Here is a 70705-nt window from a genome sequence, read left to right on the forward strand (position 1 = left end):
GTAATGAGCATTCCCTCCTTGCTTCAATATACTTCTGCTTCTATCACAAAATTGCTTCCAATCTTCACAGGAGTTTAGTTACTGTCCTTTTAAAGAGGGAGTCTGGATTAGCAATTTGGGGAAGAGGGAAGGAGGGGCGGCAGGGGTGGAAGCGGTCTGCTGCAAATGTCTGAAGATCGACTTACAGCTCCTGGTGCTCACCGCCCTGCAAGGATTGGATGAATCTCACCATCTCACTGCCCTGCAAGGATGATTATATAGCCCCCGGTACTGACGAGGTCCACCGCCTTACCTTCTAGTAAGGATGGGTCGAATTGCAGATCGTTAAGCGCTTTTGAATAGAGCGCTTCCCGAGGAATGAGCTCTTTTCTGGCATGCTGGTCAAGGATGGGAGGAATAGGAAATCGCCGAGTACTTTTGAATTGAGCATTTACTGTGGAATGGAGCTCTTTTCTGGCTTGCTGACAAGTCTCGGGCATTAGACTTTCCACTTCGCCGGCTGGACCCACAGGGATTAGAGGGCTTGTCACCTGGTGCTGCCTGTGCCTGCCAGAGCTCCTCACACTGCCACCATCTTCATTCATTCATTCATATAAAGTGATTTTTCTCACCTTCTACCTCAGATAGCACCTGGCACTATAGCAGTAACACTCGAAGCAGTCTACCAATTCAGAGTGCTTTACAGCCCCCTCTTAGCGGTTTACAGAGTCAGCATGTTTTCCCCAACAATCTGGGTTCTCTCGGAAGGATGGAAGGCTGAGTCAACCTTGAGCCAGTCAGGATTGAACTCCTGGCAGTGGGAATGCAGTTAGCCTGCAAGGCTGTATTCTAAGTTGAATGGTGGATGGATGGATGAATGAATGGATGGATGGATAGATGGATGGGCAGATGGGCAGGCAGACCTATTGATATCAACTACATCACTATCACTAGTGCCAGATGCAGCCATGCCAAGTGACAGCAACCTCAGGGAGAAGTATCAGGGCCTGAAGGAGGAACTGGGGATTCTGTGGGAAGTAAAGACCAAAGTGGTCCCAGTGGTAGAAGAAACTAATATTATTAATAGCAATACCACATAGACTTAAATACACAATATTTTACAGCCCTCTCTAAGCGGTTAACAGAGTCAGCCTCTTCCCCCCCCCCTCCAAAAATCTGGGTCCTCATTTTACTGACCTCGGAAGGATGGAAGGCTGAGTCAACATTGAGCCCTGTCAGGATCGAACTGCTGGCATTGGGCAGACTCAACCTGCAATGCTACATTCTAACCACAGCGCCACCAGGGCTCCTAAGAGATCCTATTTTGGTGAAGGACACACCCGGTTAAGAACTTTTTCATTGTTTTTGATTAACAACACAATAAGAGTCACACATGACGGTGCCTTCCAACCTTTTCATTTTGAAATTTTGAGTTAGAGGTCCCCAACTCCAGGCCATCATCTATTCACAACCGGGTTATGCAAGTGGTGTGCCGACGTGCACATGTGCGTGCTCAGCTCAACTTGGATGAGAGGCAAGCCGGCACCTGTGCATACGCAGATCAACTTGCGCAAGTCTAGCTGTGCATGCATGCATGTTGGCGTTATGTAACTTGAGCTGTGCGCGCACCAGCCCAGTTCCCCTCTCCCCCCACACACCCCGCTGAGCTGCCAAGCCACCAAAGTTGGGGACCACTGTTTTAAGTGGAACACAACATCCAATAAAAAGATCAGTGTAATGAGGAGGGGGGAGCTACAAAACAAAATATCCTGATGGCGAGTCTCCCTCCAAAAATAAATCAGTAAACTTATTCTTATTGTAAAAATGTTGCTGTATTACTTTATTTTTTTTTAACATTGTAAACCGCCCAGTCAGCTTGCGGTGAGATGGACAGCAATTGGATATAATACATGAATAAATAAATAACAAATAAATAAAATAAACTACTGATGACACAGATAAACCTCCAAGTGGCCTCAAAGACTGTAAAAGAATGCAAACGACCAGCAGCCTGCAAGGAGTATAAATCCTTCCAACCCCCCCACCATCCAGTCACAGCTGAAGAAGCTTCTTGGATGAAGAGTGAAACGTCTTCAAAGAAAAAAACCAGAAAGTCCAGTTGCCACTTGAAAAAAGCACCTTTGGGACAACCATGACCTGGATAACTAAAAATCTCCATATAGACATTTAAACGAATAAAATAGAAAAAGCCTTTAGGAGATTCTGAAATCCTGGCACTCCAAAGTTCAGGTGGTCCTTGACTTATGACCACAACTGAGCTCAACATTTATGTTGGGAGGCGAGACGGTTGTTAAGTGAGCTTCGCCTCATTTTGCAGCCTTTGCAAAATGGCCACAGTTGTCAGGTGAATCTGGCATCCCCAAGGACTCTGCCTGTCAGAAGGTCGCAAAAGGGGATCACATGACCCCAGGACACTGCGACCGTCATAAATATGAAGCAGTCACCAAGCATCCAAATGTAAATCAAGTGACCTTGGGGATGCTGCAACGGCCCTGTGAAAAACAGTCATAAGTCATTTTTTTTCAGTGCCGTTATAAATTTGAGCGGTCGCTAAATGAAAAACCCCCACCGCAAGAAATGTGGAGGTTCAGTCCTTTGAATTCATTGTTTCTGCAACTGGGCAACTTTAAAGCATGTGGACTTCAACTCCCAGAATTCCCCAGCCAGGATAGGGACACTCTGCTCTAACTCTCTTAGCTCTATAGTTTAAAGGGGTAGAAGGGTCGCAAAAAGAAACGGCCCGTTCTCGCTCGCGCGTGCGCGCCGTCTTCCCTCCCGCGCCCTCCCTCCCTCCCGGGGCGCGAGCACACACTCTTCGCGGCTCCGCGAAGCCCAGCGAGTTTCGGCCTGCCGCGCGTGCGCAGGCTGTTCCTCTTCTCCTCAGTCATCTCTTCCCCCCTCCTTTCCTCTCGCGCAGGCGCAGTTTCAGCGCCCCCCCTCTCCCGAGGCCGTGCTTGTCTCTCGGTGCTAGGCCTTCCCGCCATTTTGTCTGAGGGGGAGAAAGAACCGGGTCGTAGAGGGGGGCGCCGCGGCTAGGAAAACAAAACACAAAACAAGGAAAGCCATATAGCTTTTTTGCTCCGACGCCGTGATTTTTGCCCCGCGATTCGTTTCGGTCGCTTCATGTGAGGAAAAGCGGCGCCTGGAAGCTCTCGCGGATGGCGGAGGAGGCGCAAGGGCCGGCCGGGCCCGTTGGCGAAGACGAGGCGGCGGCGGCGGCGGCGGCAACAACAGCGGCGGGGCTCGCGGCTCCTTCAGCGGGCGGCTCCGGGACGAGTCCCGCGACCTCGACCCCGAGGCGGCGCCTGAGCGACCTGCGGGTGATCGATCTCCGGGCCGAGCTGAAGCGCCGCAACCTGGACACCGGCGGCAACAAGAGCGTCCTCCTGGAGCGGCTGCAGAGCGTGAGCTTCCCGGTCGCCGCGCGGGGGAGGTCGGGGCCGAGGACTATGAGGCCTATCCCGGCAGCGCCATGAAGCGGGGGCTCACTGGAGGCAGCCTTCCGGGGATTACAGCTCCCCATCAGCCAGCCTCGGGGATGATGGGAGAGTTAAAATGCTGTCTCTGTGGAAACCGCCTTCCAGGGATTACAACTCCCATCAGCCAGCCTCGGGGATGATGGGGTTTGAAATGCTGACTGGAGGAAGGAAAAATTAAGGCAGCCTTCCGCAGATTACAGGTCCCATCAACCAGCCTTGGGGAGGATGATGGGAGTTCTGCCTCTGGGTAGCAGAATTTAAGGCAGCCTTCCAGGATTACAACTCCCATCAGCCAGGCTTGGGGATGATGGGAGTTAAAATGCTGTCTCTGTGGAAACCGCCTTCCAGGGATTACAACTCCCATCAGCCAGCCTCGGGGATGATGGGAGTTGAAATGCTGTCTCTGGATGCAGCCTTCCAGGGATTACAACTCCCATCAACCAGCTTTGGGGATGATTGGAGTTGAAATGCTGTCTCTGGAAGCAGCCTTCCAGGGATTACAACTCCCATCAGCCAGCTTTGGGAATGATGGGAGTTGAAATGCTGTCTCTGGATGCAGCCTTCCAGGGATTACAACTCCCATCAACCAGCTTTGGGGATGATTGGAGTTGAAATGCTGTCTCTGGAAGCAGCCTTCCAGGGATTACAACTCCCATCAGCCAGCCTCGGGGATGATGGGGTTTGAAATGCTGACTGGAGGGAGGACAAATTTAAGGCAGCCTTCCACAGATTACAGGTCTAGCCTTAGGGATGATGGGGGTTGAAAGTTGCCTCTGCGCAGCAGAATTTAAGGCAGCCTTCCAGGGATTACAACTCTTATCAGCCAGGCTTGGGGATGATGGGGATTGAAATGCTGTCTCTGGAGGGCAGGATTTAAGGCAGCCTTCCATAGAATACAACTCCCATCAGACAGCCTTGGTGGGGGATAAGAATTGAAGTCCTGTCTTTGGAAAGAAGGATTTAAAGAAGCCTTCCAGACAGGACAGATTACAGTTCCCAGGTACCAGCTGGGAGGATGGTGGGAACTGAAGCCTTGTCTCACTGGAGGGAAGGACTCTGGCAGCCTCACAATACTTGATGGTCCTCTACAGAGTGGACTACAACTCCTGTTGTCTATAGAAATACCTGTCATCCAGGTAATGGTTGTCCCAAACGTAACTTTGGTACAATTCCCATTATTAGCCACTTTTCTGAGGTTGAGCTCATTCTACCTGGAGGGCAGGATCAAGGCAGCCTTGCCCCAACTTGCTGGTCTTCCAGAGATGAGAGATTACACCACCTGTCAGCCAGGTTTAAGGGACGCTAAGATTTGAATCCACAGCAGGACCGGGTTTGAGCTAGCCTTATCTTCCGAAGAGGGGCTGCATCTCCACTCCTCAGCCTTTTCCGCTGAGAATGATGGTTAGCATCTAACCCAAAATCGGTGGGTCTGGATGAGGTGCTGAAATCAAAAGAGGGAAGTGATTTGAAGGGAAGTCAAGATGGGTGGGGAGAGCTCAGTGGGAATGGACAAATGGACACAAGGCCTTTTGGTTCAGCACCCTTTACTCTGTTGGAAAGCCCTGTGCTTCATAGCCTTCTCTTAATGTCTGTGGAGATTCCCAGTCATCCAGATCATGGCTGTCCCAAAGCTGCTTTTTGTTTTCAAGAGGCATCTGAACTTTTGGATTTTTTTCTTTGAAGACTTTTCATTTCTCATCCAAGAAGCTTCTTCAGCTCTGACTAGACAGTGGGGAACAGAAGGATTTATGCTCATTGCAGACAGCTGGTCATTTGTGTCCTTTGAGTGAGTTGTTGAGGCCGCCTGGAAGTTATCTTAGTCGCCTGAGTCCATTCCCCACCATCCAGTCAGAGTCCTTCTTGGTTGAGATGCTAAAGGAAATGTCTCCAAAGAAAAAACTGGAAAGTCCAGTTGCCTCTTGACAAAGACCGTTGGGACATAGCCTTCTCTTGTTCCTAGCAGTTAATGATGTATGGTAGGATTGGCAGTGCCTATAGGAGACCAATTTTGTAATCACGATAAATCTCCCTAAGGAGAGATCAGCTGGATCAAGCAAAATGCTCTTGTTGTCTGGTATCCTGTTTTTTGCAGCCTCTGGGAAGACTACCAGTAGGATACAAATGTTTGGCGTTTTCTAGCTCCTAGTTTCAGCAACTGGCATTTGGAAGTGGTTATGCTCTCCATTGTGACAGCCTTAATTTCTGTGAATTTGGGCCTGATTCTCAGCCTTTAGTTTTGCATCATTTAATTTTGGTGGGTGAATTTGCATTCTGGTATCGTGAAATTCATGGAGGAAAAGGCTAAGAGGAACAACTAAGAGTCTAGTAACCTAAGGCATAGGCTTCCTGAATTCTTAAAAAAGATATTATCATTCATATGAAGGTTTCAAAACCTACCATTCATTAGCTTCCAGAATCAGAAGCATTCTGTCATCACTGAATACTAATTTCAGAGTACGATATTTCTAAATCCATAGGAAACACTGGCAACCAAGAATGGTGGTTGAAATTAGCAACAGCAATAAGTAACAATAGCAAGAATGGATCCTAAAGGGAATGGAATGAATAAAAATGTATGCTCTATTTGATGCTTGTTTTGCTGTAGTTTAAATATATTCTGATCCTGTTGCTTTCGGTAGCTATTTATCTCTCCTTTTAATAATATATCCTTGTGGAACAGCAATTGTTAATATGAATGTGATTGCTGTTGTCTCGTTGGGTGTTTGGTCAGATTCAGCAGAATAAGGTTATGAGATGAAGGAGGCAAATTATTGACAGTGAAGATATAAATGGAAAATGTGACTGGAACTGGAAAGGGAGAAGGAAAGCCAGAGCATTCTGTGGAGGAGAAGGGACTGCTAAGTGAGGGAAATGAGAAAGGTAGGACTAGAAATAATTTATGTGGGAAATGATGGCTGGAATTGAAGTTCAGAAAAGGAATAATAAGATTCTAGCAACAATAAGCAAGGGTGAGGGTTTGATGAACAATAACAAACGGGTAACAAAAATGGGGTAAGATGAAACATAGAAGGGAGAAATTATTAGTCCAAGGGTACGCAGCCTGTGGTCTCCGGACTCCTGGGGAGCCATGACGGGGGGTATGCGGAAAGCTTGATGAAATGTTTTGACTTAAATCTTGAGTTAGGTCTTGGGGGGTCCAAGGAATTTAAAGGGACTCCACAGTGAATAAAAGGTTAGGAACTACAATATTAGATTTTACAATAAAGTTATTTGCTTGTTTGGAAAGTATATCCTGCTTTTCTAAAACGTCATGGAAAGCAGTTATGGCAATATGAGGGGAAAATTAAGGGAAGTCAAAAAGGCAAATGGAAAGCATATATCTTAAGCAGAGGTGGGAGTATCACAATAAGAAAAAGGTGACCTGGCAGAAATAATTGAGGTACCGTAGTTTAGGGGAAGAGAAGATTTAGATAATGTTAGTAGGGAGAAGAATGAAGAGTTAACACGGGAAAATGAAAAGAAAAGATTAAAGCAGACTATAAGAGAAGAGAAGCAAAATGGAGATAGGTTGGGATATCTATCCACTGAACAGAGGAAAATGTTTGGAGATATTAAGCAGAGAAGGCTGCCTTTTTTGGGGGGCGGGGGTGGCAATTCAGAAACCAGTTGCTCTTACTGTAAAATCTCACACTGTTTCCTCCTGACAGGCCATTGAAGAAGAAGGAGGAAATCCTGATGAGGTTCCCATGGCCTCAGAAAACACTAGCAAGAGGACTCCCAAAAGATCTTTGAAAGGTACAAAACTGTCTTTCATTAAAATGGAATTACACGTGTGCATATACTCTATATGTTCAGATTGCAAACCTGCAGGTCATTAAAAAAAAAACATGCAGCTTGATGCTAGATAAATAAGTCGAATCTGCACCACTGTTTGGCTTTGTCGTACATTCTTGCCGCTAACAGAAATCATTTTTTTCTCTACTTGACATTTTAATTCATGGTTCTTGGACATATTTTATCTTCTGAGTAATTGGGGAATTGTGACGTCCTTTGATATTTTTAGAAGATTGCTTTTTATGATTCTTCCATTTCTGGGTTAATGAGAGCTTGCAGTTCACTTTCTTAGCAGCTCCATCTTGGGTCTAGTTACTTTAGCATTCATCACCAGAATTTGCTGTTAGCATAGCTAAACTGTAGAATCCCTTGTTTTTTTCCTTTAAAGTCAGTGATGATAATTGTGCAAGAATTCTGCATTAGGAAACAGTGGTCAACCAACTTCCATTTGCATTCTTTTCTTTAAAGTAATCATAGTAAAAAAATTCTTAATGCATGTTTTTTGCTTCAAGGTAGCGGTGTTCAGAATCTGTATTCTTAATGCATATTTTTTGTTTCAAAGTAGCAATGTTCAGAATCTGTATTTTGGAGCACAGTTTTTACTCTTCAGTGTTCTGGACCTTAATATATTTTGCTAAACTATAGGCACTTATTTGCACTTGGGCTACATAATGAAATTAACATTATCTGGCAATAAAAGTTTCATTCGGATGCTACATTGGTGTGTGATATAAAACAGGCTTGGAGTATTTAAAAATTCTTGGTTTTTTTTTTCTTAACAATGAAGTTGGCAACTTATTTTACTCCTCTGTAAATAAAGGCGAGTTATCACTGGTTTAGACTTGAGTATTCTGATTTTGAGAATTGCCGATTTTGTTGTTAAACTTTCTAGCAGTATATTAAAGCTTTATTCTTTTAGGGCGTAAATCAGAAGAAGAAGGGGGCGAGGACAATGGATTGGAAGAGAATTCCAGAGATGGACAGGTATGGGGTGGGGGGGGGGAAGAAAAATGCATTGCTTCTTTTAAAAGTTTGTTTCAAGTCATTGTAAGAATTAGTTTCCCTTTTTCTTCTCATTCTGCCTCAACTATAGAAGGATGCTGAAGCAAGCTCAGACAACTTGCAGGATATCGACATGATGGACATCAGCGTGCTGGATGAAGCTGAAATAGATAACAGCAGTGCCGTGGACTGTGGCGATGACTACCGCTCTGAAAGCATTCTGGATCCTGATAAAGACAACATTGATATGGAAATGAAAGAACTTCCAGAGCAGCTGATGGAAAGTGAGGTAGATCATATTTAATTATTTATATCGTGCCAGAGATGTGTTTGCAAAGATTAAGGCTGACTGCTCAAAACCAGTATAAAGCTCTGCCAATTAGCTTGGGGCTCCAATGGAGAAGCATCACAGTGGGGGGGTGTGGGGGTGGTTCTATTTAACAACTGACCCCACCTTCCCCCCCCATCCTGCCCCCTTCCCCATCTTTAATTGGATGATAGCATTTGGCTTGTATTAACATATCTGTCTATATATAGATAGATGTTTATCTTGTATGATTGTAAGACACCCAGAGTCCCCTTGTGGTAAGTTTTATAACTAACTACAGGTAGTCTTTGACTTGCAACCATATAATTGAGTCCAGAGTTTCTGTTGTTCAGTAAGACATTTGTTGAGTAAGTTTTTGCTCCATTTTACGACCGTTGTTGAGTGAATCGCCACAGCTGACACGTTAGCGACCCGGTTGTTAAGTGAATCTGGCTTTCCCTTTGACTTTGCTTGTTAAAAGGTTGCAAAAGGTTGCAATACATGATCCCATCATAAATACGTGTCAGTTGCCAAGCATCCAAATTTTGATCACATGATTATGGGGATTCTGCAGGAGTTCTAAGTGTGAAAAAATAGTCATAAGTAATTTTTTTTTCTAATGCTGCCGTTTTAATTTTGAATGGTCATTTTAAATGAGCTGTTGTAAGTCAAGGACCTGTAACTAGCTGACTGACTGACTGACTGACTGATTGATGAATGAATGAATGAATGAATGAATGAATGAAATTCAGTCCCCTGTATTTTAACGTGGGCATAGTTTTTCTGCAGGGTATAATAAATGCAAAGATCAGCTGCATACCCCCCCCCTTTTTTTTTCTCCTCAGTCCTATGTTATTTCTGATGCCTTCCCTTCAGCAGTTGGAATGTTCACAGGACTCCTCTGACTTTACATAGGCTGAGTGTCACTGGGAAACGACACTTTGTACTAGATAAATGTGTCAGTGAAATTTGTTACTTCTTCAGTGAGTTGCTGTTTGATGGATTTTGCCTCTAAAAAAGATGATGGGCTTTTGAAAGGCACCTACCCCTTTGTTATTTATCCTGTCAGGAGAATGGTGACGAACTTGATGACCAGTTAGAGGCTGCTTCCCCTGACTTGGCTGAAGTGAAGGTAACCTGCTGGATCTCCTCTTGGGAAATGTGCTGTGACCATTCAACCAGCTCTTTTTTTTTTTGTAATGGGCCAAGTTAACTTGCCTTCTAGCCTTGTCTCCCAAGCCAAGCCCAAATTCTTTAGCCCTTTCTCTCCGAGAAGAAAGAGCAGTTATGTCGGCTGTCTCTAATCAATGGGACACAGTAATCCCTCAAAGTTGGCAGTTATGGTGTGGTTTTGCTTTCCTTGCCCACTTTTTTTTTAGGAGTAGCGCTGCTGTATTTCTATTTTTATAGAGTCAAATCAGTGCTGTAATTCTATTTTTACAGGGTCAAATCAAGACAGGTACACCAATGTTCCAGTTCAGATTTCAACCCATTTTTATCCAGCCCAACCCTACTGGTTGTGGGAATAAATTTTAATACCGTGAAACTGGAATGCTGGGGGGTTGAGGAGAGCGTTAATCCCTTCATAAAATCCTTCCCAATTCCATAACTACTTTGTTGGGCAAGATAGCTAAAAGAGCTTTCTTATGGCAGACATTTGCAGCATTTCACTTCCAGTAGGCTATTTTTATGATTTTTTTTTTCTGACTTCTTAAATTTTTGGATTGAGTTTTGACTCAGTCTGAGTTTTGGACTTCAGCTTTTTTTCTATACTATTCTTTTTTCACACACACAAAAAGATGAGGTATAAATATCAAAAGAAAGACTGTCCCGCAGGTGCTGTGTTACTGTTTGCATGGGCAGAAATGGATTTAAAAGCCCTTTGCTTTTCTAGAAGCTTGATAGCCGGTAGCTGAGAAACTTCGTGTTTGGAAAAGAAATGCCTGTAATCAAGTGATGTTCTGGGAATTAAACAAGGAGCTGGTTTCAGCCCTTGAGATTTGGATTCCTTACATGTATTACAGTATTGACTTACTGTAACCTAGCTATTCCTTTTAAAAACAGCAGCAGGAACTTGGCCTATTTTTAAGAGTTCCAAATGGTTTAGGACAGTGTTTGTGATAACCCGAGGCGTTGGCACAAAGGCAACACAGCCAGAGAATTAAGCAGAGGTCCCTTTATTAGCTCCAACTTTGCCCCCAATGACCCGGTTACCTTCCGGTCTGGAGAAAAGAAAAACTCCCTCGAACTTGCACCAGCCTTTGGCTGCAAATATTCCAGTTCAAACATTGTAAATTGAAAAATATAAACTATAAATCCAACAAGGCAAAATAAGGTAATAAATCCAACCAAGCAAGATACGGAGTTCCAGAAATGAAGTAACAAGGCAGTCAATCAAATCAGTTGGGAGGATGCCAGGATTTCATAACAGCAGCCAACACAAGATAAACTCAACGTTTGTTCCTGACAAATGCCCCTCCCATCTGCTTCTCCTTTAAACTCTATCCCCAGGTGTGCCTTGTGAAGGGAATCAGGGCCCTCTCCTCCCTTGTGAGCCATGCAACCCACGTTGCTCTCTTCTCCATTCCTCCCTGCGTGCCCTAGGATGAAGAGGGGGTGGGCCTTGGTCTTCCTCTGAATCCTGTCTCCATTGTTCTACCTCTCCCCTGCTCTGCCCTTCCCCAGTTTCCTCCACAGCCAACGGAGCGATTCCTTGGCGGCTATCCGTCTTCCTCCTCTGATTCAGATGCCAAGGGGGCATGACAGTGTTTCTCAACCTTGGCAACTTTAAGATTGGTGGACTTCAACTCCCAGAATTCCACAGACAGCGTTTCTGTGGAATTCTGGGAGTTGAAGTCTACCCATCTTCAAGTTGCCACAGTTGAGAAACACTGGTTTAGGGTTTTGTAAATATTCATAGTTGAATGCAAGGTGAAGTATCATATGGGTGCATTTGGGTTTTTTAAAAGTAATCTAGGATTTGAAAGAAGCCATTAGATCACGGATCCAACCGTGTGTTCATTAACAGAACTCTAATTTAAACATCCCCAACAAATGTCTGGCCAGCCTCTGAGTAGGCTTGAACACATCAAAGAAATAATTTTGAATCATTGATTCCACTTTTGTTTTTGTTACATATTTTTTCCCTTGATGGGGTTGGACTAGAAGACCTGCAAGATCCCTTCCAACTCTCTTCTGTTACATTGTTCCCAACTTATTCTGAATGTTAATTTTCTCGACAAGACATCTGTAATTCTGGACCACGGATTCTTTGGGGTGATCTGTTTCCCCCTTCATTAGACTCATATAAGGGCGCCTCGCAAATACATGACTGGCCTTTTTTTGGTTTTCAGCTCTTGTTGGCTTGTTCTGTTGTCTTTCTGTCTCCCTCCTCTCTTGCAATTGTGCTTTTAAACATCTCTGAAAATTTTCAAGTACATGTGGATTAAAAAAAATACCTATAAAATCCTGTTATTAGGATCTTTGGAACATTTAACAACTATTTTAAAATCAAGAGTACTGAAAAGTACTTACCAATTTCACAAAATAACCTTGTTCGGTGTGGAATATGCCATAAAAGAATCAGGCGTGAGGAGCAGATCACAATAATTTAATCTCAGGCTTTTTTCTAGGTAGACCTTGAAATCAGAATATGAACGTAGAAGCAATTATTTTCACCGTTTAATATTTTTCCTTTCCTGTTTTTGCTACAGGATTTGGAAGAGCATCATTCAGAACCAGGTATTTTTCTGTTAATTTCTTCTATTTTTTAAAAAAAGTGCAGCGGAGGTAAGGGGACAGTTCTTGGACTTTCTAGTTGTCTTAATTAATTAATTGCATACCAGAAAACCCACGTAGTTCTCTAGTGTGTAAATATCTGGAATGCAATCCTGATTCCAACTCTGTGAATTCATGCCTGCCACTTATGAAGTGCTTTTTTTTTTTTTTTTAGACCTGGAAAAAAAATTTTTTTTTTTAATCCTCTCTAGCTTCAAAGATACACTAGAAGAAAGTTAATGTCAAATATGAAGGCAAATCCTATAGAGCAGATTGTAGTATGTGATATGTATGATCAGTAGAGCAGAAAAGCTAGTTTAAAAGTTGCCATAGGGAAAACGTTGTGAGTTACAAGCTAAAGAGAAGAAGGAAGAAGAGAGGTTCTACGTGGAAATTCCATAAAAAAAAAAAAATTCTATTTACTTTCTTGGAGTTACATGTTCATGCATCATCAGAAGACCTTCCAGTTTTCCTGTTGGACCACCATGCTTTAAAACCAAAATGAAAGAAAGAAATTCAGAGTTTGAAATGGAAATGTGTGTTCTTGATGCATTCTGTTTAAGCCTCTTGGAATTCTGGAAGAAAGAACCTCTTGAAGAACTCTCAAGGATTGAGCCAGAAGGTTTTTCTGTTAAACTGATAAGATCAGGGTTGTTGGGGTTTTTTTTTTCCCTTCGTAGCATATGATTTTTCTAAAATTATGTCTTAGCTTTAGGCATTTGAATGTGGTATATACCGAAAGCGTTTTTTCCAGTTTCTGTGTAGCTATAACCATACTGTTAGACTGGCAGCCATGCCCGTTCCGCATATGTCTTTGCTATGTTTCCCCAGTGATTAAACCTTGTGCCATTCTATTCCTGTTAAATCTATAGAAAATGAGAAAATGCTCGACATTTTGGGTGACACTTGTAAATCTGAATTCCTTAAAGAAGAAGCATCCGAAGCTGAGCAGGAGCAGGAAGCAAATGAACCGTTCCTGGGCAAAAAGGAAGAAGAGGAAGACACGCTGGCTGCCAGCACCCAGTCGGACGAAGACCTTGTAGATAAAGACAGCCAATCAGGCCCGGCTGAGGCCAAGAACCAAGAGGAGGACGATGCAAAGCTCTTAGTGGTAGCGAAAGGGGAGCCGAGCGAGCAGACAGTTGAGGAAGACAAGCCGGACTTGGACTCTTTAGCGGTAGAGAGCAGGAGTGGAGGTGGAGGTGGTGGTGGTGAGAGTAGCAAAGAAGTCCAAACTCTGGAAGCCTGTAGTGAGGAAACCGCGGAATCGGACACAGGTCCCCAAGTGGTTAGTCCAGAGGCCGAGAAGATGGAAGTGAAGGCTAATGTTGAGGAGGAGCCCTCTGCCACTAGAGAGTCCTCTGCCCAAGAGGGTGGTGATCAGAACACGAGGTTTGTTTCTCTCCGTTTTAGCAACAAAAGGAAAATGCCAATCCCTGATCTGCTGTGCCAGTATAGCATCCATCCAAAGAGCCAGAGTAAGGTACCAGCCAGTACGATACCCAGGTTTATAATCCTGTGAGCCTTGATATAACTTAACAGGTAAGCCGCTGTCTAGAAACCTGTATGGATGGAGAGGCTAACGCTTCCCGCAACAGAGGAAGACTAGATAGATGCAATAATCGAGAGCTTTGCCTCTTTTCTCAGTGGCATGGTTTGGTTTGGTTTTGCTTTTCATGTCCAAGATCAAGACTGGATACGTCTGATCCACAGGGTAGAATGCCAGGACAATTCTGGAAATCTGTCAGATGGCCTACCTAGGAAAGGAGGAATAGTTACAGACATACATACACCTGCATGCATACACACGTTAGAGTGCAAGAAAATCTTTTTTTTTAAAGTGTTGAGAAAACTTAACTGTACATTCAGAACATCATAAGGACAACGTGGTACAATTTTGGGTTGTATTACAGAACAGGTAGTTCTCGACTTACAACAATTCTTTTAGTGACGGTTCAAAGTTACAACGGCACCGGAAAAAGTGACTTACGACCGTTTTTCACACAACAGTTGCCGCATCACGTGATCAAAATCCAGACACTTGGCAACTGATTCATTTATGACAGTTGCAGCGTGCTGCGTGACACCCCCGCCCCCCTTTGCAACCTTCCGGCAAGCAAAATCAATGGGGAAGCCAGATTCACTTAATAACCGTATCCGTAACTTAACAGTTGTAGTGATTCGCTTAACAACTGTGGCAAGAAACTCATAAAATGGGGCAAAACTCACTTAAGAAATGTCTCACTTAGCCACATCAATTTTGCGCTCAGTTGTAGTTGTAAGTCGAGAACTACCTGTACTTAAAACAGGTACATTGTGCTAAATACGACTACTACAGAAATGAAGGACTGCAGCTATATACTTTGAGTACTTCAAGGCAGTAATAAAGCCCAAAATAACTGGGTTCCTAACCGTAAGTGAAACATATTATACTCCCCCCCCCCATCCTCCTTGAAGGGAGGGGATTAAAAAAATTATTGTTGCATCTGTTTAATTTCTCCTCCGATTCCTCAGAATGTCAACCTTCCCCTCTTTCAGTTCTGTAAGTAATGGGTTAATTAATCCCTGCTAGTGCTTAACAGTTTTATTAATCCATGGGTACTACAGGCTGGTACCTTACATTTCTCCATTCTAGACAAAATGCTGCCTTTTTTCTTTTTTATATGTACTTATATACAGTATGTGTAGATAGATACCTGGTCTGTAAGAAGTAAGGTTAAGGTGTTTCTTCAATTTGGCCTGCTAGCCCACTAAAATTCTTTGCTACCTAAAAAAAAAAAAATTCTTTTAGATTTTGTTTTTTCCCTTGTGTGTTAAACATCGTTTTGCAATTTTTTATTTATTTTAATCTTGATAAAAATTGTTTCCAAGATTAACTGTTGAGTACTATAAGACTGCTTTTTAAATTCATTGGTTCATTGATGATTAAATCGGGTAGGTATTTGTATTCTAATGAATACCTTATTATATATAATAGCCTTTCTTCTCTCGTTTCCTGACTGAGTTTTCCTTTCTTTCTTTTTGTTCTTAGTTCTGAGGAATCCAAAGACCCCAAACAATCTTCAAAAGAGGAAAAAGGTATTTGCATTTTTTTTGTGTAAAAACTTATATCTTGCCCACCTCACACGTACTGGGGAGAGGACGTTTAAATGTTGGATGGACTTACACATGATCTCAGCTGATGCTTCATGACTAGTTGAGATGAAATCCTACAGGACTTTTGTCGGTTAAAAAATAGCCATAGCATTTAGACTTGTATACCACTTCACAGTATTTTACAGCCCTTTCTAGGCGATTTACAGATTCCGCATATTGCTCCCAACAATCTGGGTCCTCATTCTACCCACCTTGGAAGGATGGGTTAGCCTTGAGCCAGTGAAACCCAAACTGCTGGCAGCTGGTGATCAGCAGAAGTAACCTGCAGTACTGCATTCTAACCACTGCACCACCACGACTCTAAAATAATTAATAGGCATTATTTATCAGTTAGCATGATGGCACTTTGTGATGCTGGACGTTGTCCTCCACTTGGCAAAGACAGATGAATGCTGGCGTTCCAAAGGCAACGATTTCAAATATCTGTTGCAAATATAATCCTTCATTGGCATTCATTATTAGCGGATACTGGCTGCAGTTGGAAGCTTAAAATGCTGGGCCTCAAGTATGACTTGATTTTCAGGTACTTATTAGCAATAGCACTTACTTATATACTGCTCCATAGTGCTTCATGGCCCTCTCTAAGCGGTTTTATACAGTCAGAATGTTTCCTCCAACAATCTGGCTCCTCATTTTACCAACCTGGGAAGGATGGAAGGCTGAGTCAATCTTGAGCCGGTCAGGATTGAACTCCCGGCAGTGGGAATGCAGAGTTAGCCTGCAAGATTGCATTCTACCCACTGCACCGCTATGGTTCTCATATATTGAATATGTTATATATGTGATGTATTAATGCCACTTCATAATGCCTTGCTAAGGCCACACTTGGAATACCGAATCCAGTTTTGGTCGCCACGATGTAAAAAAAGATGTTGAGACTCTAGAAAAGAGTACAGAGAAGAATAACAAAGATGATTAGGGGACCGGAGCATAAAACATATGAAGAACGGTTTCTGGAATTGGGTATGTCTAGTTTGATGAAAAGGATTAGGGGTGACATGATAGCAGTCTTCCAGTATCTCAGGGGCTGCCCCAAAGAACGGGGAGTCAAGCTCTTCTCCGAAGCCCCTGAAGGCAGTTCAGGAAGCAAAAGATGGAAACTAATCAAGGAGAGAAGCAACCTAGAACTAAGGAGAAATTTCCTGACAGTGAGAACAATGAATCAGTGGAACAACTTGCCTCCAGAAGTTGTGAATGCTTCAACACTGGAAGTTTTTAAGAAGAGATTGGGCCACCATTTGTCCCATCCCTGAGGGAGATACTTCTGATGGGACCCAGAAGACGGGCCTTCTCCGTGGTGGCTCCCTCCCTCTGGAACAACATCCCCCCCACCAGAGATTAGACTAGCCCCCACTCTGATTCTCTTCCGGAAGGCGTTGAAGACCTGGTTCTACCAGCGGGCCTGGGGAATCCAGAACGGGATGGAGCCCATTAAATGGCTCATGTAATCTGCTGTTGCTGGGATGGGGTGGGGGGTGATTTTACGAGTTTTCTTGTTTTAAATTGTGGTTTTGTATGTTGTAAGCTGCCTTGAGTCACCATGGTGAATAGGCGACAATACAAATCTAATAAATGAATAAAATAGTATAGGGTTTCCTTCCTAAGCAGGAGGTTGGATTAGAAAACCTTCAAGGTCTCTTCCAACTCATTCTAGTAGAATAGAGTAGAGTAGAGTAGAGTAGAGTAGAGTAGAGTAGAATAGAATAGAATAGAATAGAATAGAATAGAATAGAATAGAATAGAATAGAATAGAATAGAATAGTTTATTGGCCAAGTGTGCTCGGACACACAAGGAATTTTTTTCTTGGTGCAAATGCTCTCAGATAGATAGATAGATAGATAGATAGATAGATAGATAGATAGATAGATAAATTTATTGTCATTGTACTCAGAAACCTGAGAACAACGAAATAAGGTGTACATAAGGGTACATAAAAGAAAAGATACATTCGTCAAGAGTCAAGAATCATCAGGTACAACACTTAATAATAGTCATAGGGTACAGTAAGCAATCAAATCCTACTAGGAAACAGTCAGTATAAATTGTAAGGATACAAGCGACAAAGTTACAGTCACACAGTCACAAGTGGGAGAGGATGGGTGAGAAGGAGTGGTGAGAAGATTAACAGTAATAGAAGTGCAGACTTCGTAATGGTTGAACAGTGTTGAGGGAATTAGTCTGCTCTACTCTACTCTTCTCCTCCTCCATCTTACCATCTAGTGACTTACACGATAAAAGCCACAATAGAAAACAAACTGATAGATATTAACATTAAAATAAAAAACAGACAATGTGGTGGAGGCCGTAGTCTTCTCTGAATCCACTTCCAGCGTGAGACGCCCCCAGAGCCGGATTTCAAAGGCTCTTCTGGAAAGCGAAGAGGGTGGAGGCAACTCTCACCTGGAGGGACAGGATGGTTCCAGAGGGTGGGAGCCACAGCAGAAAAGGCCCTTCTGGATCCTGCTGGCTGGAGTCCTTTGACCAACAGCACACACCTTCTTCCAGTGGGGGTGGGGCGAGCCATTGGGTTGAGAACAGATTTTAGTAGAAGGTAAAAGATTTTTCTGGAGTTGCATTCCTTTCAAAGGCTGGCCAGCCGTGAAAGTGGCTGGACTGCCCACATCACATGCTTTTGTTTTCTGTTTCCAACTAGGTCACAGTAGCACTAGCACCGGTCGGAACTTCTGGGTCAGTGGCCTTGCTTCCAGTACCCGAGCAACTGACCTGAAGAACCTCTTTAGCAAATACGGGAAAGTAAGGCTGCTCTTGTTTTTATTCCTTAAGTCCAAAGATGATCCGTTTGGTTACAGGCTCCTTTCATCTCCCTTCTAACACAAGGTGTAGCACTGGTTCGTGTCCTCTATCAGGATACTAGTAGTATAAATAGCATTGGGTCTTATACACAGCCCCCTGATGCTTTACAGCAATGGTCTCCAACCATTTTGGCTCCACAGACTCATTGTGGGGGAGAAGAAGGGGGAAGATTTTTCACGCACAAGTCAGATTTGGCGCACTCGCCATCCACTTGAGTGGATTATTTTCCAATGGGCCGTGGATTGATACCGATTCGCAGCATGGAGGGTGGGTACCCCTGCTTTACAGCCCTCTGGCATCAGTTTACAATGTAGAAGCAACATTTGTGTATTGCCCCCAACCATCTGGGTCCTCGTTTGATTAACCTTGGAAGAACCGAAGGCTGAGTCAGCCTTGAACAAACGAGGATCGAACTCCTGGCAGTGGGCAGGCAACAGCAATAGCGCTTAGACTTTATAATACCGCTTCACCGTTCTTTTACAGCCCTCTCTAAGTAGTTTACAGAGTCAGCCTATTGCCCCCAGTAATCTGGGGTCTGGTCTGGTGGTTGATGTCAGAAGGTTGCTGGATGCGATGGATCTTCAACCAGCAGTTCCCGAGACCACGTGTGCTTTCTCTTCTCCAGGTGGTTGGTGCCAAGGTGGTGACCAACGCCCGTAGCCCAGGGGCTCGCTGTTATGGTTTTGTGACAATGTCCACAGCTGAAGAAACTACCAAATGCATTGCCCATTGCCACAAGACGGAGCTGCATGGCAAAATAATCTCAGTCGAAAGAGTAAGTGAGGCCTCCTTCCTCCCCCGAGCCCCCAGGCTGGTGGGCAGAATAACCCGTCGCTTCATTTTTCTGATGATCCAATAAACTTTCAGGCAAAGAACGAACCTGCCACGAGGAAGCTTTTGGATAAAAAGGACAGTGAGGGGAAGACTGAAACGTCCTCTGGTGATAGGTAAGTTCTGCAGCCTACTTCGTCTTTCAGTTTATCAGCCGTGCTCATAGTAATGTGGGAAGTTTACTCCTCACTCCCCCCCCCTTCAGAAACCACTGTCCAACGCAGGAAATCGGGCACCAGCTTAGAGTTCAAAAGCCTTACAAGTTTTATTTCATGCTATCTGTTCATAAGAATCTGATCTACTAATGATGTAGGTGCTCCAACGCTGGAGGTTCTTAAGAAGAGATTGGACAACCGTTCGTCTGAAAGGGGATAGGGCAGGGGTCTCCAAACTTGGCAACGTTAAGAGTTGAAATCCACAAATCTTAACATTGCCAAGTTTGGAGACCTCTAGTATTGGGTTTCCTGTTTGAACAAGAAGATCTCCGAGGTCCCTTTCAACTCTGTTATTCTGTTACTTCAAGGGGGTGGGAATTGCCTTCGGTCGCTTTCAGCAATTCCAAACTGGTGATGCATTTGACCCCACCCTCGGGCTCAGCCTGATCCTCTTCTGCAGTCACTTTCACAAATACGTCGTCACATTTCAGTTAACTCTTGTTAGCATCTAGTAAAGGAAAAGTCTCCTTGCCTTGCTGCGTTTCTCCCACTCTCATTTTGTAGAGCAGACCAAGAAATCAACAGCATGGGAAGGCTGAAATTTATTGGGATTGGCTATTATAACAGATCACCTTCTGCAAATCACCTTCTGCTGTTTATTCTTCCCCTTACACCGCTGTGGATTACGGAGGGGTCTGCCTGAGGCAGTATTGCCTACCACTGACCCCAAATATATTTTGCTCCTCGTTGGCCTGGCAGCGGACCTTATATGTGGACCTCTGTTTAGGTCAGTGTTTCTCAACCGTGGCAACTTAAAAGACATGTGGACTTCAAATCCCAGAATCCCCCAGCCAACGTGGCTGGCAGAGGAATTGTGGAAGTAGAAATCCACAGGTCTTGCCACGGTTGAGAAGCGCTGGCCTAGGCTATCATTTTTACAAGTAGTTCTCAATTTAGAATCACCCTTGGAACCAGAATTTCAGTCACTAAGCAATGTGGTCATTAAACAAGTCACGTGACCAAACCAATTTTTATGACCATTTTTACCCTGAATCGATAAGTGCACCCGGTTTCCCCCATTGATTTTGCTTGTTGGGTGCAGATTGTGATCATGTGACCACAGGATGCTGCAACAGTTGTCTATGTGAGCCGGTTGCCAAGCGCCCACATTCCAGTCACATGACTGCCACTGTCGGCCCAACCCACCTCACAGGGTTGTTGTTGTGGGGAAAATAGGAGGAGGGAAGAGTATTAGATGTGTTAGCCGCTTTGAGTTATTTATAAAAAAATAATCATAAAGGCAGAATATTAATTAGTTAATTAAAATACCCAGGTCTGCTCTAAACATTCTGAACAACTGCTTTTTCAGGGGTTCCAGTGCGAAAAAGAATGAAAAAGCTGATTCAAAAGAAGATAGTAACAAAGTGGATGAAAAGGACGAAAAGGGGAAAGAAGAGCAGAAATCTGGATCTGCCGATAAATCTAAGACTCCCAAATCAGGTAATTTTTTTTTTTAAAAAAAAAACCTAAGCCATATTTCTCAACTTGGCAACTTTAAAATGTGTGGACTTCCAACACCCATAATTCTAAGTCGGCTGGGGAATTCTGGGAGTTGGTCCACCCACCTATCTTAAAGTTACCAAGGTTGGGAAACGCAGCCCTAAGCTGTTCGCTGCTGACTTGCGTCATCCAATCTCTTTGCTTTTGCCTAGGGAGCAAAGGGATAGAAAGAACCGTGATAATGGATAAGTCCAAGGGTGAACCAGTTATCAGAGTGAAGACCACATCGCAATCAAAGGAAAGAGTAAGTGAAATTGTTAGCCTTTCTTGTTCCAATTGCTACCGTGTTTCCTCAAAAATAAGAACGGGGGGGAAACTTCCAACTTTTTTTCAGTGCGGTACAATAAAATAATAATTACAGCCTCAACCATTTTACTTAACCTTTCTAAATACTGCGAGCCTATAACAGCAAAATCATTCTAATCATAAAAAGCTAAAATTAGGATCTCAGGTTTTTTTTTTTTTTCCAATTTCAAGTACAAAATCCATCAGTGGTTTCCAAATGGAAACAAAAACTACTTAAATTCTTTTCTCTTTAATTCAAATGGTCAATTTTGCCATCTCTGCCAGCCCCATCACCTTTGCCGTCCATCTTCTATTGTGGGAAATTAAGTGTGTCTTTCCATTGGAAACTTGATACTAAGAAGTAAACATCCTTTCACCCCGCACATTGCAAATGGGAAAATCAACGTGAAACCTTTAAGATTCTTTATTGAAGCTGATTTTGATTATTAAGTCTTAAGGTGGACTGGAAATCTTTATGCCCAGCAAACCAAAAGATTTTATAATATATATTTATTATTGCTTATTCCTGATTCTCAAAGAAAACATGAAGAATATTGCAGGAATTGGGTATGAAAAAAAGGACTAGGGGTGAAATGATAGCAATGTTCCAATATTTGAGGGGCTGCCACAGAAAAGAAGGGGTCAACTTTATCCTCCAAAACAGCAGAAAGCAAGACAAGAAACAATGGATGGAAACTAATCAAGGAGAGAAGCAACTTAGTACTAATTTCCTGACAGTTGGAACAGTTAACCAATGGAAATACCTGCCTCCAGAAGTTGTGGGTGCTTCATCACTGGCGTTTTTTAAAAAGAAATTGGACAACCATTTGTCTAAAATGGTATAGAATCACCTGCTTGGGCAAGGGGTTGGAGTAGAAGAGCTCCATAGTCCCTTCCAATTCTGTTATTTTGAAGGCTTTTTGGGGTGTTCCTGATGAAGATAGCTTTAAATTTAGATCAGCGTACTTCGATGTTCTTTCATCTTCAAAAATACCAGGACATAAAAGAACTTAGTGGCCTTCAACATACCCCAGTTTCTGTTCTTCTTTTATTAGCGGGGCGGGGTAGGGGTGTTAGCTCCTGATGTAGTTTGATCTTTTGATCTTAAATCTTTTCCCAAAAGCCTGTCCTTAAATATAAAAACGCAATCGTGGCTCCATTAGGGAATGTAATACTCTTTAAGAATGCAGAACTAACACAGAACATCCCTGTCAAAAGATGGTGACCAAAGCAGCAGTTTAGTTTGAGCTTTTAAGCAAAAACAGCACAGCAAGGCACCTTTGAGGAGATTTTGATTGTGTTTTCGTTGGGAGTCCTTGCAACTGTCCTGCTTTTACCTTCCAAACGGGTTTCTAGCACCCATGTTCCTCTGCTTTCCCTTTTATGTACCCCTAATTTGGCAGCAAAGAATTACATGCAAAGAAACTTGGTGGCCTTTTCATCTTTTTTTTTTTTTTTTATGAAACTAGTTTCAGTCTTGCAGAGTTGGAACTGAAAACAATCTTAGCAGGGAGGACCACATGAGAATGCACACGGCACATGGGTTTTGTAGTATCTTTTAGGCATGTTAGACGTGGATGCTCAGGGACAATAGCCTGAAAATGGTAGCTTTTGAGAGCGTGATTGGTTGTCATTTAGAGCAGGTGATGTATACATTTCCCAATTCTGATTCTGGAGTCGTGATTCAAATATAAGTAGTCCTCAACTTACAGCAGTTCATTTAGTGACCGTTCAAGGTTACAAAGGCACTGAAAAAAGCCACTTATGACTGTCTTTCACAGTTATGACAGTTGCAGCCTCCCCATGGGTCACATGATTAAAATTCAGGCATTTGGCCAACTGATTTATATTTAGGGCGGCTGCGGTGCCCTGGGGGTCATGCAGCCTCCTTTTGCAACCTTCTGACCAGCAAAGCCAGATTCTCTTAATGTCCATGTTACTAACTGAACCACTGCAGTGATTGACTTAACAACACTGGCAAGGAAAGTCGTAAAATGGGACCAAAACTCACTTCACCAATGTCTTCGCTTAGCAACAGAAATTTTGGACTCAGTTGTGGCCACGAATCAAGGACTACCCGTAATTAATGCACAAACTTGCCATGCTGCCGGCTGCTATTTTAGAATTGGCTTCTGTTTTATCAGAACGTTTCTAACGCTGCTGCTGCTGGTTGCTTTGGGATTGGAAGAAAGAGAAAAACGGAGAGGCTGAAACTCTGCTTTTCAAAGACAGATTGAAACCGGAAAATAATTTCCTACCCGAGTTTTCCCCTACCTGAAGTCCGTTAATAGACAAAAGTTGGGCCGGTTTATTTTAGCAGTGGTTCTTCGGCACCGTGTAGCAGAGAGCCCGGGTCCCTCTAGAGCCAAGGCAGTTCACTCGATCTTCCTTTTCCTTTCCAAACGTGACCCTTCCCTGTAAGGAGTCAGAAGTTGCAAACCTTGTGCTGTGTCTTGAAATGCAGAGCGAGAAAAGTCAGGACCGCAAGTCAGAGAGCAGAGAAAAGAGCCGGGAGCGACAAGGCTCCGTGCCGTTCAACAAAGCCCGAGACAAGCGACCGAGTGAAGAACAGCACCGGTGAGACCCACAGGCTAAAAGAAGGGGCTCGGTCTGGGGTTGTGTTCCAATTATTTTTTTTAACCTGTGCCATATTTACTTACAGCCTTCTCCATTTTGGGTAAAACTCCTGTCATAAATGTCTGCTGAGATTCTCCGTTGTCCTGGTTGTCCCAGAGGTGCCTTTTTTTTTTTTTCCCCAAGGGGCAGCTGGGCTTCCTTTGTTTTTTTCCTTGAAGACGTTTTGCTTTTCATTCGGAGAAGCTTCTTCCGCTCTCACTGAATGGTGAAGGACTGCAAGAAACACAAACCTTTCCATTCCTCACCATTCAATCAGCACTGAAGAAGCTTCTTGGACGAGAAGCGAAACGTCTTCGAGGAAAAACGAAGAAAGTCCAGTTGCCTCTGGGGGGAAAAAAAGCACTTTGGGTTCCTGTCACACCAACCATTGTGCTGATTTTTTTTTAAAAAAAAGACTATTGTACAAAGTAATCCTTCGTACAACTGGTCGCTTGATGACCATTCGAAGTTACGACGGACGCCCAAAAGTTAGGAGCCGTATTTGAAGTTCCAAAGGCCCAGTTCCCTCCCCGTGGTCACATGACCACATTTTGGGTGCTCTGCAACCCACCTGCATTTACAGTCGTGCAGCGCTGGGTGGTCACGTGACCATGATTTGGGACCTTTTTTTCTTTTTTTGCCAAAACAAGCGCTTGCCTGTTTTAGAGAAGGCTGATCTTTTGATATGCCCTTCTAATATCAAAAGGTCCTATCTTTTGTATTGCTGTACTTAAGCAAAAGGTTAATACAAGCAATTATAATAAACTAATCAAGGAGGTACGGTACTTGGGACTCCTTGCCACTCTGCTGTGTTTATTTTTAGATTTCGCTTATAGGCAATTCAAGGTGGTGAACATACATAATACAATACACCTTCTTTCTCCTATTTTCCCTACAACAACCATCCAGTGAAATAGGTTGGGCGAGGGAGAGAGTGACTAGCCCAAAGTCACTCAGACAACTTTCATGCCTAATGCGGGACTAGAACTCACCATCTCCTGGTGATTGGCCCAAAGTCACCCAGTTAGATTTCCTGCCTAAGGCGGGACCAGTCTCCTGACTGATGATTGGCCAAAGTCACCCAGTCAGCTTTCATGCCTAAGGTGGGACTAGAACTCATAGTAGCCTGGTGATTGGCCCAAAGTCACCCAGTCAGCTTTCATGCCTAAGGCAGGACCAGAACTCCCAGTCTCCTGGTGATTGGCCACTCATTCCTTCGATGGGGAAACAGGATAGGAGGAAGTGAACGGCAGAAACAGCCTGCTGACCAGAGCCAACCGTCTTTCTCTGCCTCACAGCACCGGTGATCGCCGAGAAAGGCAGCGCTTGCGCTTGCAAGCCATCTGGGAGCAGGAGGAGCGGAAGAGGTTGGAGATCACCCGTGAGAAGCTGGAGTTTGAACGGGCGCGCCTGGAGCGGGAGCAGATGGAGCGGGAGCGGCTGGAGAGAGAGCGGATGTACATTGAGCACGAGCGGAGACGAGAGCAGGAACGGATCCAGCGGGAGAGAGAGGAGCTGCGGCGGCAGCACGAGCAGCTGCGCTACGACAAGGAGAGGCGTGTGGCCCTGCGGAGGCCATATGACATGGATGGCAGGTGAAGGGTCATAGTTGCAACTGTGGGGTCAGGTGAGGGGCCTTTGCTGTCCTCTGAGCTGGGCTGTTTCCTTGTAGACCTTTCATGGCCCAACTAGGTAACATCATCAGTGCTAGATGGGTGTGGGGCAGTAGGAAAAGGAGGACTGGGTTTGTGGAGTGGAGAAGGAGTGGGGGGAGGAGGAGAAACAGGAGGATGATTGTGGGGTGCTTGGTGCTCTCTGAGCTGGGTTGTTTCCTTGCAGACCTTTCATGACCCAACTAGGTAACATCATCAGTGCTACAAGGGAATGTGGAGTTTGCTCTTTTCTGGCACTACTGATGTTCCCTAATTGGATCATGAAACGTCTGTAAGAAAACAACCAAACTTAGAGTATACCCAAGGGCCCCACAGTCCTCCTCCTTTTCCTCCATCCTGCAAACTTCACTCCCTTCTAGCACCAATGATGTTACCTAGTTGGGTCATGAAACGTCTCTGCAAGAAAACAACCCAGCTCAGACGGCACCAGGGACCCTTCATTTCAATCCCAAGCTACAAATACTCTCCTCTATTGTGAATTAGGTTTCATCCCCTTTACATTGCATCCGGCAGCCACTTAGGAGATCAGGGGGAAAGTTTGTTTAGGCTGATCTCTTGACCTCATGTTGCTTGCAGGAGGGATGATCCCTACTGGTCAGAAGCCAAGCGGATGGCAATGGACGATCGTCACCGCTCAGATTTCGGCCGCCAGGATCGGTTCCATGACTTTGATCACAGGGAACGAGGAAGGTACCAGGGCCATCCTCTAGACAGGTAAGCCTGCGAACGACACGTTTTCCTGTTGGGGAAGTTTTTGGTTCATCCTCAAGGGTACCTGCGGAAAAGTGGATTACGGGTAGTCCTCCCTTTACGACCGTTCCACGTTACTACTGAGCCCCGCAAAACGTTCATAATGCCAATTGCAAAGTTCTCACAGTCACGTAACACCCACACACCCCATGGGCCTGGGATCATATTTAGGACACTTGGCAACTGACTAGTCACTGCGCGTCTGTTTGCAGCATTCCTCGTCCCATGACCATCGATTTCAAAGTTTTATTCTTTTGGGGACTGGTTTTCAGTGTTTACTTGTAGTTTCCAGCAAAAAAAAAACCCAAAACAAAACCCCACACTGGATAAAAACAGATCTGCTTAATGTCCACCACATTCACTTAACGACCACTGCAATAAAGGTCATAAAAACAAGTTACAATCTTGTGACCTGTTCCATTCCAGACTCCCTTATGGTCATCAGTCAAGGGCTACCCGTATTCCTTTTTGTTTAACTCGAGGTAAATGTTCTTTAACAACCCACTTGCCCCTAAGTTAGTTCACAAATTGAAATTTAATCTTATGTAAACATTGTCACCCTTTTTTTAACCTGTTCTGCTTTTGGTAGTTAGGGAGAAAGCATCATATATAGGTAGTCTTCAACTTAGGACCACGGTTGAGCTCAAAATTTCCATTGTTAAGTGAGACATTTGTTAAGGGAGTGTTGCCCCATTTTGCGACCTTTCCAGACCCAGCTCTTAAGTGAATCACGGCAGTTGATAAGATAAGTTTGCTTGTCAGAAGGTCGCAAAAGGGGATCACATGACCTTCGGAGACAGCAACGGTCATAAGTATGAACCAACCACGCTGCCAAGCGTGTGAATTTAGATCACATGATCCTGGAAAGGCCGCAAAGGTGGTACCTGAAAAACGTTCATAAGTCACTTTTTTTTCAGTTCCGTTGTAACTTTGAACGGTCATTAAACGAACTGTTTTTAAGTCGCGGGTTACCTGTAGTTTCTCTCCATTTGGCTTCATCAACGTGACTGTTGAGTTCATGGTTGTCCAACCTTTGGCCTTGGCCTGAGCCACATTGATGTTTAGTTAATGTCTATAAATAACAAACTTCCTTTACTTTTCTGTATTTTTTAATTATCTTGTGGGGCCTCGTTACCGGCTTTCCAGTGGGCTGCAGGTTGGACACACCTGGTTTAAGTTTGTCGCGAAGAGGATTTGGGGGGTTCAACCGCATTAGCTTCCTCCTTTCCCCCATCCCCGAGCCTTTCCTCTGTCCAGCTGCCCTCCTCTTAATCCTCTTCCCTTCTTAAATCCGCTTGCTTGCCTGCCACTGTTTCTAAGAAGAAAGTGACCATTCAGATCCTAACGTGTTACGGTGAACATGATTTTTAAAGTCAAAAGTTGTTAAATTAATTGCAGGGATCTGTTCCCCACCACCACCCACCCCAGGAGGCTCAATGTAAATTAACCCTTTTACTGTGGATATTCTATTATCGTTCCCTTCGACATAGCTGACTGAGGAATTCTGGGAGTTGAAGTCCACAAGCCTTAAAAGTTGCTAAGTTTGGGGACCCCTTTATCTAGAAGAAGAAACTCTTTCCTCAGTTCCTCAGGGTCTTGGAGAGAGGTCCTCGATTAAAAGGCCTAGCAAACCATGTGGATATTAATATATAATATTCTCAGCTCGGATTAGATAATTTAACACAATATTCCAACTCCCTGTAGTTCAAATGTTCAGAAGCAGAGTGCTGTTCCGGCGAAGTTCAGACTTTTTTTTTTTCCTCCACAAAGGATTCCTGTTCAGCATAATTTTGAGGGGGGAAAATATTTCTCACCCCAACTCTAAACTCTGCCCCTAAATATTTGAAATGCACAGAGTCCTCAACTTAAAACCACAAATGGGACCACAATTTCCACTGCTAAGTGTGGATGTTGCTTAAGTTAGTTGTGCCTAATTTTTCACAGCCTTTTTTGCCATGGTTGTTAAACAAATCAGTGACGTTAAGTGGATTGTGTGATTGTTAAAGCAAATCCGGCTTCCCCCATCGACTTTGCTTATTAGAAACCAGCTGAGAAAGTTGCAAATGGCGATCCGGTGACTCTGGGATGCCGCAACCCTTGTAAACACATGCTGATCTTGGGGACACTGCAACAAGACATAAGTGCAAGGACCAGTCATAAGTTACCTTTTTCAGTGCCATTGTAACTATGAACAAACAGTCAGTAAACAAAACCTCTACCTGTAGAAGCTCTTTGAGAGCAGCCTTGAGTAATTAGGACAGATAGTCCTCAACTTGCGACAATTCATTTGGTGACTTCAAAGTTACAACGGTTCTGAAGAAAAGTGGCTTAGGACCGTTTTTCACACTTAACGACGGTTGCAGCATCCTTATAGTCGTGTGATCAAAAGTCAGATGCTTGGAAACTGGTTCCTATTTATGACGGTCGCAGTGTCCTGGGGTCATGTGATCCGGTTAAGACCTTCCAACAAGCAAAGTCAATGGGGAGCCAAGTTCACTTAACAACCGCGTTACTAACTCAAACACATGCAGTGGTTCACTTTTTACAGCGACGACAGGGAAAGTTGTAAAATGAGGCAAACTCACTTAACAAATATTTCACTTAGCAACAGATATTTTGGGCCCAGTTGTGGTCGTAACGCAAGGACTGCCTGTACGGTATAGCTTAACGTAGGACCTTGGGGGATCAATCCAGGCCAACAATTTGACATGATGACTGTATTTTGTTCCCAGGCGAGAAGGGTCCCGGGGGATGATAGGAGACCGAGAGAGGCAGGTGAGTCCCGTTCATTGTGCATTTGATAAGATGAAAGGTTGACAGGGAGAACAATCCCGTCAAGTGGGGCGACTTTGCCTTCAGAAGCTGTAGACGCTCCAGCACTGGAGCTCTATGGAGACTCTCAGTCATCCAGGTCATGACTGTCCCGGAGGTGCTTTTCCTAGAGGCCACTGGACTTTCTGGGGTTTTTTTCTTGAAAATGTTTTGCTTCTTCAGCTCTGACTGGCTGGTGGGGAATGGAGGTTTTTCGGAAGAGACTGGACAATCGTTTGTCTGAAACGATACAGGGTTTTCTACTTGGGGGTGAGGTTGGTCTAGAAGTCCTCCAAGGTCCCTACCAACACCGTTATTCTGTTATTTTGGGATGGCGTAAGGCAGGGCTGTCAAAAGTCCCAGCCCACGGGCCGGATGCATCACGCGCTGGCCACGCCTGGTTTAGGGAACGGGGAAAAAGTCACATGATGCATCACATGACACAGCCCGTTTGAAACCCCGCTATAAGATCTCCTGCCTTGCGTAGGGGATCGGTCTAGAAGACCTCGGGTGTCTTCCGGGCCTATCACTCTGTGTTATCTGCCCTTCCTAAAACAAAAGCTTCAATTTTATACACATTTTTCAAAAAAAAATTCTGAACCAATATCTGACCCCAGAATTTTTTAACGCTCTGTAGCACTTTGAAGAAAGCGGTGCTTTGCAGCTCTTGAAAAGCCTGAAACCTTTTAAAAGTCCCAATGCTTCAGGCTGTTTCCTTAGTTCAGTTGCTTGTGAGCTTCTGGTATCTTCTTTAGGACAAATGAGCCACCAGGCAAAACAAGAGCTCATCGAAATACCTGCTACACAACCTTTGTGGCACTCCCCTGCCTTTTATCTTCTCCTTGTAGTAGGGAACTTACTGCCCAGCTTCCGAAATCTTCGCCAGTGCCTCCCTTAGTATTCCTCCCCTGTACCCGTTGGATCATTGCTGTTCTCCTCTCCTTCCCCTCTTTCAGCGCTATGCAGAGGAACGCCACAGGGATCCAGATCGCCACTCCAGAGACGGCTGGGGCAGCTATGGGTCGGACAGGCGCATGAATGAGGGGCGGAGAATACCTCCACAGTCCCGGTGAGTGGCTTGAAAATGGTGTCGAGGTCCAGAAACCAGTTAAGTTACAAGCGGACCGTAGCTGCAAGGAATCCTCGACTTACAACAGCAATCAGGACCCCAGTTGCCTTCGTTTCCCACGATCTGGTCATCAAGTGCAACTGAATCATTTAGCAAAGGCAGTCCTGGGTTTGCTAATCGTTGTTAATCGAATCCCTCGGTCGTTAGGTTAGGCAACGTCTTGCCAGCTTCCCACAGCCAGTGGGGGAGCCAATGGGAAGTTGCAAGTCCCAGGCCTGCGGATAGGTTAGTGGCTGGGGTTTGTTTGTTTGGGGGGGTTTTTGGGGGGTGGGGGTTGAAGGGGAGGATACGCCAGATGTGCCATGTGGGTTGGTGGAGGACATAAGAAGTGACACATGGGTTGAGGAAGGTGTGAAACCCAAAGGTGCTTTTATTTTTCCGGAGGTAACTGGCCTTTCCTGTTTTTTTTCTTTGGAGACGTTTCACTTCTCATCCAAGAAGCTTCTTCAATTCTGGCTGGATGGTGGGGAATGGAGCTGAAGAAGCTTCTTGGATGAGGAGTGAAACGTTGTTAGGGATACACCCTAGCAGGATCTGCAGGGCAGTCAGTCAGGCAGGCAAAATATGTGAGATAAACGTTTTTGTAGCTTACACTCAGTAAAACAGATACACGGTGCTAATTAAATAGTTTATTCCAGCAAGAGTTAAAGCATAGTCAAAACAGTCCATATATCATTCACTTAGTTCAGTCCGTCCAGGGATTATTCAGTTGCAAATTCCAGTGTCGAAAAAGAGAGGTCAGTAAACTTACAAATATCAAAGAAAAAAAACAGGAAAGGCCAGTTTCCTCCTGAAAAAAAACCCACCTGTGGGACAACCATGGCCTGGACGACAAGAGAACCTCTACAGAAAGTATGTGAGAGTTTAACAGAGTAATTAATAGAAGGAACCCAGGAGATCTTTTAGTCCAATCTTCTCCACAGGCAGGAGGACCCTGGAGCATTGCAGACAAATGGCTGTCCAATCTCTTCTTGAAAAGCTCCGGTGCTGGAGGGTTCACAGCTTCTAGAGCAAGTGGTTCCACTGGTGGAATTGTTCTAAATGTCAGGAATTCCCTCCTTCATTCTAGGTTGCTTCTCTCCTCGGTTACTTTCTATCCTTTGCTTCTTGTCCTGCCTTCAGGGGCTTTGGAGAATAGGTTGACCCGCCTTTCCTTCGTGGCAGCCCATCATGATGTGAGTGCTCGGGGCCTGAGGGAAGGTTTGAGAGTAGAGGAGACTTACACCAGCGATCTATAACCTTCCTGCTGGCTTCCCCGTTGGCTTTCTGGGGAATCCATCGGGAAAGCTAGCAAAGGATGATCGCGGGGTGCAACCGGGTGCAAGTCCAAACAGGTTCCCAAGCACCCAGATAGGTTCAGGTGACCACAGGAGGGCACTGGGATGGCCCAAACTCCAAGAACCACAACCTTTGGAGTGATTTAGTGAATCAATGTTTATTCCCCGCGGCCTTTTCTTGCTGGAAAAGTCTGGAAACTGGCAGAAAACATTCTGAATCGCTGTTATATGACTGGAAAACGCTGCAGCCAGGTATGAAGGTGAGTCAGTTGCCAAGCGTCCAAAATGCAGTCATATGTGACCACAGACATTGAAATTCCCAAAAGGGCCATAAATAGCTTTTCAAGGGTCCATTGAAACTTCAAACAGTTATTCAGCAAGTGGACATTAAGCGATACCTACCTATAGGTGGTTTGTTTATTTGTTAATCGAATTTCTACATCACTCATCATATTTCCTTGACTCTGGGCAGTTTACAAATAAACCAGTAAAATGACATGAAGGCCATAATTCAAAACGAAGCTCACAACCAGATTAAAACTGGGTTGAAAAGAACAGTTGCTGAGTTAAAAGGCTGAGGAAGCACCTTCAACTCACCAATCACTCCAGGGGTTGCATGACACTCTTTTACACACACACACACACACACACACACACACCCTTTCAGGCCAGTTGGCAGAACCAGGTCTTAACCAGAAGGCAGGAGAGTCAGCGCTGGCCTCACCATGGGAACTTCAACAGGAGCTTTCAACTAAACCTTTCTGCCTTCTGAAAAGCAACATTTTTTTTTTACATTTGTAAACTCAGTGAAAATGGTGCGGAGAAGACAGCTGCTGCTTTAGCGTTTAGCAATCCTACTGTATTTCCCTCAAAATAATACCTAACATATATATATATGTGTGTGTATGTGTATGTATATGTATGTGTATATATATATATATATATGTTTTCTGAGGTTCTCGCGGGTATTTGTATGTGGATCTTTGGTTGTTCGGGTTTTCTCCCGCGTAAGATTCGAAGTATCTAGGCAACGTTTCGATGAAGTCTCATTCATCATCTTCAGGCTTCTGTCTTCGGCTCTTGCTTCTCAGAGTGAGTGTCTCAGAGTGCTTCTCTTCGGCTCTTGCTTCACTCTGAGAAGCAAGAGCCGAAGACAGAAGCCTGAAGATGATGAATGAGACTTCATCGAACGTTGCCTAGATACTTCGAATCTTACGCGGGAGAAAACCCGAACAAGCAAAGATCTATATATTTATATTTGCCACCAAAAAAGGCACCAAATCTTATTTTCCCGGGTGGGGGGAGGGGGATGTCATCCACTGACTCGCCCCATTTGCAGGTGTTGCCCCCAGCCTCCTTTTCGCTATCAGAGGCCTTCAGGAACGTCTTCAGCTTTGTATAGTTGCAACCAGGCCTCGCACACCTCAGCCCATTTCTTCTGCAGCCGGTACGGCTTTCCTGAAGGCCTCTGTAGCCGATAACAGAGCTCCGGATTATCCTACCCTTGCACCCTGGAATGGGCTGGGATCTTAGGGCTTAGTGGGATCTTAGGGCTTATATTGGGCGCACGTGTAAAAATCAAGCTAGGATTTTCAGGGTAGGTCATATTTGGGGGGAAACACAGTAACGGCGGGGGTGTGAATGTTTGGCTGATCCAAACATTCAGTACGATAGTATGATTCATAAATACAATAGATATAACACCACACTTCTGAACAGTGTCTTTTTTTTTTAAGAAAAGTATTTTTAAAACCCGTTAAAACGTTTACCATATAAGCTCTCTCTTCTGTGGATAGTTTTTACGACCTCCCGAATTTGAGAGTTTTCGGGATTATCTTAGAAGTGTTTTAGAAAAACTCTTTGACCACGGGATCCGTGACAGACTCCTTGCCTTTCAGAGATGGACGTGACTGGGGGGATCACATTAGAAAATTTGAAGGCCATCCCGATCGCTCCTGGCCGGGGAACGATGATGGGGGCCCACCAGGACGTGAACATGAGCGATGGCGAGGTAATTCTTCTTTTTTTTTTTCCCCTTCACAGTGGTAATTTTCCTTTGAAAAAGCTCCTTCCGTTGTTTAGGCTTTGGGGATAGGACGTGGGCAAGTTTGAGCCTTCCAGGATCCTATTCTGTGCAGAACAGAAAAGCCAGGAAAAGAAATATCTATATATATATGCTTATCTGTTTACTTATCCTCTAAGCCTTTCTCCATTCTCCAGATTACAGGTAGTCCTCGACTTACGGCCACAATTGAGCCCAAAATTTCCATTGCTGAGCAAGACAGTTAAGTGAGTTTTGCCCCATTTGGTGACCTCTCTTAACAGCTGTTAAGCGAATCACTGTAGTTTTTTAAGTTACCAACACAGTTGTGAAGTGAATCTGTTTTCCCCCGTAGACTTTGCTTAGAAGGTCGCAAAAGGGGACCACGAAACCCCCGGGACACTGCAGTTGTCATAAATACATGCCAGTCGTCAAGTGTCCAGATTTTGATCACGGGGATGCTGCAAGTGTGAAAAGCGGTCATAAGTCACATTTTGCAGTTCTGTTGTAACTTCAAACAGTTATGAAAGGAAACATAAGTCGAGGACGGCCTGTACAGTCTCCTAAAGCAGGTCACATCATTTCCCCAATTTAAAAAAAAAGGACTTTACTTCATGCTTAACTGTTTTTGAAACGAATCGAGTGACAAAGGATGATTTGAAGAAATGAAGGATCGTTTTTTTTCAATGTTGAATTGACCAACCTTCCCTTTATTGTGGGTGTCCTTGTTTGAATAAGTGCTTAGTGTCTGACTAATGTCCAGATATTCCACCCTTTCAGCTCTCCTGTCCCAGGGCAACCCAGTCTTTTGTGGAGGCACTGCAAGATCCTTATGTCCAGACGTTCTTTCTCTAGTTAATGTTAGGGCTCTTACATTTGGGCAGAAGGAGACTGTCAGGATTCCAGCGGTTACCCCCATTTAAATCACGAGTCTCGAGCCAAACTTCCAAAACTTAAAAAGGATTTATTGGGAGTTAACATGTCTGGCACTGCCTGGGTGTAGCCGACTCTGAAGCACGTCATTCATTGTCACCCTTGACCCTGGTTTTCCTCCCCACCCCTTTGGGTGTATCCTAATTCATATCCTCCAATGGGACACCTCCATAGCCCAGAGTCATCAGTCATCCTCACCAGTTAGAATTTTGCACAGCAGAAACTTCAGTCACCTAGTTACTATCTTTGAAAACTATGTATAGAAAGCAGTTTTGGTTTGCACTGCTCCCCCCTCCCTTTCTGTTGGCCACTCTAAAAAGACCATAGAAATATTTTAGGAGTTGACAAGAGAGATCAATTGGTGCTGCAGCTCAAACAGCTTTTGGGAGTGGCATTTATAATTAGACGGGATCCTATGAAGGAAGCTCTGTTCCCAAAATTGGATAGGTTCAGAAATTAACAGAAGGGAATATCCGTAGCTTGTAGTTCAAGATTGATCTGTGGACTCTGTGGTTTCCTCTGATCTTGGTTGTTTTGTTGCAGGCGTTTCAAGACCCAACTATATAACGTCAGTGCTAGAAAAGAGTGTGGGGTTTCCTCTGTGTTTATGTCAAGGGACTGGCCACTGTCAACTCAGACAAGCAACCCAGTAGTAAGCAGCAACCTAATTTAAGGAACTATCAAGAGGAAAACAATACCGACAGGGCAAGCCACTGTATACAGGTAGTCCTCAACTTACAGCTACAATTGAGCCCAAAATTCGTTGGGAGTTTTACCCCCCTTTTACAACTTTTTTTTTTTTTTTTTGCCACCGTTGTTAAGTGAATCCCTGCAATTGTTAAAATAGTAACGTGATTGTTAAGTGAATCTGGTCTCTCCATGGACTTTGCTTGCCGGAAGGTCACAAAGGGGATCGCACGATTCCGGGACACTGCAGTCGTCATAACTATGAACCCTTTCCCGAGCATCCGAATGTAAATCCCACGGCCATGGGGATGCCGCCGACAGCCGTAAGTGTGAAAAAAGGGTCGTAGGTCACTTTTTTCCAGTGCCGGTGTCGTTTCGAAGGGTCCACCTAAGTGAACTGTTGTAAGTTGAGGACTACCCGTACAAACAAGAGACCAAATCCCACTTGCCATCCAGCACCGATGATGCTACCTGGCTGGGTCATGAAATGTCTGCAAGAAAACAACCCAGGGCAGAGAGCACCAAGGACCCCACCACTTTCAGCACTGCTCTCCTTCCAAGAGGTTTCCTTTTCCTAATTTTGTGCAAATCTAGAGTGGAGGAAATCAAAGCAATTCAGACCGGCAAATGTGAATTAATCCTGTCTTTTCTAGGAGGGGGCAGACCACGGCGTGGCCACCTAATGCCGCGAGGTGGAATGTCTGGGTAAGACGCCTTCAGCCTTCTGAATTCAGAGTAAGGTTAACCTTTTCTCATTATGCATTTGACCTAAAATAGCAAACCTAGATGGTTTTTGTACACCTCTTTGTCTCCCCCCCTGTTTCCCAAGCTGGCCCTTCCTCTCCCAAGACAGCATTTGGAGGGTTTTTTTTAATGTTGCATTATCTAGCTGCGCTCTTAAGATCACCCTAAGGCAGGGGGCTCCAACCTTAGCCACTTTTAAGATTTGTGGACTGAGCTGGCTGAGGAATTCTGGGAGTTGGAAGTCCACAAGTCTTAAAATTGGCTAAGGTTAGAGACCTCTGCCCCAAGGGATCTGTTTCTATGTTTGAGATCCACGTTCTCCTCCCAATTAGACCGTAAGAGTCCTGGGTTACTTCATTTTCTTCTTGTCTTTCCTTGGAGCGAAGGGAAAGGCCGTCTAGCTCAGCTTTCCTCAACTTTGGGACCAAACGGCGTTCAACTCCCAGCATTCCCCGAGCAAGGATGGAATTCTGGGACTTGGAAGTCCTGCACATCCCAGCTGGGGAACTCTAGGCGTTGACATCCACTCGTCTCATCTGGGGAATTCTGAGCATCCAAGCCCGCCCATTCTGGCGGTGGAATTCTGGGAATTAAAAGTCCACCCGTCCTGGCTAGGTTAGGAAACTGGTGCAGCCACGTCCATCTGGCCTGAACAATTTCGGTGCTGCCGCCAGGGTAATGATTCCTTTGCAAAAGAGGAAGCAACCTGGAGCACAGCTGGGGATGGGAACGGGGCTCCTGGTCTTCCTTTCTCATGATGGGCTCTCTCTCTTTCTCTCTCTCTCTCTCCCAGACAAGGAGGATTCCTCCCAGGTGGCCCACCGGAACCGAATGCCCCGGGTGAGGGCTTTGCAGGACAAGAGCGGGCAAGCCGGCCCAGCGACCCCCGGTTCAGCTGTCACTATTGAATGTTTTTATTGTTTTTAACTGTACAAAATGGCAACCAAGACGAGGGACAAAGATACTCGACACTACGACTCAACGTACCCACTGACTGTGACTCTTAAGTTAACCTTCGTTGTTTTCACTTCCTAGCTCAGTATGTGAAGCCATTCATATTTTTTATTTTATTTTTATTTTGGTAACGTGTTTCTGTAGGTGCTGCCGCACACGCTCATCCTTTCAAAAGAAAACGTGTTTCTTTTACGAGGCATTCCATTTTCTATAAATAAAAGAGGGGAAAAAAAAGTACAATTTACAATTTACCCAGATAAATTGGTGTTCTGAAGGCTCTTCAGGGAGCGGCCTGCCTAAATCGCCTCCATGGGGGGAAAAGGGGGATTTGTATATAGGCCTTGGCCACTTTTTAAGACCTGTGGACTTCCATTCCAAGAATTCTGGGAGTTGAAATCCACCAGTCTTAAAAGTCACCCAAGTTAGACACCACCTGGCGGTAGAGCAAGTTACTGCTCAAGTAGCTTTGAAGCTCACATTTCTATATTGCTTTGGCAACGTACTAAGGCTGTCAACCTCCTGGCCCAAAGGGCATCACATGCTGGCCACACCCATGCCCAGTTTAGCAAAGGGGGGCGGAAAGTCCCGCTACGTCATGTAACGCCACCATGACGAGGTGAGTTTGACACCCCTGAGCATAGCTGATGAATGCAAAGATCTCTCGCTCTGCAGATTGAACCCAAAATACGCTCTTGACGTGCCTGGCTAATTTTTTTTTTTTCCTTCTCTGTGCAGCAGAAGTTTTTTCACATTCGGAAAATGCCTCACTTGATCCCACTGGCATGTCCGATAACATGCAAAAGTATTTAAACCAAAAAAATAAAAATAAAAAAGATTTTTCACGAATGAAGGTGAACATGCAAGCGTCCCGGGATAATTTTGCAGGCTCCAATCTGGGTTTGGTGAGCCGGACCAGAGGTTTTGCCTTCTGAGCTTTCAGACTTGTGCTGGAGATCATCCTCAGGGAACAGCTTTTGTGCTTTCGGCTTTTCTGTGTGTGGTATTTGTATGGTGCCTGTTGTGTGTGGCTTTTCGGTTGTTGATTGCGGGGTTGATGGCTAGCTATTAAGTCTTCGTCTGTTTCCTTGTTCTGCCAAGCCCTCGCCTCCTAAGTACAGATACAGGTAGTCCTTGAGTTACGACCACAATTGAGGCCCGAAATCTTATGCTGCTAACTGAAGCATCTGTTTAAGTGAGTTTCGCCCCATTTTACGACTTTCCTTGCCACAGTTGTTAAGTGACACGTTGCATTTGTTAGTAACGTGGTTGTTGTGAGGTGTACATAAAAATGAATCAACCGACTATTGATAATCTGATCCATAGGATGCTTTATTAGGGAAAATACTGCAGTACCGGACCGTCCTTCTTAAACCAACCAAGTTTAGGAGTAAAAAGACGCTTCTATTTAGTGAATACAGCTTATATAGGTTTATCAAATCACATGGTTACATAACACTTCCTGTTGTCCGTATATAGAAGTTATGCAATATTTTCATAAGAAAGTTCCAACCTTCCATAGAAAACTCCCAACATCCTCATTATAGTCAGATTTCCTGTTATTCAAACACCAGAAGATAATAAGAAAAGCCTTAATATCTCTTAATGTGATTTATAATGTCAGAGCACCCTAGCACATACCTCTAACTTATGCCAAGTACATAGTTTTGCAACCTTGCATAATTTCTAGCAGAAAACAAACACCTTGCATCAATGTTCTGAGCTTTAAAAGTTCAGACCGCGAACACAAAATGGCTTCAGTTTGGCTCTTTACATTCTCAGGTGTAATAACCCAATTTTCACCTGTAACAGTTGTTAAGGGAATCTGGCTTCCCCGTTGATTTTACTTGTCAGGCGCCTAAGGGGATCACAGGACACTGCAGCCGCTGTAAATATGAACCACTCGCCAAGCGTTTGAATTTTGATCACATTACCATGGGGATGCTGCAACAGTTGTAAGTGAAAAAATGTCATAAGTCACTTTTTCCAGTGGCATTATGAACAGTCACTAAACGAACTGTTGTAAGTCAAGGACTACCAGTAGTCCTTCACTTACGACCACAATTCAGCCCCAAATTCCTGCCGTTAAGTGAAAACTTGTTAAGTGAGTTTTGTCCCGCTTTGCAACTTGCCACAGTTGTTAAGTGAATTGCCGTGTCAGGATTCCAGCAGTTACTCCAATTAAATCACGAGCCTGGAGCCACACTCCCAAAACTAAAAAGGTTTCATTTGGAGTTAACGTTCTATGTCTGGCATTAACCTGGGTGTAGCCAACTCTGAGATACGTAATTCACTGTCACCCTTGACCCTGCTTTCCCCACCACCCCTCTGGGTGTATCATCCAACGAAAAAACGTCCATAGCCAAGAGTCATCAATCATGCTCTCCAATTAGATTTTTGCATGGCAGAAGCTTCAGTCATCTAATCAGTCTTTGAAGAAAATATGAGTGGGATGTATTTTCGATTCCACACTGCCGCCTGCTCTTTGAAATCTCCCCCCGCCCCCTTCTTTCTGTTGTCAACTACAAAATGTTTCATGAGTTGACCTGCTGCAGTGGTTAAGTTAGTAACACGGCTGTTAAGTGAATCTGGTTTCCCCATTGACTTTGCTGGTCAGGAGGTCACAAAAGGGGCTCCCCCCCTGCAGCCGTCCTAAATATGAATCAGTTACCAATAATCTTGAGTTTTGATCACGTGACCACAGGGATGCTGCAGTGGTCAGAAGTGTGAAAAGCGGTCATCGGTCATTCTTTCCAGTGCTTGAACTGAGCCACTAAGCAAACTTTTTTTAAGTCGACTACTACCTACACTTGATAAGCTGGGAGTAAATCGGCACTGCTGTTGATTGATGAATCCAAAAGCTCAGAAGACGAAACCTCTGGCCCCGATGACCGACCCAGATTAGATCCTGCAAAAAGAATTTTCTATCTCTTTTCCCCCCATCTGAGCTGTGGCCCTTGACAGGAGTTGGGCCTGGATTAGGAACCCAGGCCGCGACTTCAGCCTGGCTCCACTGCTGCCACTCACAAAGACCGCTGCACACTGTTCCCCCAATCGCCATTGCTCCTGTGGCCCACCCCTGGGATCTTCCATGTGCCTTCAGGTGTCCCAAAGGTGCTGTTTTTGTTTTTTCAGGAGGCAATTGGACTTCCTGGTTTTTCTTTGAAGACCTCTCGCTTCTCATTCAAGAAGCTTCTTCAGCTCTGACTGGATGGTAGGGAACGGAAGGATTTCTATTCCTTGCAGTCACCTCTGGTCACTTGCATCCTTTTAGAATTGAGGCCACTTGGAGGTTCGCCTGTTTCCTCAGGATCACCTGAGTGGTGCAAATGGATGCGGAGCCTTCTTGGAACTGTTGAAAGGACGGTGTTGTAGACTGGAGATAGGTGATGTCCTATATCCTTCTCCCTCGGTTGAGAGAGGGTTGATCAATTTTGGCATAAATGGCCTCTTTAGGAGAACAAACCCATCCGAGCTAGATTGAGTGGTCCATCTGCATTTCAAAGACAAAAGCCCCTCTTGTGAAGACAACAAAGTCCATCTTTTAGACAGAAAGGACCACTGGTTTGAAAGAGGGGTCAAAGGCCATCTATGTCCAAATTGAACAGCCCTCTCAACAGGAGGAGGGATATGACGTCCTCTACAGTCTACAATACCTTTCCACACCAATTTGTACCACTGAGGACACCGATAAGCCACTAGGTCACCTCAATGACTTAAACAGTGAGCGCCAACCACTAGGCCGGGGACCACTGGTCCACAGAGAATACAAGGCTGTGCCACCCACATGGCCCGTGGGAACACAAGGCTTGTGTCACTTGCATTGTGAACACCACAAGGTAATGAGGGGAGCGGGGAAAGGTCAGAGGGGGGAAACTTGCCCCACGCGCCTCACCTGGCACTGGGCTGCAGCTTTCCGCTTCTGCTTTTGGCTGCACGCAAGGAAAGCAGCCAAAGTCTGTCTTTCTCTCCCACAAACTCCACCAGAAATGAGTCTTTGGGACCCTGCAAGGCGTCCCGGTCCAAGAGGCTGCGCCGGTGCAACAAGTCTCATAAAAACTCATTTTTGGCAGAGTTTGGGGGGAGAGAAAGAAAGACTTCTGCTGCTTTCCTTGCATGAAGCCAGAAGTCAGTCTCTCTCTGTCTCTCCCCCTGAGAACAGAGCTGGAGATGATATTCTGCGATCCCAAATAAAGAACAATTGATCGGTAGGAAAACGGGGTGGGGAATTTTCCCAGGGTCTCTGGCCTGTGAGTTTGGTGGTCTCTGAGGTCCAAAAGGTTGACAACCCCTTATCTAAAAGGAATCAAATGACCAGCTGCCTACAAGGAGTATAAATCCTTCCATTCCCCACCATCCAGTCAGAGTTGAAGAAGCTTCTTGGATGAGAAGCGAAACTTCTTTAAACAAAAACCTGAAACAACACATGATCTGAGGACACAGATAATCTTCCAAGTGGTCTCAATGACTCACTCAAAAGAACGCAAATAACCAGCTGCCTGCAAGGAACACAAATCCTTCCGTTCCCCTCCGTCTAGTCAGAGCTGAAGAAGCTTCTTGGACGAGAAGCAAAACGTCTTCAAAGAAAAAAATTGAGAAAGTCCAGTTGCCTGTTGAAAAAAGCAACTTTGGGACAACCGTGACCTGGATGACTGAGAATCTTCATGGATATTTCCCTTCAGGTGGTGATCCCTCTGTTGAGAGGCCTATGCTGGGTTTCCTTAACGACGGCGTGATTCGCTTAACCACTGCAGGAAATCCACTCAACAGCCATGACCAAAAAAGGTGGTAAAATTGGACGTGACTCGCCACTTAACTGCCTTGTCTGGCAACAAAAATTCTGCTGCTGATTGGTGTCATAAACCGAGGACTACCTGAGCCTGTGTTCATAAGGCGCGGTGTGGCCCAAGGGGCCCCAGTTCCTCTCTTACCCCAAGACTGGCTGCCTCCCACAACGCCCTCCTGAGTATCAGCAGAACAATTTGTTTAGTGATCAAACTTACAACGGCACTGAAAAAAGGGACTTATGTCCGTTTCTCACACTTATGACTATGTTCAAAATTTAAGATGCTTGGCCACTGACCCCTATTTATGACGGTTGCAGCATCTCGGGGTCATGGCATAGCTTTTTACAACCTTCTGACAAGCAAAGTCCATTGGAAAACCGGATTCACCTAATAAGCGTGCAACTCCCTTAGCAACTGCAGTGATTCATTTAACTCCGGCAAGAAAGTCACAAAATGCAATGATTCACTTAGTTCTGACAGGAAAGGTCGTAAAATGGGGCAAAAATCCACTTAGCAATGGAGATTTGGAGCTCAGTGGTGGTTGTAAGTCGAGGACTACCTATGCAAAGAGGTTTGGATTGGAGGAGGTGGGGATGAAGGACCTGCTGTTTTTAAATTTCTTGTCAAATGACTGCAAGAAAATATACTTGGGGTCTACATGTATTAGTTTTAATTTTATTCGTATTAGTTTTCCAACATCAGGAATGTGGTTTTACAATATTTTTCCGAAACATCTTTTACTAGTTCAATACTTCTCTTTCACTACGAAACTATGTGATCGAGCTTAGGTTTTGGGGGAGGAAAATAAGGGTAAAAAATTCTGCCTCTGCCTACCAGCATCCATTGGTATTCATCTGGCTAGCGTTAGTGTGTGAGAGAGTTGAAGGCTGTTTGGAAACTGAACCAGTATTTGCTGTGTGAGCAAGAAGGAGACAGCAAGGAGCCTGGGCGTGGCTTAGCTCAACTGTTCTGTACTAAAGCTGCTTGGTGCTGTGAAACTGAAACTCCTCTGCTTGTGTTTTGCATTTGGAAGAGATTTCTTTTCACATGGGGAGGGGGAGTAGAACTCCTTAGCATCAGAGCGTGTTAATAATAATAATAATATACAAAATACTAATGCTCTGATGGTTATTTCAAAAAATCCTTAGTGAGCACCTAAGCACATACGTGCTTTATGGCTTTACGGTTCTGGAGATTTTGTGATGACGCAAGAGTGTTATTTCGCTTTTATATATATATATATTTTCAAGATTGCACTAGCAATAACGTTATCATCCACAATATGCTTCTCAGTTTCCCCATAGAAGCATATATGAGATTTGACAGTGATCTATAGATTTGAAGGAGCTGAACCGAATCCGCTTGCTGGAATCAGGAAATAGATAAATATAATTTGAAATGAGGAAGCAGACGACTTACAAGGTCGTAATAAAAACCGATCAAAGTCAGCACTCCAAAAGTTGGAAAATATTTGATTTTAAGGCTCTGCCTGCCGGATGCTGGACAACAGGGACACGAGAAAACCCTGCACTAACTGGAATTATTTCCTGCCGTTCTGCTACCAGTTCCCTCCACCCTCCCTTATAACCATCATCCTCTACCTCCTCTTGCTTTCTGAAAGGATGAAGGCTCCTTAGCCATAACCTACCATAGGAGAAGGGACGCAGTGGCTCAGTTGGCTAAGACACTCAGCTTGTCCACCAGAAAGGTCGGCAGTTCAGCAGTTCAAATCCCTAGCGCCACATAACGCCCGTTCCTTGTCCCATCTTCTGCCAACCGAGCAGCTGGAAAACACGTAAAAATGCCAGTAGAAAAATAGGGATCCCTTTGGCGGGAAGGTCACGGTGTTTCGTGCACGGTTAGTCATGCCGGCCACATGACCACGGAGACGCCTTCGGGCAGCGCTGGCTCTTCGGCTTTGTAACGGAGATGAGCACCGCCCGCTAGAGCCGGAAAGGACTAACGCGTATGTGCAAGGGGGACCTTTACCTTAAACCACTTTTCGTCCTTGGGTTATGATCAGTATCGTTAATGACAGGACTGAAGGCAGGGGACTTCAAACCTGTCCTCTGATGCAGGAATCCCCAAACTGGGTGGCAGCCCATTATCAGACCATGGCCTAATCTCCACCCCGGCAGCGTAAGGGGCCAGCCAACGCACCCCACGTCTGCATGTGTGCACAACGCGAGCATCACCATGGACATTTCTGATCCCTCTCGTGCGAGCGTCACTATAGATAGACACTTGCAACCCCAGTCACAGAAGCCTTGTTGTGGGTACTTGCAGCCCCTCTCGTGTGTGCCAAGCGTGTCAAGCTTCCAAGTACCGTGTTTCTCATATACCGTGTTTCTCTTTTTTTTTTTTTTTTTGAGCACCGAAAAAATGGCTAGGTCGTCTTTTCGGGGGTGACTTAATTTCCCCCCCTTGCATCTTCGGGCACGTGGCAATGGCTTGGATGTTGACCTCGGCGTCGGTGGGGCACTTCGTATCGGGGTCAACGCAGGCAGCACCATATCCGGGTGTGCAACAAAAGTACTTCCTAACAGCAAGCCCCCCCACCATTCCCCCCCATTTCTCATGTTTTAATATAGGCCTTAATTTGGGGGGAGGGGCTTAATTTCATTTCATGCCTATAAAACATGCTGGGACTTCCTATTGGGGGAGGCCGTATTGTTGGAGAAACAGGGTAACATGTCCCCTGAAATAAAACCCAAGGCATCCTATCTTTCCTTAAAGTCTGTTTATTTGGGACGTATCAAATTGGCAAGGACTTGGTGTAATTCTGACTCTGGCTAGATTCCAGAATTACACCCCATCAAAAGGAAAAGTTTGAAACTTTGGAAAACCTAAAGAGAGCTAAGAAAAGAATAGACAAAGGCTACAAACGAAACACGGCACCTTCAGGGTCGACAGAGCGTCATTGCGGACACTTGCGATCCTACTCGTGCCAACCTCATGGGCGCTCGCAACCCCACTCCTGTGAGCATCGCTATAGACTGAGTGCCGAAACAGGAGCGCGCACACGTGAGCGAGAGAGCATCGGAAATCAGAAGAACAGCTCCCTGGCACGTGCATGTGGCAGCGCCGAAAACTGGAAGCGCAGCTGAACTTCTAGTTTCCAGCATGTGCATGCGCGCCAGCCACCTGGTCTTCTGGTTTTGAATGCACGCCAGAAACCAGAAGCTCAGCTTCGCGGTGCATGCATCCGTGTCGAGGAGGTGCTCTTCTGGTTTCCGGCACTCCCGCGTGCACAAAGACGAGCTGGCTGGCACGCGTATGACAGAATCCGGAAGAGCAACGGGCAACAGCTGGCGTACCCAGGCACGTGCGCCATAGGTTCACTGTCACGGCGATAGACACTCGCAATCCCACTCACACGAGCATCATTGCAGAAGAGTGCAAATGTCACCATGGACCCTCGCGATCTCACTCACATGAGACACTCGCAATCCCACTCACACAAGTATCATTGCAGAAGAGTGCAAACATCACCATGGACCCTCGCGATCCCACTCACATGAGCCTTGTGGGTGCTCACAGCCCCTCTCGCGGGAGCGTCACTATGGACCCTCGCAATCCTGCTCTCATGAGCCTCGCAGTGCTCACAGCCCCACTCATGCGGGTGTCATTGTGGGTGCTCGGGGTTTCATTGTGCGAGTCTCGTCACGGGGGCTCGCGACCCCAGTTCAGAGGTGGTTATTCAGCAGGCTCTGACCGGTTCTGGAGAACCGGTAGCGGAAATTTGGAGGAGTTCAGAGAACCGGAAAATCCCACCTCTGACTGGAGATTTTACAGTATCCTTCCCCTGCCACACCCACCAAGCTACACCCACAGAACTGGTAGTAAAAATTTTTGAATCCCACCACTGCTCCCCTCATGAATGTCGTGGGCACTCGCACGCCTGCACGCGAGCGCCTGTGTTTGTCCCCCTCCCACAAAATCATCCCCTCTTTCCCCCCTACCCCCCCCCCACTCCAGGCTGCCAACCTGAAAAGTTTGGGGAATTCTGCCCTAACAGCTCTTGCGGCACCCCTGGGTCAAGTGATTGTGACTCAAGGGTGAGTGATGAGGTTGTAAAGCACTTTGTCAGCTTCACTCGGTAGTTGAAGAGTTTATAGTGACAAATCACAGTCCTACTCACAATTCAAAGATGTAGTAATTGGAGTTTATTTCTTCAGCCCGTCTCACGACAATCACCAAAAAGCAACATTGGGACAATTCCAAATAAGATAATGCTGAGAGCTCAAATCTTCCTTGCAGGAAGGAAAAAAAGAACTTTGGAGTCCATGATTTCTTTCTGGTACTTAAATTTACCTTTCTGGAATGTGCTTCTTTCCCAAACGACCTGCACAGGTAAGGAGTTTTCATTTATTGAGTTATTTTCGGCAAGGAGAAATTTTCCTCGCATCTCTGCAAACTGTGCTCTCCGTGTTTGGAGACCAAGCCACGGGTTGATTCGTGTTAGGAGCTGCCTGAAACCTTGTAGAAATTTCCCAGCGTTCTTGTGGACCAAACAATTTTGTTTCTTAAGGATTTCTTTTAAAGTTTAGAAGATCTTGGAAGGTCAGGGGCTGTAAAAACGGAGCTGTGTTGCAGGATTTTTCAGGTCAAGATAAGGAATTTCAAAACCGTCTACCTTCCAGGGTAGTTATTCTCATTCAGATATTTTTGTTTTTCGTTCTTCCTGCATTGCCGAGTGTATGATTCATTCTTATAAATCTAACCCAGGTCATCCATCTGGTTTTCGTGGCTGAGGTGGGACTAGAACTCCCACATTCTAGCCTGGCTCCTTATTCACTGGACCAAAGGGGCTATCTATGAAATGGGTGAACGGGCTCTATAGGAAGTATGCGGAGTGGTTGACTCTATTAATTGGTGGAAGGGAGAAAGGGAGGGAAGGAGGAAGAGAAAAAGGGAGGAAAGAAGGAAAGGATGGAACATGGGAAAGGGAGGGAGGAAGGAAGGAAAAGAAAGGGAGGGAGGAAATAAGGAAATAAGGAAGGAAAAGAACAGGAGGGAAGGAAAAGGAAGGGAGGGCAGGAGGAAAAGAAAAGAATGGGAAGGAAGGAAAAGGAAGGAAGGAAAGGAGGGAGGGAGTAAGGGAGGAAAAAAGGAAGGAAAAGAACAGGAAGGAAGGAAAAGGAAGGAAGGAAAGGAGAAAATAAGGAAATAAGGAAGGAAAAGAACAGGAAGGGAGGGCGGGAGGAAGAGAAAAGAATGGGAAGGAAGGAAAAGGAAGGAAGGAAAGGAGGGAGGGAGTAAGGGAGGAAAAAAGGAAGGAAAAGAACAGGAAGGAAGGAAAAGGAAGGAAGGAAAGGAGAAAATAAGGAAATAAGGAAAAGAACAGGAAGGGAGGGCGGGAGGAAGAGAAAAGAATGGAAAGGAAGGAAAAGGAAGGAAGGAAAGGGGGAGGGAGTAAGGGAGGAAAAAAGGAAGGAAAAGAAGAGGAAGGAAGGAAAAGAAAGGGAGGGAGGGAGAAAATAAGGAAATAAGGAAGGAAAAGAATGGGAAGGAAGGAAAAGAAAGGAAGAGGGGTTCGTCTTTGGAATCGCCAGGCAGGAACACACACACCCGTTCTGATTCAGAGTAACAGAACTGGAAGGGACCTCGGGGTCATCTAGTCCAACCCCGCACTCCAGCAGGAGACCAATCATAGAAACACAGAGTTGGAAGGGATCTCGGAGGTCTTCTAGACCAAATCCTCAGCTCAAGGAAGAGACCCTGACAGAATCACAGAAGGACAGAGTAGGAGGCGACCTTGGAGGTCAAGCGGTCTTGGGAACAAAGTCCACAGAAAACCCATTGAGACAACGCACCTTTCCAGCCACGAGATGGCATCTCATCAGCTCTTCTGGGTTAAAAGCATGAGACCAGAGGGGGTCATTCAGCCGGTTCTGACCCGTTCTTGGAGAACCAGGAGTGGAAATTTGGAGTCGTTCGGAGAACCGGCCAATCCTACCAGCCCTGCCAACCCCGCCCCCATCTCTTCTCTGCCTCCCATCGAGTCCCAGCTGATCAGCTGGGTCTCCTTTGGTTGCCCTGAACAGGAGAACGGAGCTGGAAAGCAGGTTAGTGGGGTGGGAGTTTTGCAGTATCCTCCTCCTGCCACGCCCACCAAGCCACACCCACAGAACCAGTAGTAGAAAAATTTGAATCCCACCTCTGCAGGAGACTCTTGGAAACCTCTTACCTGCCTTACCCTCTGAGCCTTGCAAGAGGGAGCAGCTACAACCTACTTCCTCCAAAGGCTGGATTTACCTCTCTTGCCTGTCCAGTCCCGGGTTCAAAGCTCAGCCTGGGAATGGTAAGGAAAGCCTTAGTTTTCTCTTCGGGAAGTTCAGAAAAGGAAACAGAAAAAAGGCCAGGAAAACAAATAAAGAAACCCGTTCACTTCCTTATTTGAAGGAGATTCCTCTTGAATGAGTCCCACGGACGTCGCTTTGCCTTCGGAAGAAGAGAAATAGGAAAGGCGTCGGAGAAATGAGTTCCACAACCGCCCAGCAGAGGGCAGCAAAGGCTATTGTAAGATCCGAGTATTGATGATCGAGGTAATGAATATTGTGAAGTTTGTCATTGTAAGAGCGCAGAGATGTTTGTACCCGGACAAGATGATCTGTTCAAGTTAAAAAAAAAAAAAAACTTATTAAAGAAAGAAAAGGACCTCTCTTGGTCCTTCGTTCCTCTATCGCGGATTTCCCCAAACTCTCAAACTTTTAAGACTTGTGGACGTCAACTCCCAGAATTCCCCAGCCAAGCAGGCTACCTGAGGAGTTCTGGGAGTTGAAGTCCACAAGTCTTAAAATTGCTGAATTTGGAGACCCCCCTTGCTCTAGAGAGTTGCTTCTACTCCGTGGGGGTTTGGGCAATGTTCCCCCAGAATCTGCGTTCCTGAAATTTGTACCCCTTTTCCAAGAGGGGGAACAGTTGGGGTCTTCTGGAAGGAGGCGGCTCTTCCTCCCACTGCCTCTCTTCTCTTGTTAAGGTTAGACACCTTCCCCACTCCCCACCCCATGGTTATCCCTCTGGGCCGAACCGGTTGTTAAAAAAAAAAAAAGCTCCGATCATCTTAGAATAGAATAGAATAGAATAGAATAGAATAGAATAGAATAGAATAGAATAGAATAGAATAGAATAGGGTAGGGTAGGGTAGGGTAGGGTAGGGTAGGTAGGGTAGAAGAGAAGAGAGATAGAATAGAATAGAATAGAATAGAATAGAATAGAATAGAATAGAGAATAAAATAGAATAGAATAGAGATAGAATAGAACAGAATAGAGTATAGAATAGAATAGAATAGAATAGAATAGAATAGAATAGAATTAGAGATAGAGATAGAATAGAATAGGGAATAGAATAGAATGGAGAAAAGAGAATAAAATAGAATAGAATAGAGATAGAATAGAATAAAATAGAACAGAGAATAGAATAGAATAGAATAGAATAGAATAGAATAGAATAGAATAGAATAGAATAGAGAATAAAATAGAATAGAGATAGAATAGAACAGAATAGAGAATAGAATAGAATAGAATAGAATAGAATAGAATAGAATAGAATAGAATAGAATAGAATAGAGATAGAATAGGGAATAGAATAGAATGGAGAAAAGAGAATAAAATAGAATAGAATAGAGATAGAGATAGAATAGAATAAAATAGAACAGAGAATAGAATAGAATAGAATAGAATAGAATAGAATAGAATAGAATAGAATAGAATAGAATAGAATAGAATAGAATAGAATAGAATAGAATTCTTTATTGGCCAAGTGTGATTGGACACACAAGGAATTTGTCTTCGGTGCAAATGCTCTCAGTGTACATAAAAAGAAAAGATACATTCTCCAAGAGTCAAGAATCATAAGGTACAACACTTAATGATAGTCATAGGACACAATAAGCAATCAAATCCTACTAGGAAACTACTAGTCAGTATAAACCTTGAGGATGCAAGCGACAAAGTCATACAGTCACAGGTGGGAAGGGATGGGCAATAAGGAGTGATGAGAAGATTAACAGTGATAGTAGTGCTGCAGACTTTGCAAATAGTTGGACAGTGTTGAGGGAATTATTTGTTTTAGCAGAGTGAGGGATTTGGGGAAAAAAACTCTCCTTGTGTCTAGTTGTTCTGCTGTGCGGGGCTCCATAGTGTAGTTTTGAGGGTGGGAGTTGAACAGTTTGTGTCCGGGATGTGAGGGGTCAAGCGGCCTGAAATCATCCCTGAAAAATCCCTGAAAAAGGCCCCAATAGCCTGGAAATGGGTTGCGGCCCCGGCCTTCCTTCTCCCCTGAGGCCACACACACACACACACACACAGACACACATAGACACACACACACACACACACACACACACACACACACGGCCTTAAAAGTTGCCAACATTGGGCACTCTCGATTTATAGGGTAGCTTTATCAGCCCAGGGAATGTTTTAAAATCTCCTCGAGTCTTCCTCTGTCTGCATCCCGAAACAAATCGTTCACGTCTTGTGAAAAATACATTTTGGAGAGAGGGATAGCAATATAATCTCCTAGATGGGCAGGGATTGTCTGCAGCTTGGCCCATTCGGCTTCCAACGGATTCGGGATTAAAACAAGCCTGTGCAAGATCCTGCCTGCGTTTTGGTTTATTTTGCCTTAAGCAACGAAGCTCAAATCTTCCTTGCAGGAAGGAAAAAAGAACTTCGGAGTCCATGATTTCTTTCTGGTACTTAAATTTACCTTTCTGGAACTTGCTTCTTTCCCAAACGACCTGCACAGGTAAGGAGTTTTCATTTATTGAGTTATTTTCGGCAAGGAGACATTTTCCTCGCATCTCTGCAAAATGTGCTCTCCGTGTTTGGAGACCAAGCCACGGGTTGATTCGTGTTAGGAGCTGCCTGAAACCTTGTAGAAATTTCCCAGCGTTCTTGTGGACCAAACAATTTTGTTTCTTAAGGATTTCTTTTAAAGTTTAGAAGATCTTGGAAGGTCAGGGGCTGTAAAAACGGAGCTGTGTTGCAGGATTTTTCAGGTCAAGATAAGGAATTTCAAAACCGTCTACCTTCCAGGGTAGTTATTCTCATTCAGATATTTTTGTTTTTCGTTCTTCCTGCATTGCTGAGTGTATGATTCATTCTTATAAATCTAACCCAGGTCATCCATCTGGTTTTCGTGGCTGAGGTGGGACTAGAACTCCCACATTCTAGCCTGGCTCCTTATTCACTGGACCAAAGGGGCTATCTATGAAATGGGTGAACGGGCTCTATAGGAAGTATGCGGAGTGGTTGACTCTATTAATTGGTGGAAGGGAGAAAGGGAGGGAAGGAGGAAGAGAAAAAGGGAGGAAAAAAGGAAAGGATGGAACATGGGAAAGGGAGGGAGGGAGGAAGGAAAAGGGAGGGAAGGAAGGAAAAGAAAGGAAGGAAGGAAAGAAGGAAGGAAGGAAGGAAGGAAGGAAGGAAGGAAGGAAGGAAGGAAAGGGAAGGGAAGGATGCAGGGAGGAAAAAAGGAAGGAAAAGAACAGGAAGGAAGGAAAAGGGAGGGAGGGAGGTAATAAGGAAGGAAAAGAACAGGAAGGAAGGAAAAGGAAGGGAGGGCGGGAGGAAAAGAAAAGAATGGGAAGGAAGGAAAAGGAAGGAAGGAAAGGAGGGAGGGAGTAAGGGAGGAAAAAAGGAAGGAAAAGAACAGGAAGGAAGAAAAAGAAAGGGAGGGAGGGAGAAAATAAGGAAATAAGGAAGGAAAAGAATGGGAAGGACTGAAAAGAAAGGAAGGAAGGAAGGAAGGAAGGAAGGAAGGAAGGAAGGGAAGGACGCAGGGAGGAAAAAAGGAAGGAAAAGAACGGGAAGGAAGGAAAAGGGAGGGAGGGAGGGAAGAAATAAGGAAATAAGGAAGGAAAAGAACGGGAAGGAAGGAAAAGGGAGGGAGGGAGGAAATAAGGAAATAAGGAAGGAAAAGAGTGGGAAGGGATGAAAAGAAAGGAAGAAAGGAAGGGAAGGACACAGGGAGGAAAAAAGGAAGGAAAAGAATGGGAAGGAAGGAAAAAGGGAGGGAGGGAGGAAATAAGGAAGGCAAAGAACGGGAAGGAAGGAAGGTCCCTTCCAACTTTCTGCTTCTCTTCCTGCCAAAGCAAATGAAGCCAGCCCCATGCGAGCATTTGTCAGATCTCACGAGCAGATTTCTTACGACCGAGCGGCTTTGGAGAAGATGCATCGGGAAGTGAGGCGAGGAGAACGGAGATCCTTCTGGTTGGAATTCCACGCGTTTCAAAGGTTCGGCGGCAGCCTTACGAGGTCAATTGGGGTTAGTCATATTGATGATGAGAGATAAAAACAGCGGTTTAATGGCGGGTTGCAATGGAAACCCCATTTCAGGATCTTTAGGCTGCATCTCTGGAAGGACACAAGCGCTTTTGCTAAGGATCCTGAGATTGTGATGAACGATACCTCCGAACCGGCGGATGTCTCCTTCGTTTATTCGGGCACCCTACAAGGTGAAGTGTGCTTGGGAAGAGGTTTCCCCCACCCCACCCCCGCTTCTTCTCTCCCTATTATTCATTTATTCACAGAATTTTTATATCCAATACTCTCCCCTCTTCATCTATTTGCTTCTTTCCCTTCCCTTCCCTTTTTTCCTTTCCTTTCCTTCCCTTCCTTCCTTCCCCTCCCTTCCCTTCCCCTCCCTTCCCTCTCTTCCCTTCCCTTCTTTTCTTCCCTTCCCTTCCCTCCCCTTCTTCCCTTTCCTTCTTTCCTTTCCTTTGCTTCCATCCCTTCCCTTCTTTTCTTCCCTTCTTTTCTTCCCTTCCCTTCTTTCCTTCCCTTCCCTTCCCTTCTGTTCTTCCCTTCCCTCCCTCCCTTCCCTTCCCCTCCCTTCTTTCCTTCCCTTCCCTTCTGTTCTTCCCTTCCCTCTCTTCTCTTCCCTTCTTTTCTTCCCTTCCTTCCTTCTTCCCTTTCCTTCTTTCCTTTCCTTTGTTTCCATCCCTTCCCTTCTTTTCTTCCCTTCTTTTCTTCCCTTCCCTCCTTCCCTTCCCTTCTTCCCTTCCCCTTTTTCCTTTCCTACCCTTACCTTCCTTCCACTCCCCTTCCCCTTCTTTTTTTCTCATCTTTTCCTTTCCTCTTCCCTTCCGTTCTTACCCCTCCCTACCCTTTCCTTCCTCCTCTATTTATTTCCTTCCCTTCCCGTCTTCATCCAATCTTTTTTTTAAAAAAAGCTCTTGGTTCTTAAAGAAATATTGAAAAGATCCTTGCAAGCATGTTATGGTTCCTGTTGTCATTCTGGCCCCACCGTGGACTTTCTGTTCCGATTTGAACCCAATTGATGGAGTTGGGGCATTTGCCCTGCTGAGAGGGGTGGAGTCGGCGCAGCCTTGTTTACTTACGCAGATACGTCGTAAAACTGCACCGCTTCGTGGCTTTGTCGGCGTGATCACCCACCTGCTTCTACTTGTAGCTTTTTTCTGATATGACTAAAGTGACTTTTCGACAGGAGATGCAGCTTCTTCCTGCCACGGGTCCATCGTCCACGGCGCCTTTGAGGGATTCATCCAGACGCAAAATGGCACCTATTACATTGAATCTGCTGCTGTGGTCAAAGAGCCTCCCCGGGCCTTTTCCTTCATCTATCACCAGAGAGATTTAGGTGAGAACGTCGAACACCCCAAGGATTGAGCCCAGTGGTGGGGTTCATTATTTTTGCTACTGGTTCTGTGGGTATGGCTTGGTGGGCGAGGCAGTGAAAGGTTACTGCAAAATCCCCATTCCCTCCCCACTCCACTAACCTGCTTTCCAGCTCCGTTCTCCTGTGCAGGGCAACCAAAGAAGGCCCAGCCGATCAGCTAGGACTTGGGAGGCAGTGGGGGAGGGGCCAGTCAGAGATGGCATTTGCTGGTTTTCTGAACTACTCAAAATTTAGGCTACCGGTTCTTCAGAACTGTTGAGAAGCTGTTGAATATCACCTCTATATCTATCTATCTATCTATCTATCTATCTATCTATCTATCTATCTATCTATCTATCTATCTTCTATCATCATCTATCCATCATTTATCTATCTAACTTGTCCATTATCTATTGATCATCTATTTATCTATCTATCTATCTATCTATCTATCTATCTATCTATCTCCATTATTATCTATCTATCTATCTATCTATCTATCTATCTATCTATCTATCTATCTATCTATCTATCTATCTTCTATCATCATCCATCCATCATTTATCTATCTATCTTGTCCATTATCTATTAATCATCTAACTATCTAACTATCTATCTATCTATCCATCCATCTATCTATCTTGTCCATTATCTATTGATCATCTATCTATCTATCTATCTATCTATCTATCTTGTCCATTATCTATTGATCATCTATCTATCTATCTATCTATCTATCTATCTTCTATCATCATCCATCCATCATTTATCAATCTATCTTGTCCATTATCTATTAATCATCTATCTATCTATCTATCTTATCTATCTATCTTGTCCATTATCTATCTATCTATCTATCTATCTATCTATCTATCTATCTATCTATCTATCTTGTTCATTATCCATTATCTATCTATCTATCTATCTATCTATCTATCTATCTATCTTCTATCATCATCTATCTATCATTTATCTATCTTGTCCATTATCTATCTATCTATCTATCTATCTATCTATCTATCTATCTATCTATCTATCTTGTCCATTATCTATTGATCATCTATCTATCTATCTATCTATCTATCTATCTATCTATCTATCTATCTATCTATCTTTCTGTCCATTATCTATCTATCTATCTATCTATCTATCTATCTATCTATCTATCTATCTATCTTCTATCATCATCCATCCATCATTTATCTATCTATCTTGTCCATTATCTATTAATCTTCTATCTATCTTATCTATCTTGTCCATTATCTATCTATCTATCTATCTATCTATCTATCTATCTATCTATCTATCTATCTATCTACCTACCTACCTACCTACCTACCTATCTATCTACCTACCTACCTACCTACCTACCTACCTACCTATCTATCTATCTTGTTCATGATCCATTGATTATCCATCTATCTTGTCCAAAGAAGACCCAGCCGATCAGCTGGGACTCGGTAGGCAGAGAATAGATGGGGTTGGTGGGGCCAGTCAGAGGTGGGATTTGCCGGTTCTCCAAACTACTCAAAATTTCTGCTACCGGTTCTCCAGAACTGGTCAGAACTGGCTGAATAAACACCTCTGGCTGAGTCTCCATTCTCTTCCCATCACCAATTTTCTTCAGCAGGCCAGTCGAGTGGAAATTTCCTTTCAAATAGAAGAGAGAAAGAGAAGCTGGAAGTCTTTGGGCCAAATAGGGTCTCCCATGTTCAACGCCTCTGAAAGTGGCCATTAAATTATCATTTGGGAGGGAGGGAGGGAGCAAGGAAGGAAGGAAGGGGGAGGGAGGGAGGGAGGAATGAAAAATCAGAACAGGAAGGAAAAAAGAGGAGGGAAGGAGGGAAGAAGGGGAAGGGATTAAGGAAGGAAGTGAGGGAGGGAGGAAGTGGAGAGAAGGAAGAAAGAAGGGAAGGGAAGGGAAGGGAAGGAGTGAGCGAGTGAGGAACGAAGGAAGAAGAGTGGGAGGGAAGGAAGGAAGTGGAGGGAGGGGAAAAGGGGGAGGGAAGGAATGAGTGAGGAAGGGAAGGAAGGAAGGGAGAGAGGGAGGGAAGGAACAAAAGAAAGAAGGAAGGGGAGGGAGGGAAGAAAGGAGTGAAAAAGAAGGGAGTGAGGAAGGAGTGAAGGAAGAAAGGAAGGAAAGCAAAAAGACAGGTGGAGAATGGAACTGTATTGATATTCCCTTTCTATCAACACTTTCATTTTCAGACCAGATATTTCCATCCCAAGACAAAGGAAATTCTTGCCAGTTCGACGAGTTTAATTAATTCTCAGTCTTTTTTTTCATCTTCCTTTCTCTTCACTTTGGAACGATCCTTGTTTGTTTTCAATCTCCACTGATCTGAGCTAACCCCTCTGGCTCCTGTGCCTTTAGGAAGATTGTCTTTTTTTTCTCGAAATATAAATCTTGCTGGCTTCGCACTCCGAGGCCACCCACCTTAATCCGTGATGCAGGTTTATCCGAGGACAAAAATCCACATCCCGCGTACCCAGCACGGCTGTTTTCCACGCGTTCTGTCTCCTCCCTACACGTTATCCTGTGTCCGGCTTGACATGCAGCTCAACCCGTCCTCTTCCTTGAACAAAACACCCGGATCTGCTTTATTTTAGCTTCCATGTCAAGCTGCACACAGGATAAATGCGCGCAGCGAGGACAGAACATCGTGATTGTGTGTCTTGTAGATTATGAACTTCTGCACGACTCCAAGTCAGCATCTCTGGCTCTGAAACTGCACCAACAACTGCAAGATTTCCAGCGGCAGCTGACAGCAAAGGTAAAAAAAAAGAAGCATTCATTGTGATAAAACCAATCCGTTTTCCACGCCACTAAATTGCTAACCAAATACAGGGAGTGCTCGACTCAACAACATTTAGTGACTGAAGATTCAACATCACTGAAAAAAGTGACTTTTTAAGATTTTGTTTGTTTGTCAAGTATGTATTAGATAACAAATATAAGTATAAACATCATTATGAATGCGTGAAATGGATATGAATAAAAGGGAACAGTAGGACAGGGATGGTAGGCACATTGGTGCGCTTATGCGTGCCCCTTACAAACCTCTTAGGAAAGGGGTGAGGTCAACAGTAGACAGTCTGAGGTTAAAGTGTTTGGGGTTTGGGGAAGAAACCACAGAGTCAGGTAGAGTATTCCAGACAATGATCACTCTGTTGCTGAAGTCATATTTCCTACAATCAAGTTTGATGCGGTTAACCTTGAGTTTGTATCTATTGTGTGCTCTTGTGTTGTTGTGGTTGAAGCTGAAGTATTCATTGACAGGTAGGACATTGCAATATATAATTTTACGTACCACGCTTAGGTCAGACCAAAGGCGGTATAGTTATCGAAGCCTAAAATTTCAAGTCTGGTGGCGTACGGTCAGGGGTGGAATTCTACCGGTTCAGACCGGTTCTATAGAACCGGTTGTTACGATTCTGCACAGTTCGGAGAACCAGGAAATCGTCCCCTGCCTGCCCTCCCCCTCTCCGCCCCCCCCTCTCCTCCCTGCCCAGTCAGTCCTTATCACCCGACATCGCTGACTGTGTTCTTCCTCGCCCAGTCACTCCTTAAGGTATTTCTTTTTTTTCTCCCCCTTCCGACGATCAGCTGTTTCTATGATCAGCTATGCCCGATTCCCCTCACTGTCTTACTGCTTTGTCTAGTATTGAGGCCCAGAAGGCCCCCAAAATGGAGGAGGGGTGCTGCAAAAAAAAGGAAAAAAGCCACAGCCCCCCAGTCACATGACCATGCCCACCTAGCCACGCCCATAGAACCGGTAATAAAACTTTTTGAACCCTACCGCTGGTGAGTTTGGCCCCATTTTACATCTTTTCTCGCCACAGAGGTTAAGGGAATCATTGTAGTTGGTCAATTAGCCACACGGTTTTTAAGGGAATTGGGCTCCATCATTGACTTCGCTTGTCCGAAGGTCACAAAAGGGGATCCCATGACCTCAGGACTTTGCGACCGTCATAAAGGTGAGTCAGTTGCCCAGAGTCTGAATTTTGAGCACGTGACTGTTGTGGGGAGGCTGCAAAACGGTCATAAGTATGGAAAATGGTCAGATGTCTCTTTTTTTCAGTGACGTCGTAACTTTGAATGGTCACTGTTGTAAGTCAAGGACTGCCAGTATAAGTTGTTCCATCTCTCACCCCCACCTACTTCACAGTCTCTCTCTCCACAGTCAAACTACACCCATCGCCCCAGGAGGAGCTTGAATTATTCAAAGACTTCCTGCCTGCTTCATTTTCAAGCCGATCACCTGTTCTATCAACGGTTTGGCTCCGTGGAAGCTGTGATCGCCCAGGTGTGCAAATCTTCTTTTTTTAAAAAAAAAAAGGATGAAGGGGAGGGTCAAGATAAAAGGAGGTGGAGCTAGAACAGGTATACTTCTTTGACTAGGCCCGCCTTTGGTGAACAGTGGGAGGGTGAGTTTTCAAAGGTCACCCTTTTCCTGGGCACGCTTGCCCCTTTCCTGTCATCTCTATCTCTGTTTCTGAAGAAGGAGAGGCTAATTCTGTAGTTGCATCCATACATGACGCTAAGCTGGGCTAAATGGGATTGGGTAGTTAGTGGCACTTCTCAAACTTGGCCATTTCCAGATGGGTGGACTTCAACTTCCAGAATTCGCCAGCCGACATGGCTTGCTGAGGAATTCTGGGAGTTGAAGTCAAAGCTTCATGAATCTGTCAAGGGCTGACTGAAGAATTCTGGGAGTTGAAGTCCATGCCTCATAAAGTTGCCAAGGGTTGAGGAATTCTGGGAGTTGAAGTCCACACATCATAAAACTATCAAGGGTTGACTGAGGAATTCTGGGAGTTGAAATCTTTGCCTCATAAAGTTGCCAAGGGTTGAGGAATTCTGGGAGTTGAAGTCCACACATCATAAAACTATCAAGGGTTGACTGAGGAATTCTGGGAGTTGAAATCTTTGCCTCATAAAGTTTCCAAGGGTTGAGGAATTCTGGGAATTGAAGTCGACGCTTCATAAATCTGCCAAGGGCTGACAGAGGAATTCTGGGAGTTGAAGTCCACACATCATAAAACTGCCAAGGGTTGTTTGAGGAATTCTGGCAGTTGAAGTCCATGCCTCATAAAGTTGCCAAGGGTTGAGGAATTCTGGGAGTTGAAGTCCACATATCATAAAACTATCAAGGGTTGACTGAGGAATTCTGGGAGTTGAAATCTTTGCCTCATAAAGTTGCCAAGGGTTGAAGAATTCTGGGAATTGAAGTTGACGCTTCATAAATCTGTCAAGGGCTGACAGAGGAATTCTGGGAGTTGAAGTTCACACATCATAAATCTGTGAAGGGCTGACTGAGGAATTCTGGGAGTTGAAGTTCACACATCATAAATCTGTGAAGGGCTGACTGAGGAATTCTGGGATTGAAGTCCACACCTCTTAAAGTGGCCATGGTTGAGAAACACTGAGCTATAGTAACAGAATCTGATGTCTTATAGGACCCTAGGAATATAAGCGTTGTGTGAACCCAGCCAAGAGACCTCTCTGGATAATTCCTTTTTTCATAGATTGCCAGCTATGTAAAAGCTGTGAACATGATTTATGAAGCTGCTGAATTTGGCCGGATCGGGACCATCGAATTCAAAGTTAAGACGATCAAAGTAGGTTCCACTCCTTTTGGACAGAATTATGGGGAATTTGTCATTAGGTTTTCCAGAAAAAGTAATTAAATCTTAAAAGGGGATGATGCAGGCAGCGTTCAAAATTATGACAAACCTAAAAAAAATGTATTTATGCCCTGAATTCAACCCACCCGAGATCATGTGATCATATTTTGGACACTAGACAACCAGCCCAAATTTACAGCTGTTTGCAACTTCCTGCAGTCACACGATCGAGATTTTATTCGGAAAGTAAACTGGCATTTACTTCCGGTTTCCCAGAAAGAAAAAAAAACCCTGATAGCAAATGCAGGTCATCTTCAATCATTCAGCCCAAAATGTATGTTGCGAAGTGAGAAATCTGTTAAGTCAGTTTTTGCCCCCATTTTATGACGCCACTCATTTTGGGGGCATCCATTTTTCTCGCCACATTTGCGGAGTGAATCACTGAAGTTGTTCAATTAGTAACACAGTTGTTAAGTGAATCTGGCTTCCCCATTGACTACACTTATCAGAAGGTCTTTGTCTGAAATGGTGTAGGGTCTCCGGCTTGGGTGGGTGGGTGTGGGGTTGGACTAGAACAGTGGTTGCCAATTGGTGGGCCGCAGGCCACTGGTGGCTCCGTGAGAAAATTTGGGTGGTCCGCAGAGAAATGTCATCCCCAAAGCAATTAATCCAGGCTGTGTGGGATCACAAGGTTGCGCCACCCACATGGCCCATGGGAACACAAGGCTTGCGTTGCTTGCATTGCAAACTCACGAGGTAGTGAGGGGAGGGGGGGAAGGGCGGAAGGGGGGGGACTTGCCCCACAGACCCCACACGCCTGGCCTGGCCACTGGGCTGCTTCTTTCCGCTTCTTTCTTCTTCTGCTTTTGGCTGCATGCAAGGAAAGCAGCAAAAGTCTTTCTCTCCCCTAAACTCTGCCAGAAATGAGTCTTTGGGACCCTGCAAGGCCTCCTGCTCCAAGAGGCTGTGCCGGCAAAGATTCATTTCTGGCAGAATTTGGGGGAGAGAAAGACTTCTGCTGCTTCTGCTGCTTTCCTTGCATGAAGCCAAAAGTCTCTCTCTCTCCCTCTCTCTCTCCCCCACTGAGAACGGAGCTGGAGACAGTATCCTGCAATCCCAAATAAAGAACGATCGGTCAGTAGGAAAATCGGGGTGGGGAATTTTCCTGCAGACTTTTTGGGGGGATTTTTCCGGGGTCTCTGTCTGTCTGGGAAAATCCCCCCCAAAAATTCTGCAGGAAAATCCCCCACCCCGATTTTCCTACCGGTCGATCATTCCTTATTTGGGATCACAGGATACCCTCTTTCTCTCTACGCTGAGAACAGAGCTGAAAAGCAGGGTTAGGAATATGGCTGCGGGATGTGGTGTGTGAGGGACCTGTGTTTGTGTGTGTGTGTTTGTGTTTGTGTGTGCGAGAGAGAGAGAGAGAGAGAGAGAACATCACAGACAGCCCTCCAAGGTTACATTGGACCTCTCTCCCCCCTGAGAATGGAGCTGAAAAGCAGGTTAGGAATGTGGCTGCCTTGGAGGGTGTGTGTGTGTGTGTGTGTGTGTGTGTGTGTGTGTGTGTAGTGAGTGAGGGACCTGTGTGTGTGAGAGAGAGGAGGGGGAAACATCACTGCCAGCCCTCTGAAGTTAGATCGGATCTCTCTCTCTCTCTCTCTCTGTCTCTCTCTCCCACCAACCAACGTCAGCAAGCCACCGTCAGTCAAAATTCATTAGTGGTCCACGGGATTTAAAATGATGAGTTTGGTGGTCCCTGAGGTCCAAAAGGTTGGTGGCCCCTGGACTAGATGACCTCCACGGCCCCTTCCAACTCTGTTATTCTGTATTGTGTAAGGTCGCAAAAGGGGATCATTTGACCCCGGGACCAGTGGTGGGATTCAATTTTTTTTACTACCGGTTCTGTGGGCATGGCTTGGTGGGCGTGGCAGGGGAAGGATACTGTAAAAATCTCCAGTCAGAGGTGAGATTTGTCAGTTCTCCGAACTACTCAAAATTTCCGCTACCGGTTCTCCAGAACTGGTCAGAACCTGCTGAATACCCACCTCTGCCCGGGACGCTGCAACCGTCATAAATGCAAAACACTTGGTAAGCTTCTGAATGTTGATCGCATGACCATGGGGACGCTGCAAGTGTGAAAAATTTTGTAAGTGTGAAAAATAGTCCTAAGTCACTTTTTTTTTCAGTGCCGTTGTAACTTTGGTCATTAAATGAACTGTGGCTAAGTCAAGGACTACCTGTTTTGAATGCCAGCTAACTAATTCTTGTGTTTTGGGGTTTCGCCTGACTGAGTGAAGCAGTCAGATTGGAGGAGCCAACCAAAACCTGGTAAATTTAAAGTGGCCAGAGCTGATGGTCAAAACTCAGAGCATTTTTTAAATCTTTTAGGCATTCAGTCTATGTGACCTGGGCGCTGTGTCCTGTGGTCATGTGACTGTCCTTTGCTATGTTTCAATTTGCAATGTCAATTTTGGGGGGGGGTCGTTTTGGGGGCAAAAAATGCCCATTGGATAAGCGGGAGTCATTTCACTTAATGACCATGGCGATTCATTTAATGACAAACAGTGAATCACTTTACAACCATTGTAAAATGGTCGTAAAATCATCTGTGTCAGGATTCCAGCAATCGCCCTAATTAAATCAGGATTCTCGAGCCAAACTTCAAAAACACTTCAAAAGATTTATTAGAGGCGACATACTGACCCTGCCCTGTATGAAGCCAACTCTGGCATACGTAATTTACAGTCCCCTGTGGCCCTGTTTCCCCCCTGGGTGTGTCATCAATCAGATTCTCCAATTGAGCACCTTCACAGGCTGGGTGTCATCTTTCATGTTCTCCAATTAAATATATTCATGGGCAAAAGTTCTGGTAGTTTAGTTACAATTGTTTAAAGGTAAGAGTTGGAACGTACTTTCACTTTCATACTTCCTCTCCCCCACCCCACCCCTTTTTTTAATGGCAGCTACTAAAACAAGGCATAGGAATGTTTTACGAGTTGACAATCCGGTCCTGTGGTGCCTTGACTTACAAGACCCAGCTGACTCAGCTTCCCAAACACAACAAACCTTCCGGAGTTGAAGCAACGATTCCTTTATTAGGAGCACTGGCAGCCGTGGCAAAAAGTTTCTCTCTTACAACAGACTGACAAATCTGTCCGGCAGGGAGATGAATAGATGTCTGTCATCCCTATTCATCTCTGCCCCCTGCCTTTTATCTCCGGAGCTAGGGAGGGGTGGGGCCTTCGCTAGCTGCAGTGGCTCTTCCATCCCAAGGACCGGCCCATAGATTTCCACTGCTCTCCTCTCCTCTGCTTTCTGCGCATCTGTGCATCAGGCACTGGACTCAGCTGTTCCTCCTCTTCTTCATCTGTCACCTCCAGACCTGGGGGCTGTTGACTCTCCATCTGAGGACTGATGGATGGCCTCTGTTTGTCTCTCCCTCCCTCTCCCTCTCTCCCTCCCTCCCTCCCACTCCTCCTCCCTCTCCCTCCCTCCCTCTCTCCCCCTCCCTCCCTCTGTCTCTCTCCTTCTTTCTCTCTCCTTCCTCTCCCTTCCCCCTCCCTCTCTCTCTTCATCCCTCTCTCCCCCTCCCTCTGTCTCTGTCTCCCTCCTTCTCTCTCCCTCCATCCCACTCCTCCTCCCTCCCTCTCCCTCCCTCCCTCCCTCTGTCGCTCTCCCTCTTTCTCTCTCTCCTTCCCTCCTGTTCCCCCTCCCTCTTTCTCTTCATCCCTCTCTCCCCCTCCGTCTCTCTCTCCCCCTCCGTCTCTCTCTCTCTGCCAGCTCCATTCCCTCTTCCTCCACGGAGCTCCCAGATTGTCCTGATGCTGACCCCTGACTCTCACGTCTCCTCCTCCTCCTCCTCCTCCTCCTCCTCCTCCTCCTCCTCCTCCTCCCCCTCCTCCTCCTCTGATTCAGCTGCTGGAGTGACCGGCAGCCAACAGGCCACAACAAATAACTCCTAATTGAAATTCTGGGCTTCCTTGTGGTTGTACCTTGAGGACTATGTAAGTGATCATTGAGCCCATGGGAGCGATATCTCTTCTGTGTCATCCGTTCCTGCTTTGGGATTGTCCCTCTTCTGCAGATCGTCCAAGAAAGAGACCCTTCAGAGACCCCCTTCCTCAGTCCGGAGATGTTACTTATGCTATACTCCAAAGCCAACTGGAACAGTTACTGCTTATCTTACCTGCTGACCGACCGGGATTACAGTGGCGTCCTTGGCATTGCTTTCAATGGGCAACCAGGTGAGACGCGCTGCGGGATTCTGATCTGCCCACCGGAACTTCCATCTCCCACAGCAAACGGGCCTGACATGGAGCAGCGACAGCTTCGTCGCCTCCCTTAACAAATGTCTCCCTTAGCAACAGAACGTTTGGGCTCAGTGGTGGTCATAAGTCAAGGACTGTGCTCTCTAATTACTTTATTTTATTTATTTTTATTTTATTTTTATTTGTCAATAGCTTACAAGATAATAAACATGTATAAATACAGGAAATGAGCAGGGGGTCGGATGCTACCGGTTTGGACCGGTTCTATAGAACCAGTAGCTCTGAAGAGCAGCAGACACCGAACCAGTTCACTGCAACAGCCTTTGGTTTGTCCGTTTGGCCTACCCGCCCGCCCAGGCTCTTGGCTGTCCTTTATTTCCTGCTTTTTCAACTCAGCTGCTTTGCGCAGCACAACCGAGGTTGAAAAAGCAGGAAAGAAGAGGATTTTCAAACACTGCGCATCTGCGCGCAGCGCTTGTCAGCTGTCCGGGTGGCACACCTGAGCCTTTTTTTTTGCAAATGCTGTGTCCGTGCATGCAAAATGCATTCTCACCAAACCAGTAGTAACACCAGTTGAATCCCACCCCTGGAACTGGGTACGAATAATTGAGGACAATAGGACAGGGACGGTAGGCACAATTGTGCGCTTATGCACGCCCCTTTCTTACAAACTTCCAGTGTCGGAGCATTTACAACTTCTGGAAGAAAGTTGTTCCATTGGTTAATTGTTCTGCCAGTCAGGAAATTCCTCCTTAGTTCTAGGTTGCTTCTCTCCTTGATTAGTTTCCATCCATTTTTTCTTGTCCTGCCTTCAGGGGCTTTGGAGAATAATTTGACTCCCTCTTCTTTGGGGCAGCCCCTCAAACATTGGAAGACTGCTGTCTATTACCCCTAGTTCTTCTCTTCTGAACATTTATAGAATACAGAATAACACAGGGACCTTGGACGACTTCTAGTCCAACCCTAAACCATTTTAGACAAATGGCTGTCCAATCTCTTCTTAAAAGTTCTCTCTGTCAGGAAATTCCTCCTTAGCTCTAAGTTGCTTCTCTCCTTGATCAGTTTCCATCTGTTGCTTCTTGTCCTGCCTTCTGGTACTTTGGAAAATAGCTTGACCCCCTTCCTCCTCTCTGTGGCATCCCCTCAAATATTGGAAGACTGCTATCCTGTCTCCCCGGTCCTTCTCTTCACCAGATTAGCCAGGCCCAGTTCCTGCAACTGTTCTTCATGTTTTGGTGTCCAATCCCACAATTGTTGCTCTTCTCTGCACTCTTTCCAGAGTCTCAACATCATTTTATGTCGTGGCGACCAAAACTGGGTGCAATATTCCAGGTGTGGCCTTACCAAGGATGGTTGGTTGTGTGCAAGTAGACATCTTCACTCTTTCCTTCTTCACTGTGATTGTCATTTGCAGACGACTTCGGAGGGATTTGCTCAAAATATCAACATTTCCAGGAGAAAGAAGCCTCATTGAACACGGGCCTGATCACGCTGCAGAAGTATGGCCAGCCGCTCCCTCCGCGGATGATCCACATCACCCTGGCACATGAATTCGGCCACAGCCTGGGTGCACCCGTGAGCCTTCCTTTTTCTGGGTGACCATCCTGTAAATCAGGGGTGTCCAACTCAATTTCATTGAGGGAAGCATCTGACGTGGGGGGAACGTACGGCCACCTTGAAGTCACTCGTGTTGAAGGTCCCTGTAGTGGACCGAGCACTCAACCAGCGAAAATGGGCTCCCGAGTTCTGTTTTCAGCTAGCACGGCCTTCTGCAACGCTCTGCCAGCGAAAACATAGCTCGGGAGGACTGTGCACAGCCCGCAACGAGCTCCGTTTTTAGCCGGGACCTCCTCCTGCAGCCCTCTGACACAGGGGTGGGCTTCAAAAATGGTAGCAATTGGTTCTCTGCCCGGTTGCTGGGTGGGTGTGGCCTAGGCTGCCTCCTGCACCACGGCGGTGGTGGAAGTGCGTTTTTGTCCTTCCCGGGCTCTGGAGGCTTTCCTCGAACCTCCGGGAAGAGCAAAAACGGCCTCCCTGGGCTGCGGAGGCTCTCTGGAAGTTGGAAACGGGCCTCTTTCTGGCCTTCGTGAACGTCCAGTTGATTGCCTTCCCTGTGCCTCCACACTCACCTTGAACTTACCTGCATCCAAAACGGGCCGCGTGGGGACTCGTGGGAGGGGAGGGGCAGGAGGGGAGGGGCCAGCCAGGAGTGGGGTTTGGGGGTTCTCTGAACTGTGCAGATTCTTAGCAAGGGGCTCTCCCAAACCCTGTGAACCGCCAGCAGCCCCCTCTTGCTCTGCCAGCGAAAACGGAGCTTTCTTGAGTTTTTTTCCTTCTTGAGCGCCATTTTTTGCCGGCACTGTGAGCCGGACAATGGCTATTTCCAAGATGGCCTCATGGGCCAGATCTAAGCACCCCCTCAGTCTGGATCTGGCCCCTCGGGCCTTGAGTTTGACACCCCCCTGCTGTCAATTTTGAAAAGTTTGATTCTGGATCGTCTGAGTCCACCCCGGTCTCCTTCTCTGCCATTTTTTCCTTACAGCACGACCAGAGCAAAGAATGTTCCCGCTTTGATTTCAACACCAGCCGGGGGAAATTCCTGATGTTCAATTACGCCACAGACGGGACCGAATTCAATAACGATAAATTCTCTCCGTGTAGCATCGCCTACATTTCAAATGTTCTGGAGCGCAAGAAGGATCGTTGTTTCGCAGGTTCGCAGAATCCGACGCGGGTTGGAATCCTTGAGATGGTGGAACAAAAACCCAGTTTGAAAAGATTATAGATTTCTGGTGGCCGGGAGTTCCAAGGATCCTGGATTAGGTTCTCAGTGGCTGGATCGTTTTTCCTAGCCTTGGGCATTTTAAGACAGTGATCGCCAACCAGTGGGCCAGAGACCACTGGTGGTCCATGGGAAAATGTTGGTGGTCTGCAGAGAAATGTCACTCCCAAAGCAATTAATCCAAGCTGCGTGGGAACACAAGGCTTGTGTCGCTTGCATTGCGAACAACTTGAGGTAGTGAGGGGAGGGGGAAAAGGGCGGAGAGGGGGGAACTTGCCCCACTCGTCCCACGCACCTGGCCTGGCCACCGGGCTGCTTCTTTCTGCTTCTTTCTTCTTCTACTTTTGGCTGCATGCAAGGAAAGCAGCCAAAGTCTTTCTTTCTCTTACCCCAAACTCCACCAGAAACGAGTCTTTGGGACCCTGCAAGGCCTCCTGCTCCAAGAGGCTGCGTCGGTGCAACAAGTCTCACAAAGACTCATTTCTGGTGGAGTTTGGGGGAGAGAAAAAAAAAGACTTTTGCTGCTTCTGCTGTTTTCCTTGCATGAAGCTAAAAGTCTCTCTTTCTCTCTCTCTCTCTCTCTCTTCCCCACTGAGAACGGAGCTGGAGACGGTATCATGTGATCCCAAATAAAGAATGATTGACCGGTAGGAAAACGGGACGGGGAATTTTCCTGCAGACTTTTCGGGGGATTTTCCCAGGGTCTGTGCTGCTTTCTGCAGAGACCCTGGGAAAATGTCAGCAAGCCACCGTCAGTCAAAATTTAGTGGTCCGCGGGATTTAAAATTATGAGTTCGGTGGTCCCTGAGGTCCAAAAAGTTGTTGACCCCTGATCTAAACAACTGTGGCCAATGTGATGCCAAGTTGGAAGACAATAATCCTCATCTTGTTGTTGACTAACAAATATGGGTAGACAATCCCTGCCCATGGAGGGTCTGTTATGGCTCCCATCAACGGGAGTTCAAAGGTAGACTTTCTCTTCCCAGGGAGGCTTGGCAGTATTTTTCGCAGTTGTTATGGCCTGCCACGGCTGGCGGCACTGGCAGCAGAGTCGGACAGTAGTGAGGAGGTTGGGGTGGAACCCAGGCCATTTTTGGAGGCTGAGGAAGGCTCGGAGGAGGGCTCTGCATCAGAGGCAAAGATAGGACCAGGGCAGGCTGGCAGTCATCAGCTGCCTTCGGGGCTCGGACAGCAGTGAGGCGGGGAAGCGTCTGGAACCAGTTCCCAGCCTGTGCATGCGCAGAGTTGACAAAAGGAGGGCACAATTAAGAACCCAGCGTCGACGTGGGAGTATGGCCGCAGGTGGACGATGAATGGCCCCTCCCATCAGGATTAAAAGAAAAGCAAAAATGGAGGGGGCTTTTGTAGGAAACAACATGCTCGTTCGTTGGTTCGTCCCAGCCTCGTGAAGATTTGTCTGTGTAACCTAGGACTTCCTTGTCAGCACTGAGTGTGGAATTTTACCCAGCACCATTCCAGGATTGATAAAGGCCTGAGCTAATTAGTACACCTTCACAAGACTGTTTGCCAAGCCGTGGGCTGACTGTGAATGAAATAAATTCACAATTAATGTAATCAAAGAGGGGGATTCAGAATTGACTTAGTGCTTTTTGGGGAGGCCTAGGATAGAACAACAGAACCACAGCTTTTGAGAAGCTGAGACGCAAGCCATGAAATCAAGCCTCCCTTTTTTAGCTGTGAAGTCTTGCAGGTAGACTGCCACAGAGCACAGAGGCTCTGCTATGCTTTTAACACCCACTGCAGCCGATATGGGATGGCCTGACTTCTGTTCCAGGCCAACACCCAAATGATCGAGCAAACTTTGCAAACTTTCTCCTGGGAATAGCACTGTTTCCACTCTTCTCCACCTTCCTTTCCAGAATCTGACCGTCCCATCTGTGGGAACCAGATTGTGGATCCAGGAGAAGAATGCGACGTTGGGAGCGACAATGAGGACGCCTGCTGCTATGGTGCTGAGGAGCCGAGGGGAATTCAGTGCCGGTTGAAACCAGGAGCAGAGTGCAGGTAGCAGTGACGAATTGGTATTGTTTATTTACATGACAATAAAGGTTACCATCTATCTATCTATCTATCTATCTATCTATCTATCTATCTATCTATCTATCTATCTATCTATCTATCTATCGTCTCATCTTTGTCATATATCTCTACCATTTCCCCAAAATATGGCCTACCCTGAAAGTAAGTCCTAGCTTGATTTTTACACGTGCGCCCAATATAAGCCCTATACCCCAAAATAAGCCCTAATTAAGATCCCGCCCTCTGCAGAGTGGACGGGTAAAAATTAAGCCATGCTGGGGATGGGAGGGTAGAGCTGCCCTACTACTTACTTTTGGACAGTTGTAGCCAGGCCTGGCACATCCCGACCCCTGCCTTGCAGGTCCTTTTCTTCTGCAGCCAGCAAGGCTGGCAAGCCTGTATCATCTATCATCTATCTGTATCTATCTATCTATATTTATCATCTATTATCTCTCTGTCATATCTATCTATCTATCTATCATCTATCTATCATCTATCTATTTATCTATTTATCATCTATCTATTATCTATCTATCTATTTATCTATCTCTATCTATCTATCATCTATATCTATCTATCTATCTATCTATCTATCTATCTATCTATCTATCTATCTATATCATCTATATCTATCTATCTATATCTATCTATCTATCTATCTATTTATCTATTTATCATCTATCTATTATCTATCTATTTATCTATCTCTATCTATCTCTAATCTATCTCTATCTATCTATCTCTATCATCTATCTCTATCTATCTATCTATCTATCTATCTATCTCTATCATCTATCTCTATCTATCTATCATCTATCTATCTATCTATATCTATCATCTATCATCTATATCTATCTATCATCTATCTATTTATCTATCTATCATCTATCTATTTATCTATCTATCTATCTATCTATCTATCTATCATCCATCCATCCATCATCCATCCATCATCTATCTATCTATCTATCTATCTATCTATCTATCTATCTATCATCTATCTATCTATCTATCATCTATCATCCATCCATCCATCATCCATCCATCATCTATCTATCTATCTATCTATCTATCTATCTATCTATCTATCTATCTATCTATCTATCTATCTATCTATCATCTACCTACCTACCTACCTATCCCTAACCCTCCCTACCCTCCCTCTTACAGCCCCAGTCAAGGACCCTGTTGTGACCAGAATTGTGTCCTGAAACCTCGGGGACAACCGTGCCAGGAAGAGAATGACTGTGCTTTGGGCAGCCTTTGCACAGGAGGAAGCCCCACGTGTCTGGAGCCCTTACCGAAAGCCAACTTCACCCCCTGCAGCCTCGGCCTCCGCCTGTGTTTGAACGGGGTAAGTTCCCTGGTGGCCATCCAGAAATGCTAATGTGAACTTTGCATCCGAAGGGAGCCTCCAGGCTCAAGAGCAGTCTACCGCCGACGAGTTAAGAAGCACAAGGGTGAGGAAAACTGGCTTAACCCTAACGTGAGTCAAAAAAAAAAGGGCTGTGAAAATATTTACAGACCCCTCACATCCCGGACATAAACTGTTTCAACTCCTTCCCTCAAAACGGCGCAATAAAGCACCGCACACCAGAACAACTAGACACAAGGACAGTTTTTTCCCCCGAAAGCCATCACTCTGCTAAACAAATAATTCCCTCAACACTGTTCAACTAAAGTGTACACTACTATTACTGTTAATCTTCTCATCACTCCTTATCACCCATCCCCTCCCACTTGTGATTGTAGGACTGTAACTTTGTCGCTTGTATCCTTATGATTTATATTGACTGTTTCCTAGTATGATTTGATTGCTGATTGTACCCTATGACTATCATTAAGTGTTGGACTTTATGATTCTGGATTCTTAACAAATGTACCTTTTCTTTATGTATACCGAGAGTATTTACACCAAGACAAATTCCTTGTGTGTCCAATCACACTTGGCCAATAAAGTATTCTATTCTATTCTATTGACCAGAGGGGTAGGGTAGAAAATGATCCCTTGGAGGTTGATGGCTGTTTTGTTGGCAATTGGAGGAAAATTTTTTCTCCTGAGATCGAATCAAGCTGGACAGGTAGTCCTTGACTTATGACCACAACCGTGTCCAACATTTTCGTTTCTAACCGAGTCAGTTGTTAAGAACAGTCTGAGCTTATGACCTTTTTTTTTTTTTTTTTTGGTCCTGGATTTGAGGACATTTTTTGGCCGCAGTCGTTATGTGAATCGCTGCAGTTGTTTAAGTGAATCGTGCGGTCAGAAGAACGGCTGGGAAAGTTACAAACGGTGATTCCTGGGACACTTATAAATACCGGTTGCCATTTGCCCAGATTTTGATCCCGTGATTCCCAGGGATACTGCGACGGTCATTAAGTGCGAAAAAAGCTCATTTTTTTTCCAGTGCCGTTGTAACTTCAGTCACTAAATGAATAGTTGAGGACTACCTATAGGTATCTTTTGCATTGCTTGATGAATTTGTACCCAGCAATTTTATTAATTTTCCAAAAAATTTACTGTGCAGGGGGAAAAGTCTTCATTGGAGATTCTCAATCATCCAGGCCTTGGTTATTATCCCAAAGGTGTTTTTTTTTTTTCAGGAGGCAATTGGACTTCCTGGTTTTGCTTTGAAGACGTCTCGCTTCTCATCCAAGGAGCTTCTTCAGCTCTGACTGGATGGTGGGAAACGGAAGGATTTATATTCCTTGCAGACACAGCTGGTCATTTGCACCATTTTAGAGAGTCGTTGAGGCCACTTGGAGGTTTATCCGTGTCCTCAGGATCCCCTGACTA

At 45.2% G+C, this 70705-nt stretch overlaps 2 protein-coding genes across 3 annotated transcripts in view; both read left to right on the forward strand.

Annotated features, from left to right (window-relative positions):
• Positions 1 to 2944: 2944 nt before the first annotated feature.
• LOC113435353 (scaffold attachment factor B1-like) lies at positions 2945 to 36969 on the forward strand. 2 transcript variants are annotated; one of them, XM_087922656.1, is made up of 21 exons: positions 2945 to 3404; positions 7148 to 7235; positions 8194 to 8258; positions 8368 to 8565; positions 9653 to 9715; positions 12297 to 12324; positions 13233 to 13752; positions 15392 to 15438; positions 18171 to 18271; positions 18957 to 19106; positions 19199 to 19278; positions 20687 to 20817; positions 21030 to 21121; positions 23627 to 23739; positions 25077 to 25373; positions 26028 to 26165; positions 28934 to 28976; positions 29969 to 30081; positions 33317 to 33429; positions 35733 to 35814; positions 36617 to 36969. In XM_087922656.1, the coding sequence occupies exons 1-20, from the start codon at positions 3159 to 3161 to the stop codon at positions 35786 to 35788; spliced, it is 2682 nt and encodes an 893-aa protein (XP_087778782.1). In that variant the 5' UTR covers positions 2945 to 3158; the 3' UTR covers positions 35789 to 35814; positions 36617 to 36969. The 2 variants fall into 2 exon arrangements, with proteins under 2 accessions (XP_087778782.1, XP_087778781.1); XM_087922655.1 differs by having other exon boundaries at positions 35733 to 35784.
• Positions 36970 to 50190: 13221 nt separating this feature from the next.
• Positions 50191 to 70705, forward strand: part of LOC113453481 (disintegrin and metalloproteinase domain-containing protein 10-like) — a 29695-nt gene continuing 9180 nt past the window's right edge. Inside the window, exons 1-12 of the mRNA XM_087922665.1 lie at positions 50191 to 50316; positions 51665 to 51806; positions 51909 to 52027; positions 53020 to 53172; positions 55873 to 55964; positions 57375 to 57497; positions 58720 to 58812; positions 62906 to 63065; positions 64504 to 64664; positions 65632 to 65803; positions 67752 to 67896; positions 69082 to 69265. Coding sequence (XP_087778791.1) covers positions 50250 to 50316; positions 51665 to 51806; positions 51909 to 52027; positions 53020 to 53172; positions 55873 to 55964; positions 57375 to 57497; positions 58720 to 58812; positions 62906 to 63065; positions 64504 to 64664; positions 65632 to 65803; positions 67752 to 67896; positions 69082 to 69265 — 1611 coding nt within the window. The 5' untranslated portion in view covers positions 50191 to 50249. The remainder of the gene's footprint in view (positions 50317 to 51664; positions 51807 to 51908; positions 52028 to 53019; positions 53173 to 55872; positions 55965 to 57374; positions 57498 to 58719; positions 58813 to 62905; positions 63066 to 64503; positions 64665 to 65631; positions 65804 to 67751; positions 67897 to 69081; positions 69266 to 70705) is intronic.

The sequence above is a fragment of the Pseudonaja textilis genome, chromosome 1 (assembly GCF_049901715.1).
Source record: "Pseudonaja textilis isolate UNSWEBS1 chromosome 1, rPseTex1.2, whole genome shotgun sequence".
In the NCBI taxonomy this organism is placed as follows: Eukaryota; Metazoa; Chordata; class Lepidosauria; order Squamata; family Elapidae; genus Pseudonaja; species Pseudonaja textilis.

Coding starts and splice junctions, on each gene's coding strand:
- LOC113435353 (XM_087922655.1), top strand. CDS start 3,159: ATGGCGGAGGAGGCGCAAGGGCCGGCCGGGCCCGTTGGCGAAGACGAG. Junction 30,082..33,316: donor AGAATACCTCCACAGTCCCG/GTGAGTGGCTTG, acceptor CTTGCCTTTCAG/AGATGGACGTGACTGGGGGG. Junction 33,430..35,732: donor TGAACATGAGCGATGGCGAG/GTAATTCTTCTT, acceptor TGTCTTTTCTAG/GAGGGGGCAGACCACGGCGT.